Raw genomic sequence first — 72089 nt, 5'->3', positions numbered from 1 at the left:
TAATATCATGTCTGCTTTTTTTGACCTATATTTGCTCAGGAACTGTGGCCACCAGTAATTATTATGACATACGTATTGCTGCGGTAGCGTTGTCGCCTCACAGTAAGACGTCCTGTTCGATTCTCAGCTAGAGCGTCTTCTGTGTGGAGACATGCGTGAATGGGCATACCTTCGTTGAAGGTTGTGCGTCAGGGCTGGCAACTCGGCACGTAAAAATCTACTGCCAATCATTAGTGGACCGGAGTTCCGCTGTGGCGACCCCTAACTGGGAAAAGCAAAAAGACACAACAACAACAACAACAACGTATTGCAACATTTTATTATTACAAAATGTTCTTTGTGACATAAACACCTTCATATTGCCTTACTATAATATGAACATTTACCCTCCCACCTTACATATTTATTTATTTTTATTTTATTTTATTTTACATTTGATTGCCAGGTAATGTCCGACTAGGCAAGAAACCCGTTTTCAGCAGAGACCTGGGGAGAAAAGCTCCAGAAATGCTAACATAGAAAGACCGTGTAAATAACAGGAAATAAAAGTAAAACTACATTGTTACAAAATAAGTGGAATACAGAAACAATGGAAAAAAAATACAATACAGCAAAATATTGTGCAATGAGTTCATGGAGAATAGTTGCACAAAAAGAAATGTATTTACAAGGCCACATATTCATATGGACAAACATTATTTTTATTTATTTATTTATTTAGGTAAGTTAGTAGAAAGGAAATTGCTACTTCACTGGTAATTTGGTGAAGAATAAAGATATAAGAAAGGTTGGACAAGCAGGGGGTGAAAGGACTCTGCAGTGGGGTACTTAGCCTGGCCTAGAAACTGAATCTGGGGTAGTGCAGGAGCATAGCCTGCAGAGGAGTACATAGCCTGGGCTAGAAACTTAGCCTGGGGTAGTGCAGGAGCATAGCCAGTGATTAGTAAAGTGTTCTTTCAGGTGTGGCTTGAATTTGTGACTGTCAGTGTTGTTTAGGATGTGTTGGGGTAATAGATTCCAGGATCTGGATATTATATTAGAGTACAGGGAATCACCATAGCTATTGTGGGATTTAGTAACCTTTAGAAGCAGTTTATCTGATGATTGAAGAGTCCTAGGGTTTGTATTTGTTTGAACTAGACCTTTTATAAAGGGGCAGTTATCTGGTTTATGGATGACGCTGTGCGCAATGGTTAGTTGATTCTGGTGTAATAAGTTGGGTAGCTCAATCCAGTTGAGTTGTTTACATGTTGAACAATGGTGAGATCTGTGTGGTATGTTTGCAGCAAATTTTGCTATTTTATTATTACAAGTTTCTAAATTGTTTAGGTAGGTCTTGCATAGGTTGGTAAACATTTGTGAAGACTAGAGGAGGGTGGATAGTAGGTGGGATCTGACTGTGGCTAGTCTGGAGTTGTTGATTAAGTATGGTTTGGCTCTATAGTGAGCCAAGTTTAATATAGACTTTTTTGATGGTTAGGGCTACATCTTTGTCAAATTTTAAACAGTTGTCTATTGTGATTCCTAAAAGTTTAGTTTGAAAGCAAAAGTCAAAAAAAGTTATCGGAGACACTTAGACAAAGGTAAGTTCCCAGGCTCTGTTAGACCCCTATAACTTTAAGTTTCCATAGATAATCATACTGGTGAAATTTGTAAATGTATAAGTAGCATACCACACAAATATAAAAAGACATAGTAAGCTAGGTATATAATTAGTAATTTCAAGGAGTCTTTAACAGTAACTAAATTAAATGGAATAAGAAAGGTTACTTGGAGGAATGAAATGGCTGGGAGAGAAAGGAAGCAGCTGTCAGCCCTGGCAGTGTATGCTGAAGTTAAGCAGTTTTATTATATGGCAATTTATAGTAGATCTCAAGAAATCTTGTACAAATGGAAGTTTTAGATTGTAAACGACCTACATTAGCTGACTTTCAGCCACAGTATTTTCAGGCACAGTATTTATGTCTTCTTTTCTGTAGGTCCAATGAGAACTAATTAATTGGGAATGAAACAAGCCGCAGGATTTTAGCAGGAGGGGAATCTCGATTCTGTGTCAAGTCTACAGATAGATACTGAGTGACATACTACACCAAGGGGTACAAACAGCTCTTTCATTTCTGTGCAGATTGTCCTCAGTATATTTTCCCTGTCTGGTATCCCATCTATAGTAGTTGCCTTTGACATTTCCCTGCCCTCTTACTTGTTTCTGTATTTATATACTTGATTTATATATGCATTACACTCAGTACACTTGCCCTGCCTAGTACAGCTTGCATTATTTGCCATATGTAGCTTTTCATGCTGTCCGCATGAGCATGCTTAACAGGTTTGCTCATAGGCAAGCTTGTTTGTTTACTGTGTGTGCTCATGCAGGAAAACATGCTTGTATTTATGTAAGTGTGATAATCAATATGCATATGCAATTAGCACTGCTGCTAATCGCATTAACACATAAAGCATTGCAGTTTGTCCCATTAAATAAGTGAGTGTATGCCTTGTGGCCCCATCATACCTCGTAAGTTCTTAGTCAGTGTAAGACTTCTCAGTCAATAGCTGCATGACTGGGCTGCACAGAGGCTGAGTGGTTAAGGTATCTGTCCTACACATTAGTGATATAAGGTTCTATCCTTATTGCTGTTTCTCATTTGTTGTGTGTGTTAGAACTGCTCACAGGGAAATGCAATTAGAAGAAAAAAAATACTCATTATGTGCTGCACTTTTTCATCTTTTTCCAATAGTTTTTTGCCATCCTTGAATCTAACTGACTCCGTATAGTCTTTTGCAGCATTTCTTGAGTGCTTTAAAAATACTCTGTCAAACACTTCAAACATGCATTCCTACAACTTCCTGAATAAGGAAACCTTCTAAACGCTCAAGGCTGTTTCAAGGCTGCAGTTTGTGTTTGTTGTAATGTAGCTAAAACAGCATTCAACTTGTTGAATACAAAGCAGCCAGCTACACAAGGATGTTTGGCATTTTTTGCACTGCCTCTTTACATTCTTTAATGAATAAATTGTTTACTCTGATAATAATATTTACATAGTTTTAGTTGTCAATAGGATTCTCTACCTTCTGTGATTACTCCATGTTTGCGAGTTTGTTCAGTTTATTTATTTTTGAATTTCTTCACCTGGGCTGTGCCTGCAAATGGTCTATTGTAATCAGTGCACTAACCTGGTAAACAAACTGAATAATAAATAAATAAATAATACTGCTAGGATCTTAATTTACATAGCCAGCTAACTAGCTGTCTTTGTCTTGCAGTCTAGGATTATGACAAAATTTCGCCATTCCTATTTTACATGTTATATTGAAAAATTGCATTCTGTACAATTATCCCATAATGCTGACTATCCTTGTGAACTGTCATACCAACTCAGCATGTTAATGATATTCATATGTCATGTAATCCTCTGTTACAATATTAATTTGTAACAACTGCCACATCCTATAATATCATGTCTGCTTTTTGACCTATATTTGCTCAGGAACTGGGGCACCAGTAATTATTATGACATAGTTTATGCGCCTCACAGTAAGGCGTCTGTTCGATTCTCAGCTAGAGCGTCTTCTGTGTGGAGACATGCGTGAATGGGCACCCGTTGAAGGTTGTGCTCAGGGCTGGCAACTCGGCACGTAAAATCTACTGCCAATCATTAGTGGACGAGTTCGCTGTGGCGACTAACTGGGAAAAGCAAAAGACACAACAACAACAACAACGTATTGCAACATTTTATTATTACAAAATGTTCTTTGTGACATAAACACCTTCATATTGCCTTACTATAATATGAACATTTACCCTCCCACCTTACATATTTATTTATTTTTATTTTATTTTATTTTACATTTGATTGCCAGGTAATGTCCGACTAGGCAAGAAGCCCGTTTTCAGCAGAGACCTGGGGAGAAAAGCTCCAGAAATGCTAACATAGAAAGACAGTGTAAATAACAGGAAATAAAAGTAAAACTATATGTTACAAAAATAAGTGGAATACAGAAACAATGGAGTTACAGCAAAAAAATACAGTACAGTAAAATGCAGTGCAATGAGTTTCATGGAGAATAGTTGCCCAAAAAGAAATGTATTTACAAGGCCACATATTCATATGGACAAACATTATTTTTATTTATTTATTTATTTAGGTAAGTTAGTAGAAAGGAAATTGCTACTTCACTGGTAATTTGGTGAAGAATAAAGATATAAGAAAGGTTGGACAAGCAGGGGGTGAAAAAGGACCTTGCAGTGGGGGTACTTAGCCTGGCCTAGAAACTGAATCTGGGGTAGTGCAGAGCATAGCCTGCAGAGGAGTACAGCCTGGGCTAGAAACTTAGCCTGGGTAGTGCAGGAGCATAGCCAGTGATTAGTAAAGTGTTCTTTCAGGTGTGGCTTGAATTTGTGACTGTCAGTGTTGTTTAGGGATGTGTTGGGGTAATAGATTCCAGGATCTGGATATTATATTAGAGCACAGGGAATCACCATAGCTATTGTGGGATTTAGTAACCTTTAGAAGCAGTTTATCTGATGATTGAAGAGTCCTAGGGTTTGTATTTGTTTGAACTAGACCTTTTATAAAGGGGCAGTTATCTGGTCGGCGACGATTTTCGCGCGCAATGGTTATGTTGATTCTGGTGTAATAAGTTGGGTAGCTCAATCCAGTTGGAGTTGTTTATATGTTGAACAATGGTGAGATCTGTGGTATGTTTGCAGCAAATTTTGCTATTTTATTATTAAGCAAGTTTCTAAATTGTTTAGGTAGGTCTGCATAGGTTGCAAACATTTGTGAAGACTAGAGGAGGGTGGATAGTAGGTGGATCTGACTGTGGCTAGTCTGGAGTTGTTGATTAAGTGGCGGTTTGGCTCTATATGAGCCAAGTTTAATATAGACTTTTTGATGGTTAGGCTACATCTCTTTGTCAAATTTCAAACAGTTGGGTTCATTGTGATCCCTAAAAAGTTTAGTTTGGAAAGCAAAGTCAAAAAAAAGCATCGGAGACACTTAGACAGTTGTAAGTCTCAGGCTCTGCTAGACCCCTATAACTTTAAGTTTGTTAGATAATCATACTGGTGAAATTTAAACGTAGCAAGTAGCATACCACACAAATATAAAAAGACATAGAAGCTAGGTATATAATGGTAATTTCTATGAGTCTTAACAGTAACTAAATTAAATGGAATAAGAAAGTACATGGAGGAATGAAATGGCTGGGAGAGAAAGGAAGCAGCTGTCAGCCCTGCAGTGTATGTTGAAGTTACAGTTTTATTATATGGCAATTTATAGTAGATCTCAAGAAATCTTGTACAAATGGAAGTTTTTTAGATTGTAAACGACCTACATTAGCTGGACTTTCAGCCACAGTATTTTCATAGGCAGTATTTATGTCTTCTTTTCTGTAGGTCCAATGAGAACTAATTAATTGGGAATGAAATGTCGCGAGGATTTTAGCAGGAGGGGAATCTCGATTCTGTGTCAAGTCTACAGATAGATACTGAGTGACATGTACTACACCAAGGGTACAAATGCCTCCTTCATTTCCTGTGCAGATTGTCCCTCAGTATATTTTCCTGTCTGGTATCCCATCTATAGTAGTTGCCTTGACATTTCGCCCTCTTACTTTGTTTCTGTATTTATATACTGATTTATATATGCATTACACTCAGTACACTTGCCCCTGCCTAGTACAGCTTGCATTATCATTACATGTAGCGCTTTTCATGCTGTCCGCCGCTAATGAGCATGCTTAACAGGTTTGGCTCATAGGCAAGCTTGTTTGTTTACTGTGTGTGCCTGCGCAGGAAAAACATGCTTTGTATTTATGTAAGTGTGATAATCAATATGCATATGCAATTAGCACTGCTGCTAATCGACAACACATAAAGCATTGCAGTTTGTCCTATTAACAGTGAGTGTATGCCTAGGCCCCATCATACCTCGCAAGTTCTTAGTCAGTGTAAGACTTCTAAAGTCAATAAAGGTACGCTGACTGGGCTGCATAGAGGCTGAGTGGTTAAGTGCATCTGTCCCACACATTAGTGATATAAGGTCTTATCCTATTGCTGTTTCCTCATTTGTTGTGGTGTGTTAGAACTGCTCACAGGGAATGCAATTAGAAGAAAAAATACCATTATGTGCTGTACTTTTCATCTTTCCAATAGTTTTTTGCCATCCTGAATCTAACTGACTCCGGCATAGTCTTTTTGCAGCATTTTGAGTGCTTTAAAATACCTGTCAAACACTTCAAACATGCATTCCTACAACTTCCTGAATAAGGAAACCTTCTAAACGCTCAAGGCTGTTTCCAAGGCTGCAGTTTGTGTTTGTTGTAATGTGCTTAAAACAGCATTCAATCCTTGTTGAATACAAAGCAGCCAGCTACACAAGGATGTTTGCATTTTGCACTGCCTCTTTACACTTTAATGAATAAATTGTTTACTCTGATAATAATATTTACATAGTTTTAGTTGTCAATAGATTCTCTCACTTGTGATTATCTATGTTTATAGTTTGTTCAGTTTTATTTATTTTGAATTCTTCACCTGGCCAGCTTCAAAATGGTCTATATTGTAATCAGTGCACTAACCTGGTAAACAAATTGAATAATAAACAAATAAATAATACTGCTAGGATCTTACCTCTATATAGCCAGCTAACTATTGCCCTGTCTTGCAGTCAACTTTTGATGCATGTCTTATTTTATCTAATAATATTTTTCACACAGGTAATTATTTTCCTTTCTGTGGTGTTTGAGAAGAATTTACTGTTAACTATATTATATCAGGTCTGACTTATTTTTGAATAAATTAAATGGTTTTTAGTTGTTTCTTTGGTTTTGATTACTGTGCCTACACTGCCTCTTGTGACCTCTACAAGCAAAATTTTCACTGTCCCCATCCCCATGTTTCCTCTACAAGACAGTTATGAAAGGTTAGCATTTTTATTGTAATAGTTTGTTTGTTTTATTGACATGTGCCCTTGGATATTGTAAATTTAACTCTAAAACAGTTAATTCTCCTTCTTTGTTTTATGCCAGGAAAAGTTGATCACTTTCCTACATCAGCTTTATTGACTTCAGCAGTAATTTTACAGTGAATGTGTGTGTGTGTGTGTGTGTGTGTGTGTGTATTACTAAAGAAATGTAGACTTGTATGTCTACCTGACAGTATAGGAACATGATGTTCAGATAGTAATCCAAGTTCATCTAATATCCTGGGAAGTGAAGAGTCTGCTTAGACCAAGAAGGGAGGCAGAATGATTAACCATAGGCTAGCTCTACACCTTCATTAGAAGAGTGTGGCAAGCTATGAGTTAATGAGTCCTGAATCAGTTAAAAGGAGTCAGTAGCCATCTCTTATTACACAAGAAATACACACAAGAGTCAAAGCACAAATGTGCAGGAGTGTACATCACTGCTGTATGTGCCTTTACATGTGTAAGTTTGTGCACTGAGAAATTAGCCTGCATAAAGTGAAACCATCTACACCTACAGTATGATGGGTTACCAAATGCACCACACCTAAACTAGCAGCATTCAGAGTTACTGCATCACAAATTTAATCCCCCTCCCCTCAATAAGAGAACATATTCAGGGTAGGAGTGTGCTGTTAAAGTAACAGTTGAGTAAAGTGAAAAGATGATGTAGAGAGAATTCAAATGTTAGTGGGGCAGGTTAAAGAAAATGTCATCCATTCTGCATGAACCACACATTCACATCACTAGGTCTATTACCTACCCTGAACTACTTTCTCTGACACAAGAACTTTCCTGGATTGCAAATGTTTCATTTTTCTGTTTTGCTCTTCAAGATCACTAGCAGTGTATGTCTTACCCAATTCTTCACAGTTATTTTAGCACTTATACTTTTAAGGTTTTATAGAGCGTATACTGCCAGACGCTAGAGACTGAGCTCGCCCCATCCACTTTTCTCTGTCTTACCTCTTCTTTTCCCTATTTTTTTATTCTTTAAATAAGTACTGCATTGAAGCAGTCTTTCAATAAGCTACTTACTTGTACTGTGCAAATTAGTCTGACTAGCAGTCTGATAACCAGGACCTCTGGGCTACAAAGTTTGAAAGCAAAAGTCAAAAAAAGTTATCGGAGACACTTAGACAAAGGTAAGTTCCCAGGCTCTGTTAGACCCCTATAACTTTAAGTTTCCATAGATAATCATACTGATGAAATTTTTAAATGTATAAGTAGCATACCACATGAATATAAAAAGACATAGTAAGCTAGGTATATAATTAGTAATTTCAAGGAGTCTTTAACAGTAACTAAATTAAATGGAATAAGAAAGGTTACTTGGAGGAATGAAATGGCTGGGAGAGAAAGGAAGCAGCTGTCAGCCCTGGCAGTGTATGCTGAAGTTAAGCAGTATTATTATATGGCAATTTATAGTAGATCTCAAGAAATCTTGTACAAATGGAAGTTTTAGATTGTAAACGACCTACATTAGCTGACTTTCAGCCACAGTATTTTCAGGCACAGTATTTATGTCTTCTTTTCTGTAGGTCCAATGAGAACTAATTAATTGGGAATTAAACAAGCCGCAGGATTTTAGCAGGAGGGGAATCTCGATTCTGTGTCAAGTCTACAGATAGATACTGAGTGACATACTACACCAAGGGGTACAAACAGCTCTTTTATTTCTGTGCAGATTGTCCTCAGTATATTTTCCCTGTCTGGTATCCCATCTATAGTAGTTGCCTTTGACATTTCCCTGCCCTCTTACTTGTTTCTGTATTCATATGCTTGATTTATATATGCATTACACTCAGTACACTTGCCCTGCCTAGTACAGCTTGCATTATTTGCCATATGTAGCTTTTCATGCTGTCCGCATGAGCATGCTTAACAGGTTTGCTCATAGGCAAGCTTGTTTGTTTACTGTGTGTGCTCATGCAGGAAAACATGCTTGTATTTATGTAAGTGTGATAATCAACATGCATATGCAATTAGCACTGCTGCTAATCGCATTAACACATAAAGCATTGCAGTTTGTCCCATTAAATAAGTGAGTGTATGCCCTGTGGCCCCATCATACCTCGTAAGTTCTTAGTCAGTGTAAGACTTCTCAGTCAATAGCTGCATGACTGGGCTGCACAGAGGCTGAGTGGTTAAGGTATCTGTCCTACACATTAGTGATATAAGGTTCTATCCTTATTGCTGTTTCTCATTTGTTGTGTGTGTTAGAACTGCTCACAGGGAAATGTAATTAGAAGAAAAAAAATACTCATTATGTGCTGCACTTTTTCATCTTTTTCCAATAGTTTTTTGCCATCCTTGAATCTAACTGACTCCGTATAATCTTTTGCACCATTTCTTGAGTGCTTTAAAAATACTCTGTCAAACACTTCAAACATGCATTCCTACAACTTCCTGAATAAGGAAACCTTCTAAACGCTCAAGGCTGTTTCAAGGCTGCAGTTTGTGTTTGTTGTAATGTAGCTAAAACAGCATTCAACTTGTTGAATACAAAGCAGCCAGCTACACAAGGATGTTTGGCATTTTTTGCACTGCCTCTTTACATTCTTTAATGAATAAATTGTTTACTCTGATAATAATATTTACATAGTTTTAGTTGTCAATAGGATTCTCTACCTTCTGTGATTACTCCATGTTTGCGAGTTTGTTCAGTTTTATTTATTTTTGAATTTCTTCACCTGGGCTGTGCCTGCAAATGGTCTATTGTAATCAGTGCACTAACCTGGTAAACAAACTGAATAATAAATAAATAAATAATACTGCTAGGATCTTAATTTACATAGCCAGCTAACTAGCTGTCTTTGTCTTGCAGTCAACTTTGATGCATCTTATTCATCCAATATTTTTCACACAGGTAATTATTTGCCTTTCTGTGGTGTTTGAGAAGAATTTACTGTTAACCATATTATATCAGGTCTGACTTTATTTTTGAATAAATTAAATGGTTTTAGTTGTTTCTTTGTTTTGATTACTGTGCCCACACTGCCTCTTGTGACCTCATGTGACTTTTCATTGTCCCCATCCCCCTATGTTTCCTCTACAAGACAGTTATGAAAGGTTAGCATTTTTTATTGTAATAGTTTGTTTGTTTTATTGACATGTGCCTCTTTGGAATATTGTAAATTTAACTCTAAAACAGTTAATTTCTCCTTCTTTGTTTTATGCCATAGGAAAAGTTGATCACTTTCCTACATCAGCTTTATTGACTTCTCAGCAGTAATTTTACAGTGAATGTGTGTGTGTGTGTGTGTGTGTGTGTGTGTGTGTGTGTGTGTGTGTGTGTGTGTGTGTGTGTGTGTGTGTGTGTGTGTGTATACCACGGCAAAATGTAGACTTGCATGTCTACCTGACAGTATAGGAACATGATGTTCAGATAGTAATCCAAGTTCATCTAATATCCTGGGAAGTGACGAGTCTGCTTAGACCAAGAAGGGAGGCAGAATGATTAACCATAGGCTAGCTCTACACTCATTAGAAGAGTGTGGGTAAAGCTATGAGTTAATGAGTCCTGAATCAGTTAAAAGGAGTCAGTAGCCATCTCTTATTACACAAGAAATACACACGAGTCAAAGCACAAATGTGCAGGAGTGTACATCACTGCTGTATGTGCCGTTACATGTGTAAGTTTGTGCACTGAGAAATTAGCCTGCATAAAGTGAAACCATCTACACCTACAGTATGATGGGTTACCAAATGCACCACACCTAAACTAGCAGCATTCAGAGTTACTGCATCACAAATTTAATCCCTCCCTCAATAAGAGAACATATTCAGGGTAGGAGTGTGCTGTTAAAGTAACAGTTGAGTAAAGTGAAAAGATGATGTATAGAGAATTCAAATGTTAGTGGGGCAGGTTAAAGAAAATGTCATCCATTCTGGTAGAATTCATCATGAACCACGCATTCACATCACTAGGTCTATTACCTACCCTGAACTACTTTCTCTGACACAAGAACTTTCCTGGATTGTAAATGTTTCATTTTTCTGTTTTGCTCTCCAAGATCACTAGCAGTGTATGTCTTACCCAATTCTTCACAGTTATTTTAGCACTTATACTTTTAAGGTTTTATAGAGCGTATACTGCCAGACTCTAGAGACTGAGCTCGCCCCATCCACTTTTCTCTGTCTTACCTCTTCTTTTCCCTATTTTTTTATTCTTTAAATAAGTACTGCATTGAAGCAGTCTTTCAATAAGCTACTTACTTGTACTGTGCAAATTAGTCTGACTAGCAGTCTGATAACCAGGACCTCTGGGCTACAAAGTTGCTGATTGCTTCTTTTTCAGTCCGGTCTGCCTCATAGTTGCAATATGCTCCTTTCGTTCTTGATCTGCTTGGGCTCACTCCGCTCCTCTACCCTAACCCCATTCCCACCCACCGCCACTGTCATTGCATTTATCTTCTCCCTGCCACTACCACTTACTACTTCCTCTCCTTGATACTCCCACTTCCTACCACACCCACTAAATCACTCATAGGCCACTACTACCTACCTCCATAACCACTTATCTTCCAATTATTATCACTTACTCCCTTCTTACATATTTCCCTTCTCATTCTCTTCCCGGTTTCACCTCCTGCAATGTCTTCCCTGGCCACATCCCTGATATATCTATTCCCTTTCACTATATCTCTGCTACTATTCACTAACCTCACAGCACTAAGCCCATACTCCCCAACATTTAACATCAACGTGACACTCCCACAATCAAATTCCAGAGATCACTCCTACTACCACATCTTTCCTAGCCTTTATCTTCTATCTCCTCAACTATGCAGCCAACCCCTTATACTTACTACTAACTATACTCTACTGTACAAACACAATAGCCTAGTACAGCTTCCTCCCCTCTTTCTCTCCATGCTGAAAGACTTTCTTCAAAAAATTTCTTCTCTTCTTCTCCTTATACGTTCAGGTGACATCCACCCCAACCCAGGTCCCTCCTCTTTTAAAAGCCTCCACATAACCACCATTAACTTCCAAAGAATCTGTAACAAAACCTCTGAGTTTCATGCCTGGCTAACCCAAAATAAAACACATATCCTAACTGCTACTGAAATTTGGCTGAAACCATACATTAAAGACTCAGAGCTCCTTCCTCCTAATTTCAATGTAATCAGGGCCAACAGATAACACAAAAAAGGTGGTGGCGTCTCCTTAATTTACCCTAATACCTTTACCATATCCACCTTTCCTAATTCTATTCCACACTTCCATAATGCTGAGATCCTAATTTCATTCCACGACTTTAACAATTCCAAAAAACTCTGTATTATATTCATTTATATTCCACCAGGAAATAACATCCCAGTTCTAGAAGACATTCTTTTCTGGATTTCCAACACAATAAAAAAAAGAAACTATTATTTTAGGTGACATGAACATTTGATAGATGAAGTTGCAGCCCAGTCAAACTCCTAATAACATAAATCTTTTCCACTTTATGCAATTAATTTCTTCTGCTACTAGATATAATGTCAAAACTAGCAAAGACTCAATTCTAGACTGGATCCTGGTCTCAGACGCTTCTAAATATATTGCCAGCACCCTAGCAAATTCCTTTAGTGATCATCTCCCAGCCTATACCATTCATAACTGCACATCTCTCAAAAGCTAATAATATTAGAGTTACACAAAACCTATCAAAATTCTGCCCCCAAAATTCAACACTATCCTTAGTAGCCTCAGCTAGAACTGTCTTAATACCTTACCACTAGATGACACCCTTCTTTACTTTAATAACTCCTTTCTTAGCATTCTCAATAGCTTGGCACCTACTAAATCCATCAGAATTAAATCCAACCATGCCCCTTGGCTTTCTAAATCTGCTAAAGAAATCATGAGAATTAGGGACAAAGCCTGGAAGCACTGGCTGAATTCCGATAAGCTCACCAAACTTCTCCATTACAAACAACTTTGCAACCTTTCTAAAAAACGTATTCACAAAGACAAACAACAATACTTCTGGAACATACAATTAAATAAGAAAAATAACCCCAAACTTTTCTGGTCTTCCATCAATAATCTCTGAACTTTGGCACTAAAACCAACCCCTATCCTTTCCCTAACATGTCACCGGATCTCATTGCCTCCAAATTTAACTCATACTTCATTGGCACGGTAGCTAATCTTATAGCCTCCTTTTCCTCCCCTCTACCTAGTAACCATCACCTCAATTCTTCCTCCTCTTCTAATCTACCTCACAATAGCACATCCCTAAACACATCTATGTAAAACTGTAATGTACCCCCCTCTCAAACTGAATTTAATCTCTCCCGTATCTCCACTTCCTATATTAAAAAAAAACACTTTTTAATGCTAAAACCCTGCTCCAACTAAGCTGACAATATTCCTGCCAAATTCCTTAAGATTGCTGCTGAAGCAGTAGCCTGTCCTATCAGCATTCTAATCAATAGATAGATGCAGGAATCATATGTTCACTCTCTTTGGAAAAAAGCCATCATCCTACCCCTCCATAAAGAAGGCCCTTCCTCTGACATCTCAAACTTCTGACCCATCGCTCTTCATTCCCCTATATCTAAAATTCTCGATAAATGTATCCAAAAACAACTAGTTTAACTGTTAAACAACAACATTCTGTACCCATTCTGTGCCCAACATGGATTTAATCCGGGGCACAGTACTTCTACCACACGAATATCCTTCTTAGATACCATTAACAAAATCCATGACTCTGGCTATATAGCATCTGCTCTCTTTCTAGAGCTATCTATACCATTTGATACTATATCCCATTATATCCTTCTCTCTCAACTTTCTTCCATAAGGTGTCTTCTCAGTCCCTTAACTGGTTTGAAAGTTATCTCTCTGATAGGCAACATGCTGTCAAATGGCAGCGCACTAGCTATCCCTACCTCCACAACCCTACTGGCATCCCACAAGGTTTAATCCTTGGTCCCCTTCTATTTAACTTATTCATAAACAACCTACACCAAGCTATACCACATACCTCACTAGTCCAATATGCAGACGACTCAACCATACTCTGCTCTGCACCACACCCCAGTATCCTAGAACAAATGACCCAAACAGCTTTCTCTACTGTTGAATCTTGGCTCCACAAAAAATAACTTTCCTTAAATGCAAAAAAAAACTTAAGCTGTTCACCCCTAAAAAAACACCACTATCAATGTACAAGACTTTAACATTCTCTCAATGAATTCAATAAAAATTGAACTTGTAGCTAGTACCAAACTTTAAGGAGCCATCCTAGATGGCAATCTAACATTTGATTTACATATTCAATCCAACATCTCAAAAACCCACAAAAAACTTGAGCTTCTCTACAGGCATAACAAATTCCTCTCCCCTTCAACTAAACAAGCCTTAGCCCTTTCCTATCTACTTCCCTCTCTAACCTACTGTGCTCCTTTATTAACTAATCTGCAGTCCTCCCTGAAACTAAAATTAGAGTCTTGCTACAACAAGATTACCAAATTTGCTGCTGTCTTTATTCAACCCATCACTGTATAGCCTTAAGAAATCTCCAATGGCTCGAATTCCCACATTACCTACTACACCTTCAACTAACTACCTCTCACAGACTTATTTACAAACCACAAGACTGCCCTGCACTCAGCTTCTTATTTTCTCCCTTAATCCCCCTCTAGGTCATTACAATCAGAAAATTAAAACCTACTACAGGTTCACAAACCTAACCTACCTGCAGGTAAACTCTTATACACCTGGACTAGTGCCAGATTTTGTAACAATCTCCCCTCCTTCATCCATTCTGAACAACACCCCATTAAATTCAAAACAGCCCTATACAAGCACCTTCTCTTCAACTGGATCTCCAACTGCTCCACCATGTCTAATGCTATCACTTAACTCTCTTTTCCCCAGACTCAGACCCAGTACTGCCTTTCTTAACTATATAAGCACCTAAAACACACTTTTCCTCCACTCAAACTGTCACTGACACCCTATCAACCATTACTAATTCTTTTATACTTCACTTTAAGCATACCAATTACTAACCATAACATCTCTTAGCTTATGTCTACTTGTATTTTCTCTGCCTTCTTACCTTCCCTTTGTACTTAATAACTGATATAGAATCTACAGCTGCTCCACACTCATGATGATCTTGCTCAATTTAATTTGATTTTCCTGATACTTTATTACTGTTTGAACTTGCTTATTTTTGCATAGTTTGAATTTACTTACTTTTGTCTTATTGTACCATTGTATTGCCAAATTATAGTGTCTCTTGCAAATATTATGACTACCTTGTTGTAACTACTTTGTACTGTACTTACTTTGTTGTTTTGTACATTGGAGCTTTTCTCCCCAGGCCTCAACTGAAAATGGGCTCTGTTCAGCACAGTGGATTTTCCCGGTAAACAAATGTCAATAAAATAAAAATAAAAATAAACCATGTAAAGAGGACAGCATTCATGTAGGACTCATACTATTGAGTACTTCTTCAGCAATCAATTTAGCAGGTGCAGCTGGGTCCTTGCTACTACTATTAGCATTTTGCCTGATGAAAGAAAAATCCAAAATAAGCTGTTTTACTTCACTTTTTTTCAGGTCATAACTCTTCAAACAATCTGGATTTTGATTTTTTGTTTCGTAAGAATGAGATACGGTAAATTTCAAGAATTTAAATCCTTCCATAAGGATTATAAAGGATAAGATGGAGCCTTGATCTTCTTAGCAAAGTATGCTATATCAGTCCAAAACACACACATATACACGTACTCACCTATTTATGTACACTGTTCCAGTCCTCAGTGAACAGCATACAGGGTAGGGGCTGAAAGAAGTTATTAATTGTGCTCTGTTCTCCATGCTTGTCAATGCAGAATAATTCAAACAAAACTCTTGACTTTTTTGCCTGAATGCTACAAATTGACAACATTGCCTGAGAACCTTAAGATAAGTTATAAACAGAGGCATTTAGGCCACTGATTGGCATTCCAGTGGAGCTCAGTTCATTGGAAAAATTACATAGATTGTTATTTTAAAGCAAAATATTAGACTGTTCTGATTCTCTATTCCTTCATAATTTTAATTACACAATGCCTTGTCCCTTATGCATCTATTAAAGTTGTCCATTATTAAAGCACTACCTTTCATTCAGAAATATTATTGTCTTGAGAATAAATCAACCGTGCTTGGGTTTCTGGGTCTATATTATCTTATTGCACACTCACAAAAGTGAACGATAAATAATCGACTCCATGTAAGCAAAAGCTTATAATGTCGAAACCTCAGAACAGTGATTTTTTCCCAAGGGAAAAAAATTGCTGTTCCAAAATAAAAAAACAAAAAAAAACAAAAAAAGCTTTATAACATTACATAATGTGGGGGGCTGTGCCCCCACACCCCAACGTGGGGGTTGTGCCCCCCAAACACCCCTTACTTAAATATACCAACTCTGAGATCACACTACAGTGCCAAAAATGGCAAAGTAACGAAAGCGGCCAAGCAAATTCTTTCCCAGGGAAAGAATTCGCTGAAAAGCCGCTTCGCTATTTTGCCTTTTAGCTCTTTTCGGTTCAATAAAGAAGCATTCAACAAACTGCATCTGCGATCTGGTAATAGGGAACCTGTTTACTCATATGAAGGCAAGTTTTGACAAAAACACTTTACTTACAGTGAACTAACTTTTTCTGACTGTGCTCCTACACAGTACCTTATTTCAGGAATACTGGTCTAATGGCATTTTGGCAAGCTGGTATTATTCAAAGGAAAATCTTTTGATTAATTATTGCTAACTATTTGGCCTGCTTTGGTACATTAGAACTTAGGAAAGTAAATATATGGACACAAAAATAATGATATATGACACAATGCATATTCTCTGGGCAATGTTCATATGCTGAAGCTGATTATTAGGCATAAGGCCCAACCAAATACCTAACAGTCTTACTGCATATGTAGATATTTACCCAAAGAAAGCACACATTGGAAAGTATTATTGTATTTAGTAAAGAAGTATAATATTAAAATCCTATTCAATGGATTTTTCTTTGTAGTTTGTTATTTTATTAAACATATGCTAAAATACTTTCTTTTTGATCAGTCTATTGTATTCATGTATGTATGTACGTATTTATTTATTTACAGCATATGGTAGAACTTAGAACATGCCTAGAAATCTAGAAATCTATCATTTTATACATGGGTATGTATTTAAGTTCTGAGAAAACTGGGTAAAGATGGCCGTAAAACAACTTTTAGCATGAATTAAAAAACTAGGAGGTCCAAATTCTAAAAAGTACTTGTGGTAAGAAAGAGTCCTTATATATAAGAGCTGGAGGTGGCCAAGGAAACAGTTGAATTATTAATTGTGAAGTATAGCTTTACCAGAAGATATTCATTCTTGAAGGTGTTCAGAAACCTAGTTGCTGCAAAACCTTCAAAACAACTGCACTGGCATTTACAAGTAAAAAAGGCTACAAAAAGCATTGCACGCCTACATGGAATTAAGAAGAATATGTGGGTGTAGAGGACAAACGTTCTCATAGCAAGAGATTTAAAATTACTTTAATTCATGCAGAGATGACAAACTTTGGAGTCTGGATAGAAAAATATGGTTTATTTCTTAATTTAAACCATCCTAAATAAATAATTCCTTTATTTATTTTATAGCTGGGTGTGCTTATTCAGACTGGACATTTTTCAGCTTTTCAGACATGACCTCATCCAAAAGTATATAACACAAAAAGTAACCAAACTAAGCATGACTCTAGATGCATCGATAATTAAAAGTCTAGTTAGCCATTTATTTATTGAACAGAAATATCCCAGACCACCTGGTGATAACAATAAGAAGCAATCAGCACGGTTGGCTTTTAGAGGGTAAATACAATTAGTATACAGTAGTATACACATCTGAATATTTTCATGCACTACAGAAAAATGTTAAGAGAGACAGAAGATGGGAAGTTTTACACAAATAAATAAAGTATAAAGTACAAACAGTTTTTACAAGTCTTTCATGATCCATTAGGAATAATCTGACAAAGTTAGTATAGACACCGAACAAACAAATAATGTGAAAATTGTTAAACAAGACAGGCATCAGCCGGATATAGAGCCTTAACAGAAATATTGTTTTCTAATGCTGCAAATAAAAAAATGCAAATTAACTTCATCATCATCTCCAAAATAGTCACATTTATAGTACAATTTATTTTTTATTTTTTATTTTTTTTTAAGCAGGACATGCTGATTTGTATTTTGTATCAGGAGTGAGATGAATCCCGGTGGCTGGGGCATTTTTATCGAAGGTCTTCTTGTCTATTAAAAGGTCTAGGGAATGTCACTTCAGAGTACCTTGGGACTGACACAGTCAACATTTAGTTTGGCAGTACTTCTTGTGAAGGAGATTAAAAATTATTGGGGTAATTAATAGTGTAGCCCCCCCCCCCCCCTGTCATTGACTGGCAACCAGATGGGCTTTTTGTGAGAAATACAGTAATATTCAGTATTTCTCAGACTGAAATAAATCTGCAAAAATGTTAAGGGTGGTTTGTAGCAGGGAGGTGATGCAGAAGTTATTATAGGCAATAACAGATAGACATTATTCAAGTTTGGGTATGGGTAAGTGTATGCCAATAGATCTTACTGAAAGTGAGTAAAATGATCAGTATATAACATGTTTTCAGTATCTGAGTACTTTTTCAACAACTAACTCTGAATGAGCCCTAAAGGCAACTGTAGGATTCAGCCATATATTGAGATATTTATAGGATTATACTTGAAGGACATATTCATTTATGGGCTCTATTAGTTGGAAAGAAGAGGACTTGTTTAAGTGAGAAGGGAGCAAACTATTGCTTCTGACTCTGCATTTATTGAGTCATTCTCTGTTTCTTGACTGTGTGCCCTTCTGAAACAGTGGCCCATTTTCAGTAGAAGATTGAGAAGAAATGTATCCACTTTGTACATTCAGATATCAGCTGTGGCATCTAACATTAGGGGCAACAGAAGTCTGACTTATGGTCTGCCCTTCATCATCATCATCATCATCATTGCAATAGATATAAAAGTGACTGCTCAATATGTAAAGCAGGAGTTATGGCTAGGCTTGTATAGGCCCTAGGGACGATAGCCTAGAACCAACCTATGAACCTATGACAGAAATCTTGATAACTGTTTTGTAAACCTCGACTGTTGCAGAATTTCATAAATTTGTCAGGTAGTTTTGGCAAGTCATGCTTGAGGCAACCTCTATTGTATATAGAGCTGAGTTGGTACCAGGCACAGAAAGAATATGACAGGTTCCATTTGACCTAAGAAATAAATCTGAAGAATTTATAGAGGTAAAATACTGTCTGAAAAAAATGCATATAAAAGTAAAGCATGCATAAAATCTCCACAGAAACCGAATTTAATGAAATCAACAGGGACACTATCAGCAACCAACTAAGAAAAAGCAACGAGGATGGAGGAGCACTGCTGCTTCATATGTCTGCTTTTCAGTTGTTTGGAATTGTCTGAAAAATCACTACCCTTGTGTATATTTTAGGATGAAAACAAGAATGTTATCATCGAAACCAACTTAAAAAATAATAATAGAGGAGCCTTACTGCTTGTTTATGTGTGTCTTTCACCTTTTGGAGTTATCACCAGAATAGTTATTCCTTTGATTATTTTGAGGTTATGTTAACTGGAAAACAGTATACATGCTTGTGAAAAGTACAGTTGTGTACACTTACCATAAATGTAGATGTTCTAGTGTATTCACTGTTGCAGTCCTTACAAAATGGGTTATCCGGCTCCTGGTAGCCCACAGTCAGCCAGAATATCAAAGTCCTTGGTATATAACGTCGGCTGCCTTCAGTTGTAAGCCTGACGTCAGGACGTCAGACACAAAGGAAGGCAGATGATGGCATTTCCTCAGTTTTTCTTGCCTTAACTGTCAGGAGCCCCCAAGAAGGCTAGATCAGGAAAAGAAAAATCCAGTCTGTGCCCTAGGAAAAAAGGGGGATGGAGGGGTGGGAACCAGGATTGCAACAGTGAATACACTCGAACATCTACATATATGGTAAGTGTACACAACTGTACTATGTTCATCGTGTTTCACTGTTGCAATCCTTACAAAATGGGTTGATTCCCAAAGTCCAGGGGAAAAAAAAACAAAAGGGAGGAGGAACACCCACTGTTTAAGGGCTGGTAAGAATGTTTTGCAACACTGCAGTGGCAAAACTAGCCCTGGACTTAGAAAACAAGGGTAAATTGTAATGCTTTGTGAAAGTGTGGACAGAAGTTTAGGTAGATGCTTCCAGGATGTTCCTACTAGGTAAACCTTTTAAAAAAGCTGTTGAGTTAGAGGCTGCTCTAGTAGAATGGGTCCTAATACTCTGTGGAGGAACCTTGCCATGCTATAAGTAACAAAAGTGAATAAAATGAGCAATCCATTTAGAAATGGTCTGTGTAGAAATAGCTTTGCCCTGAACTCCAGGTGCAAAACTGGCCAACAACTGATCTGACATTTGAAAAGGTTTAGTCTTGTCCAGGTAAAATCTAAGCTGTCTATGCACATCCAGGGAGTCCAGTAACCTTTCCCGTTTATTCTGAGGATTAGGAAAGAAGGTAGGCAGGTGGATAGATTGGTTAAGAGTCAGGCTAGAAACCACCTTAGGCATAAAGGAGGGATTCGTTTGAAGAGAATCCCGATCCACATGGAAGATAATAAAAGGCTCTACTGCCATTAAGGCCTGCAGCTCAGAAACTCTTCTAGCTGAAGTAATAGCCAAGAGAAAGGTGGTTTTCCAGGAGAGAACGTTTAAATCTGCTGAGGCAGCTGGTTCAAAAGGAGGCAGAGTAAGTTTGTCAAGTACAAAATTAAGATCCTACGCAGGAGTAGGTGCCCTTCTGGGAGGTTTTAAATTGCTAGCTCCCCTGAGGAACTGTTTCATCAAGGGATGAGAGAAAATTGGTCGCTCAAAGGAACAATGAGCAGAAATAGCTGAAGAATGAATCCTGATTGGAGAAAAGGAAGGTCCACCTTTAAGCAAGCCTGCCAGATAGTCAAGAATAAGAGGAAGAGTAGGCTGAGAAGGGTCTTTCCCTTTAGTCTGCAGCCAAACGGAGAATCTTTTCCACTTATCTGTGTAAGATTTTCTAGTGCTAGGCCTCCTGGCCTTACAAAGAACCTCAACCACCTGTTGGGAAAGGATTATATTATGAGCCAGGCTGCCAAATGCAGAGTCTGAAGATGAGGATGTAGAATTTTTCCTCCCTCCAGAACCAAGAGATCTGATAGGAGGGGAAGATGCTAAGGCTGAGACTCGGAGAGACTGCGAAGTAGTGGATACCAATGTTGCCTGGCCAGTCTGGAGCTATGATAATGGCCCTTGGTTTTTCATCCCTTTTCTTTAGCAGCACTCTGGGAAGAAGAGGCAGAGGAGAGAAGGCATAGATTGAGAGCTGTGTCTAGGGGAAGGACAGAGCATCCACTTTCCAAGCTTTGTCATGGTCTTGTTTAGTTGCCACTTGTGAGGATCCAGGACCTGCCTGCTCAACCAGTCTGCCAAGAAGAAACTGAGCTATCAGATGAATGCCCATGGAAGCTGCTATGGACCATAGTATCATGTTTTGTCTGCACAGGGGGTAAGAGTGAGTCCTTCCCTGCTTATTGATGTACCACATGATTGTGGTGTCTGTCCTGACTAGAAGAGCACCAGAAGAGAGAAGATGCTTGAAAGGCATCAAGGCCTGCTGGACTGCCATCAATTCCTTCAGATTTATGTGCAAATTAATCTTTTGATAACTCCAGGTCCCCTGAATGCATCTGCCCTCTAGATGTGCTCCCCAAGCGTAGTCAGAGGCATCTGTGGTGAGAGTCTGACTGGCAGGAGGTGGACAAAAAGGCAGGCCTTTGTTCTGTGAATCGGCCGTCGCCCATCAAAGAAACTCTGTCTGCGGGCAGGGAATCAGAGGAAATATCAAGTCTAAATCCTGAGTGTATTGACACCAAAGGTTCTTGAGGTACCACTGTATTTTCCTCATATGCAGTCTAGCATATGGAATCATCAGAATACATGAAGCCATGAATCCCAGGGCTTGCAGGAATTGCCTTGCAGAGAGTTGGGTCATGCTTGCCAAATTCTTGAAGTAACTGGAAAGATCCATTTGTTTCTCTTAAGGGAGGAATACCATCTGGGCGGCTGTGTTCAGACTCGGTCCCAGGAATACAATCTCCCTGGTGGGCACCAACTTTGACTTCTTTTCATTGATAGTGTAGCCCAAAGAGGTGAGAAGGTTCTTTACAAAGTCCAAATCCTTTAGAAGTTGCTCTGGAGAGTTTGCTTGAATAAGACAATCGTCCAAGTAAGGGTAAATTTGAATGTTTCTTTGCCTGCAAAAAGCAATGACTGGAATCAGGCATTTCGTAAAAACTCTGGGAGCAGTAGATAAGCCAAAGGGCAGTGCAGAGAATTGGAAGTGTCCCTTTTCCACCCTGAAGCGAAGGAACTGCCTGCAGCTTTCCCTTATTGGGATGTGCAGATAAGCTTCTTTGAGATCCAAAGTCACCAGCCAGGAATCCTTGGCCAGCATTGGCAGCAACTGTTGAAGAATGAGCATTTTGAACTTGGGGATCAACAGAAAAGTGTTTAGAATGGTCAAATCCAGAATAGGGCACCAGGTGTCCCCTTTTTTGGGAACCAGGAAAAGTCTTGAGTAGAAACCCTGGCCTATCTGTAGTGCAGGAACTGGCTCTATTGTTCCCAGGTTTAGCACAGTAGAAACCTGTTTTTCTGCTTCTGCCCTTTGATGTGGGGGATATCTGGGTATCCTTGGTGGACAGGGAAGGTGTGAAAGGAGAACTTGTAGCCTTGGGATACTATTTTGAGTACCCATCTGTCATCTGTGATGGTGGACCAGACATCTGCAAAAATGGCTAACCTTCCCCCCAAAGGAAACCCTGGGCCCGCAGAGGCAGGCAGGGGAAGGCCAGAGTCATTGGGAATGCTAGCTTTGGGAGGTTTGCTTAGAACTCCCTGGTTTTGAAGAGGAAGCATACCAGTGCTTAGCCTTTTGAGGAGTGGTAGTCTGTCCCCTAGAAGACCTGTAACCCCTAGGCCTAGTGCGACCCTGTTTGCAAGGATCAGGAAAAGTCCAATTCTTAGAAGGATAATGTCTACTAAAGCAAGGAGGATGAACTTGCAGAAAATCCTTAACAGTTTGCATAGATATGGCCTTATCTTCCAACTTTTTCAACACCTCTTCTGCTTTGTTACCAAAAAGATTGTCCTTGTGCAAAGGCACATCCAGTAATTTAGATTTGACAGGTTCAGAAAGGGGTTGCTCCCTGAGCCAAGCATGTCTTCTAATAACAGAACCAGTGGCTGCTGCCCTGCAAGAAGCATCCAAAGTGTCAAAATTACAATGTAGAGAATGTTTAGTGACAAGAGTGGCAGAATTCAATAAATCTTGCATGTCCTTACTCTCCATCAGGGAAGGAACACCAGCAATTTTAGCCTTAATGGCCTCCAAAGTATGCTGCTGATACTTAAGCATATGAAAAAGACAATTAACAGACCTAATAGCCAGGGTGGAGGAGGTATAAACCTTTTTACCCCATCTATCCAAGGCCCTAGATTCCCTGTCAGATGGAACAGGATTTTTAGCAACCATGGCTTTAACACCTTTAGGGCCCTGGGAAATAATCTTCAGATCAGCAATAGGTTTCTTGAAAAGGAACTGATGAGAATCAGGAACTCTATAATACTGGTCAGGTTTTCTGGGAGCAGGAGGAACAGAATTAGGAGTCAAAGAATTCTCCATGAAAACATCATCAACAACTTCCAAAACTGGAGGGATGGCCAAAGGCTTATGCTGTGGCAAATCCTAGAATTCCCTAATCCTTTTCTTAGACTGAGGGTGGTCCTGACTTTCCCATTTGAAATGCTCCCTAAGAGTATTCAGAGTATCTCCAAAAGATAAATATTCTGGAGGGGAGGCAGAAGGGATAGAGTCTTCTGCATCAGAATCCTCAAAACCAGAAAAAAGTTGAGAATTTCCCTCTTCATCAGCAGAGTCACTGGACTTCAGAGTCTGAGACAGACAAAACTTCTGGGGACAATTCCCTAGTCCTCTTAGAAGGAGGTGACTGAGAGCCCCTGATAAGGGTCAAGAGATCACTAGCCATTTTAATCATCTGAGACTGAGGCATTTGAGGGGAGGCCAGCACCTGCTTTTGAGTAATTTTGTGGCTGGAAGGCCTGCTAGAAAGCTGGAAGGACTCAGGAGGCCTAGCCACCGCAGTAGTCTGAACCAAGGTCGTCGGTCTGGATCTGGTCTCCAGGCGGAGAAAAGAGGCCTCCAGATGCCGGTGCCTGCTTAGCGGCTCCGGACCCATCAGAGGTGGCGACTGGTGGAGGGTCAGAAGATGAAGTGGAAGCCTGCAGTATGGAGGACTCAGAAAAGGTCTCAGTAGAGGCCTGCTGCTGAACATCCGCAGACTGCAGGGGCAGTGATAGCTCCTCACTGACTACCGCTGGGCTGACAACTAACTTAACAGGAACACTGTTGGCTAATTTGACCCTAAGCCTGCCACGGTCTTTATCCTTGTGCTTCTTAGCAACATCTGAAGTTGTGAGACCAGAAGACGCCATACCAACGAACTTAGGCCAAGCCAAACTCTGAAATGCTTATATAAGATCCTAGCTCTACAGCGTATGGTACGCAGGTTGAAAGAAGCACAGAGATCACAATTAGGGACATCATGCTCAAGGCCCAAACAAGTGATACAGTAAGAATGAAAATCATGGTGCGGAATCTGTTTTCCGCAGGCAAGACAGTTATTAACTTTCTCTGACATTCGTTAAAGCAAGAAAAGAGGGTCCCCAATGGGGTACTTATCTGAGGATGTCTTCAACTTTAGCAGTCGGAATACAAAAAGAAGGTAATCAGCCGACCGCCACTCATGCAAATTGCTTCTGTTTCGGTCTCCGCAGCAAGAAAGACTGAGGAAATGGCGTGGGCTTCCTTCCTTTGTACCTGACGTCCTGACGTCAGGCTTACACCCAAAGGCAGCCAACGTCATATACCAAGGACTTTGGTATTCTGGCCAACTGTGGGCTACCAGGAGCCGGATAACCCATTTTGTAAGGACTGCAACAGTGAAACACGATGAACATCCCTGTGCTGCTGATATGTAAGTCTCCTCACCTGGATTCATTCACCTGCTAGAAAAATCACATATTTGTCTCAAGAAAAATATTGATTTATTCTGTTTGAAGAAGCATTCTATGTGTGAAAGCTTGTGTCTGCTTTTTGTTTAACATATTAGAATAAAACAGTGTTTATTTTGTTTTTCTCAAGACAGTTTTTTTTTGCTTTTCAATTAAACTGACATAGGCATCATCCCCCTTTTCCTATTTTGTACATGGGGCTGGGATGTTACATCAACAGTGACCATCAACAAGGGCCAAGGTTCACACTGCCAGGTGTCCAGCCTGCTGTAGTCATTCTTCTGTACCTCGCATAGTTAAATGACTATCCTAAAACCTTCATACCAACATTTCACATAGTTAGAAAGTTATAGCCTAGTATAACAATCAAATTAGTTAAAATGGGTGGAGAAACTAGTTTACATTAAAAATACTACAAAACATATAATTATAGGTTCATAGGTTCATACTAGGCTATCTGCCCTGGGGCAATTATAAGCCTAGCCCAATTCTGTATGGCTTACGCCACCCCTTGATTTGAGTATACTGTGCCCTTTTTAAGGTTTAGTTTACTGTGCCTCTGTCTAATACTGACACGGGAGTAATCCCTGGGACAAACCTACGATCCCCCATCCACTTATCGAGATTCTTCTTGAAGAGATTCAGTGAGGTGCTCTGCCTCACATGAACTGGAATTCTATTCCAGAGCGAAGGGAGCCTCTGGGTTATGAACCTGTCCCTCCAGCAAGTTCTATTTATTTCTGTGCTGAGGTTCAAGTCCCTCGAGCGTGTGGCTCTCAGGGATTTAGATTTACTGAGGTGGAGCATGTTCATTAATTCTGGATTTGACATAGCTTTGTATGTCAGGCATAGATCGCCTAGAAGTAGGCGGTATGCAACTGAGTAGAGCTGGAGTTTTTTTAACCGAGCAGCATATGGCATCTGTTTGAGACCCTTGATCCTCTTGGTGAGATACTTTTGGGGTCTTTCTAATTGCTGCAGGTGTCGGGTAAGGTACATCCCAAAAGGGGCATTGTATTCTATGATGGGCTTGATGAGGGATGAATAAAGGGGCACGATTACCTCTCTTGATCTAGATGTGAAACCCTTCGTGATGAGGTGGGCTATGTAGAAGGTCTTTCTAACCACTTTGGTAATGTGGTTTTCAAAGGAGAGATTGCTATCAACTTGGGTCCCCAGGTCCCTAATAACTTTATCTGTACTTAATGGGTTCCCGCCTATGTGGTAATTTGTGGGCACATTGTTTTTGCCAAAGGGTATGACTATACATTTTTTGGCATTTAGCTTTAAACCATGGCGCTGGCACCAGTTATCTGTCTCTGTGAGACCTTTTTGAAGGATGTCTGTGTCAGCTGGAGAGTTGATTATGGCGCCCAGTTTGCAGTCGTCTGCGAACTTGGTGAGCCATAGTCCTCCCACATTTGCCTGTACCTCGGAAAAGTATATACCGAACAAGAGTGGTCCCAGGACAGAACCCTGTGGGACACCACTTGTGACCGGTTTCGAGTCTGACATGGCTCCAGCAACTCTCACTCTGTGGGTTCTGTTTTTGAGCCAGTTTGCAACCCATCTTGTGACATAGGGGTTTATATTTAAGCTGGATAGCTTATCTATGATGCCCGAGTGGGGTATTGTGTCAAATGCCTTTGCAAGGTCCAAATAGGCTGTGTGGACTACCTTCCCTTCATCTATGGCTTTGGTGACTGTTTCAAAGAAGTCAACCAGGTTCAAAAGGCGGGATCTGCCCTTGACAAAGCTGAACTGGGTAGGATCTAGTGTCTGTAGGTCCCCAATGTCTTTGTTTATGAGCTCCATGATGATCCTCTCCATAGCCTTGCAGACTAAGCTAGTCAGGCTTATGGGGCAATAGTTTCCAGGGTCTGTAGAGGCTCCACCTTTGTGCAGTGGGACCACTGTTGCTGTACGCCATTCTGTGGGCACATATCCTGTAGTGAGGCTGAGATTGTATAGCTGTTTTATTTGAGGGATTAGTTCCTCTTGTAGTTCATGTAGGATGCAACCTGGGACACCATCTGGTCCAATGGAAGCAGTGTTTTTTGCTTTGGAGAGGGCAGCCTTCACTTGAGCATCTGAGATGTTTGGGAGGCAGCCCTATGCCGGGATAGATACTTGCTCTTTTGGGGGGGGGTGGAGAAGTTTGCACTGAACCTGTCTGCCAGGATACTGGCGATGTCTGTGGGTTCAGTGTATTTTTTGTCATTTAGAATCAACTCAGAACAAGTCTGGGAGTTGCATCCCAGGTTTCTAACATAACTGAAAAAAGTCTTATGATTGTCTTTGGTGTCCTGTGCAATTTTTCTCTCGAAGCTGGCCTTGGAGGATTTTATGAGGGATCGTAATTTTTTGCTAGTACTGATCAGAGATGCCTTCCCTATTAGGGATTTTGCTCTATCATGTAGTAGCTTCCTCCTTCTGTTGTACAGTTTATTTATGGCAGGGGTCCACCAGACTGGACGCCTGCCTTTGGATGATTGGGTATTGGTTTTGTTTGGGATAGCATAATCCATGCATTCCTGGAGATGTCCGTAGAATGCATTTATATAGGATTCTGCAGTTTGGGCTGTAGTTTCCACTGGCCCTGGGGCCTTGAAGGATTCCACTTCGGATTTGAGAAGTGAGAAGCTCGCTTTTGAGAAGTTTTTCACTATGGTTTTCTGGGCTGGAGGTGGGGTCGGGATGTGGACATCCAGTGAAATTAATTTATGGTCTGATCTTACCAATGAGGGATATACTTCTGGTGTGGAGCATAGAGTCCCCATGTTGGTAATGATCAGGTCTAGTATGTTGTCCCCTCTTGTGGGAGTGGTGACTAGTTGTTCCATAGCATTTGAGTTTATAATTTCCAGGAATCTTTGGGCTAAGGTGCTGGGGCTTGAGTAGTGCTCCCAGTCAATGTTTGGGTAGTTGAAGTCACCCAATATAATGGTGTTCGGAGAGATCTTCATGTTCTCCAATGTTTTCAGGAAAGCTGAATGGGATTCCTGACTTTGAGAGGGTGGTCTGTAGGATGCTATAAACTGAAAAGCAGTCTTGCCCACTGTTAGATGCACATGGATGGTCTCCGATACTTCGTGCAATGCCACTAACCTGGAGGTGTGGATATCCTTGATAAATATGGAAACTCCCCCTCCTTTTGTGGTTCGGTCCAGGTTTTGGGGCCGAAAAGCATGATATGAGGTATAGCCTGGTAGTGCTGGGGTACTCCTTGAAGGCTGTGGCTGAGACGTCAGAGAGCTTTTAATAAACTACTTTAGGTGGATCCTTTCCTGTTGGTTGTTTATCTAGTGCTGGGGTGCTCTCTGGAGCCTTGAACCAGGTTTCTGTCACTGCACAGATATCGATGTTCTCCATACTGAGGAGAGCTTCGAGTGCGTGCATCTTGAGGTTAAGACTTCTGGCGTTTAGCAACATTACCCTTAGTTTCTTGTTCCTTGTGCTGTCTATGGGGGTGGGTTTGACTTTTGAGCCTTGCCTAAAAAAGGCACTATGGGGGTGGCAAGAGCCTTTGCCAATATCCGAAAGCCCAGTGGTGACAGGTGCAAGCCATCCCTAGCAAAGCAACGTGGCTTGTCGAGCATGTCATCCCAGGCTGACAGACACTGGACCCCCTTTGAATGACACCAAAATTTTAGCCAATTGTTAAAATCAATCATTTTGTCTTTGTACTGTGGCATCATTCTAGGTGAGGGTAAGATGCTGCTCAAGGTCAGGGTCATACCAGCCTGGGCTACATGATCAGAGATCTCCTCTATGTCTCTTTTCATGTAGTCCAGGGAGGTACATCTCAGGTCATTCACACCAGCATGTACAATGACTGAGTCATATTTGTATTTGCTTTGGAGTGACCTGAGTGCTTGCGTTATGTGTCGGATCCTAGCACCCGACAGGCAGCTCACCGTGACCTTCTCTTTATTCAGCCTGGTGAGCGTGACGTCAGTGTGTCTGACAATAGAGTCACCTATAACAAGAGTATCAGGTGTATTATTCAGCCTTAAGGGCTGTGGCTGCTTGGCACACTGACTTTGTGGGTTATGTGTTGTGTGTGTTTTGTTTTGAGGTAGCATTTGCTTGGATGTCTGCTTTGGAGGTCTCTGTTGCTTAGGTAGATTTTTATCCAAAATATAAAATGTAAATGCAAAACAATACAGATGACCATTTTATAATAGCAATAAGACACTTGGTGTTATGCATGAAACAGATATCACCACACAGTCTAGTGTTGTCAGGTATTTTCCCTTTGTGCTCATGCCTCAGAATATCCCTGGATGCACAGCAATAGCTGTTGTATGCACACACTCCTGTTATGCCTCATTGCATACATATACATAAAATTTGTAAGATACCATCTGGAATACCATCTACAACTCATTCCAGGAGAAAAGACCAAATATGGGCAGTTGAAGAGAGGTCAACAAAAATGGTGAATTCTGTACGCAAGGTGCCATACAAATGAGACTGCAAAAGATTAACATGAATAGTCTTATAAGAGATAGACACAAGAAATGGTACAAAATATGAATTGCATCACAGCCCATAAGGCATAACAACGTACCCAGCACTCTAGTCATAGGTGACTCTATAGTCAGGCACACTGATGTTCCACTCACTAGACTAAACAAGGAGAAAGTTACTGTCAGCTGCCTGTCAGGTGCCAGGATCCACCACATAACGCATGCACTCAGGTCACTCCACAATAAGTACAAATATGACACTGTCATTGTCCATGTTGGTGTGAATGACCTGAGACGTACCTCCCTGGACTACACGAAAAGAGACATGGAGGAGCTCTCCGAATTTGTATCCCAGGCAGGTATGACCCTAACCCTGAGTAGCATCCTGCCATCACCCAGAATAATATCACAGTACAAGGACAAAATGATTGACTTCAACAATTGGCTAAGCTTCTGGTGTCATTCTAAGGGGATCCAGTATTTGTCTGCCTGGGATGACATGATTGACAGTCCACGATGCTTTGCCAGAGATGGCCTGCACCTGTCACCCTTAGGATTCCGGATACTGGCTAAGATTCTTGCAACCCCTATAGTTCCTTTTTTAGGCAAAGTTCAAATGACAAATTCACCACCGTAACAGGTACAAGCAAGGAAAATCTGAAGGTAATGCTACTCAATGCTAGAAGTCTGAACCTCAAAATGCACTCACTCGAAGCACTCCTTAAAATGGAGAACATTGGCATTTGTGCAGTGACAGAGACCTGGTTCAAAGCTCCAGAGAGCACCCCTGCATTACCAGGCTTCAATTCACACCACACCTTTCGGCCAACTAACCCAGAAAGAAGCACTAAAGGCGGAGGCGTGTCCATATTCATTAAGGATATCCACACCTCCAGGCTAGTTGCACAGCATAATGCATCCGAGATTATCCAAGTGCAACTAACTCTGGGCAAGACCGCAATCCAAATTGTAGCTTGTTACACCCCCCCCCCACCATGCCCCAGGATTCACACTCCTCATTTCTTGATACACTGGAAAGTATTAGGGTACAACCCAACACCCCAATAATGGGCGATTTCAACTACCCCACCATTAACTGGGAAAACTACTCATGTACCAACTCTTTTGCTCAACGTTTTCTAGAATTCATAAATTCCAACGCCTTGGATCAACTTATTCACACCCCCACCAGGGACAGCAATATCCTAGACCAGGTCATTACCAACATGGGAAACCGGTGTTCCACACCAGAGGTCAATTCCTCGTTGGTCAGATCCGACCACAAGCTAATCAGCCTAGACATCCACATCCCACCCCCAGCCTCAATTAGGGAAACCATCGTAAAAAACTTCTCAAAAGCCAACTTCACACTTCTTAAGACAGAAGTGGCAAACTTCATGACACCCATGCAGACGGACAATACAGGTATGACTGCCGAATCCTACACAAATGCACTTTATAAGCACTTACATGAGTGTATGGATCATGCTATCCCTAATAGAACCAAGATGTTATCCTCTAAAAAAAGGAAGCCAATCTGGTGGACCTCTGCCATAAACAAACTCTACAACAGAAGAAAGAAACTGTTGCAAAAAAGAGTAAAATCCCATGACTGGAGGAACTCCCTGGTCAACCTCAGTAAGAAGTTGAGATCCCTCATAAAATCCTCCAAAGCTAGTTATGAAAACAAAATGGCCACTGACTCTAAAGACAACCACAAAGCATTCTATAGCTATGTCAAGAATCTAAATGGGAACACTGAGATCTGCTCTGAGTTACAGCATAATGGCACTAAATATACAGAACCAACTGATATTGCCAACATCCTAGCGGATAGGTTCAGTGTTAACTTTACCCCCCTCTCACCCCCTAGAGGGCCCATCTCTATACCTGAAGAATGCAAAGTTCCTATAATCACGGCTGCACAGGTAAAAAACACACTCTCCAAAGCCAAAAACACAGCATCCATGGGACCTGACAATATCCCAGGCTGCATTCTACACGAACTACAGAATGAACTGGCACCCTACCTAAGTACCATGTTCAATCATAGCCTCACCTCAGGCTTTGTATCCACTGAATGGCGCACCGTGACAGTTATCCCACTCCACAAAGGGGGAGCCACGACGGACCCCCGGGAACTACCGCCCCATTAGCCTGACGATCCTGGTCTGCAAGGCCATGGAACGTATCATCATGGAACTCATAAACAAAGACATTGGTAATCTCCAAACTCTGGACCCTACACAGTTTGGATTTGTAAAAGGCAGGTCATGTCTACTAAACCTGATTGACGTCTTTGAAGCAGTCAGCAAAGCCATAGATCGGGGTAAAATGGTTCACACAGCTTATCTAGATCTTGCCAAGGCTTTCGACACCATCCCCCACTCTGGAATTATAGATAAGCTCACTAAACTAGGTATAAATCCCTATGTCACAAGATGGGTTGCCAACTGGCTCATGGACAGAACCCACACTGTGAAAGTAGCGGATTCCAAATCCGACATCAGACCAGTGACAAGTGGAGTACCACAGGGTTCAGTCCTGGGTCCTCTCCTGTTTGGTATCTACTTCTCTGAAGTGCAGGCCAACACAGAAGGTCTTTGGCTAACAAAGTTTGCAGATGACTGCAAACTAGGAGCCATAATTGAAACTCCTAATGATGTGGACAAACTACAAAAGGGCCTCAATGAGACAGATACCTGGTGTCAAAGCCATGGCCTGAAGCTCAATGCCAAAAAGTGTATTGTCATCCCCTTTGGTAAAAACTCTGTACCCATGAACTACCACATAGCTGGTAGTCTACTTAATGCCGAAAATGTGATAAGAGACCATGGGACACAGGTGGACAGTAGTCTCTCCTTTGATAATCACATCGCCACAGTGGTCAGGAAATCCTTCTACGTGGCTCATCTCATCCAGAAAAAAAGAGGTCATTGTTCCCCTCTACTCATCACTCATTAGACCCATTATAGAGTACAACGCCCCTTTTGGTATGTACCTCACAAGACATCTACAACAACTGGAAAGACCAAAGAAATACCTCACAAAGAGGATTACTGGCCTCAAACATATGCCCTATGCAGACCGTCTCAAAAAACTACAGCTTTACTCCATCGCATATCGCCTACTCAGGGGCTATCTCTGCCTAACATACAAAGCTATGTCAAACCCAGAGCTGTTGGACATGCTCCACTTAAAGAAATCCCAATCCCTCCGAGCTACACGCTCTGGGGACCTTAACCTTGTCACCACAATAAACAGAGCATGCTGGAGGGATAGATTCCTGTCCCAGAGACTTCCCATACTCTGGAACACACTACCTATCTATGTCAAACAGAGATCCTCATTAGCACTCTTCAAGAAAAATCTTGATGATTGGATGGGAAATGGGAAATTCACCCCGGGGATCACTTCTGTGGCTCTGCTCAACAGTGGCACAGGAAAATAATTTTCTTGGGTGGTGAAAGCCAGGGTACATTTTTTGGCTAGGCTTGTATGGGCCCTAGGGCCGATAACCTAGTACCTACCTATGAACCTATGAAAACAGAAATGAAGGAATCTAACAGATAAAGTGGATGGTTTGGGGATAAATGAGGAGGCATTATTTCACAGGGGGGATAGTGGATATTATAACTGCCTTGTTGGAAATGTACTGCTTTCAAAAACAGTAAATAATTCAGGAATGTGTGAGTAAAAACGGAAGAAATAAGCCACTGATTATGTTGACTCTACAATTTATCCAGTAGTTATGGGAAATACACAGACTAAGGTGAGCCAAACAGTCCTTATCTGCCATCAGAATAAATAGGTTCATAGGTTCATACTAGGCTATCTGCCCTAGGGCATTTATAAGCCTAGCCAGAGTGTGTGTGGCTTTCACCACCCCTTAGGATGAGAATACTATACCCATTAGTTTGCTGTGCCTCTGTCCAGTAGTGATACAGAGATGATTCCCGGGGTAAACCTACGATCTCCCATCCACTCGTCAAGATTTCTCTTGAACAGAGTCAGTGAGGGGCTCTGCCTCACATGGTCTGGGATTCTGTTCCATAGTGTAGGGAGTCTCTGGGTGATGAATCTGTCCCTCCAGCACGTCCTATTTATATCCGTGTTGAGGTTTAAGTCTCTTGCTCTCGTGGCTCTGGTGGATTTGGATTTTTTGAGGTGGAGCATGTCCATTAATTCCGGGTTGGACATGGCCTTGTATGTCAGGCACAGATCACCTATGAGCAGACGGTATGCGACTGAATAGAGCTGGAGTTTCTTCAGTCGGGCATCGTATGACATATGTTTGAGCCCCTTTATCCTTTTGGTGAGGAACTTTTGGGGTCTTTCCAACTGCTGCAGGTGTCGGGTAAGGTACATTCGAATGGGGCGTTGTACTCAATCATTGGTCTGATAAGTGAAGAGTACAGGGGACAATGACCTCTCCTGATCTGGATGTGAATCCCTTCATGATCAGGTGGGCAATGTAGAAGGTCTTCCTAACCACTTTGGCAATGTGAGTGTCAAAAGAGAGGTTACTGTCAACTTGGGTCCCCAGGTCCCTGATAACTTCTTCCGTGTTTAATGGATTACCACTTATGTGGTAATTAGGGGTTACCTTGTTTTTCCCAAAGGGTATGACTATACATTTTTGGCATTTAGCTTAAGGCCATGGCTCTGGCACCAGTTATCCATTTCTATGAGACCTTTCTGGAGGATGTCTGTGTCTGATGGAGTGTCAATTATGGTGCCCAGTTTGCAGTCATCTGCAAATTTTGTCAGCCACAATCCCCTATGTTTGCCTGCACTTCAGAAAAATAAATGCCGAACAAGAGGGGCCCAGGACTGAGCCCTGTGGGACACCGCTCGTGACAGGCTTAGAGTCTGACATGGCACCAGCAACTCTAACCCTGTGTGTTCTGTCCTTGAGCCAGTTTGCAACCCATCTTGTGACATATGGGTTTACATCTAAGCTGGTGAGCTTTTCTATGATGCCCGAGTGGGGTATTGTGTCAACGCTTTGCTAGGTCAAGGTAGGCTGTGTGAACTGCCTTACCCTCATCAATGGCCTTAGTGACTGTTTCAAAAAAGTCGACCAAGTTCAAGAGGCAGGATCTGCCTTTGACAAAGCCAAATTGGGTAGGATCCAGTGTCTGTAGGTCCCCAATGTCTTTATTTATGAGTTCCATTATGATCCTCTCCATCGCTTTGCAGACAAGGCTCGTCAAGCTTATGGGGCGGTAATTTCCAGGGTCCGTAGAAGCACCGCCTTTGTGGAGTGGGACCACAGTTGCCGTACGCCATTCTTTGGAGTGCGATCCTGTAGTAAGGCTAAGATTAAACAGCAGCCTTATGTGTGGGATTAGTTCCTCATTGAGTTTGTGTAGCACACAGCCGGGGACACCGTCCGGTCCCATTGATGCTGTGTTTTTTGCTTAAGAGAGAGCAGCTCTCACCTGGGCATCTGAGATGTTTGGGAGGCTAGACTCTGGTGGGATAGATATTTCTCCTTTTAGGCGGGAGGGTGGGGTGAAATTTGCACTGAACCTGTCTGCCAGTATGTTGGCAATGTCTGTGGGTTCAGTGATTTTTTTATCATTTTGGACTAATTCTGAGCATATCTGGGAGTTTCCACCCTGGTTTCTAACATAGCTAAAGAAGGCTTTATGATTGTCTTTTGTGTCATTAGCGATTTTTCTCTCAAAGTTGGCCTTGGATGATTTTATGAGTGATCGTAGTTTTTTGCTAGTATTGATCAGAGATGCCTTCCCATTTAGGGATTTTGCTCTGTCATGTAGTAGCTTTCTCCTCTTGTTGTAGAGTTTGTTTATGGCTGGAGTCCACCAGACCGGGCGCCTGCCTTTGGTGGAAAGGGTCTTGATTTTATTAGGGATTGCTTGATCCATACATTCCTGGAGGTGCTCGTAAAAGGCATTTGTAAGGGTTTCAGCAGCGTGGGTTGTGGTTTCCACTGGCTCGGGGGCCTTGAAGGATACCACTCCAGTCTTAAGAAGTGTGAAGTTTGCTTTTGAGAAGTTCTTCACTGTGGTCTTTTTTGCTGGGGGTGGGGATGGGATGTGGATCTCCAGTGAGATTAATTTATGGTCTGATCTCACCAATGAGGGATATACTTCCGGTGTGGAGCATTTTGTCCCCATGTTTGTGATGATCAGGTCTAGTATATTTTCTCCTCTTGTGGGAATGGTGACTAGTTGTTCCATAGCATTTGAGTTTATGAACTCAAGGAACCTTTGGGCTAGGGTGTTGGGGCTTGAGTAATGTTCCCAGTCTATGTTTGGGTAGTTGAAGTCACCCAATATGATGGTGTTTGGAGAGACATTCATACTCTCCAGTGTCTTCAGGAAGGCTGTGTGGGTTTCCTGAGTTTGAGAAGGTGGTCTGTAGCATGTTACAAACTGTAGGGCAGTTTTACCTATGGTTAATTGCACCTGGATGGTCTCTGATGCTTTGTGCGTTGCCACTAACCTGGAGGTGTGGGTATCCTTTATGAATATGGATACTCCCCCTCCTTTTGTGGTTCGGTCCGGATTTTGGGGCCGAACGCATGATATGAGGTATAACCTGATAGTGCTGGGGTGCTCTCAGGAGCCTTGAACCAGGTTTCAGTCACAGCACAGACATCGATGTTCTCCATACTGAGGAGGGCTTCGAGGGCGTGCATCTTGAGGTTTAGACTTCTGGCATTGAGCAGTATTACCCTTAGTTTTTCTCCATTTTTGTTTTCTAGGGCGGTAGGTTTATCATTTGAGCCTTGCCTAAAAAAGGCACTATGGGGGGGCAAGAGCCTTTACCAATATCCGAAGCCCAGGGTGACAGGTGCAAGCCGCCCTTGCAGCGTGGCTTGTCAAGCATGTCATCCCAGGCAGACAGACATTGGATCCCCTTAGAATGACACCAGTAATTAAGCCAATTATTAAAGCTGATCATTTTGTCTCTGTATTGTGGCATCATTCTTGGTGAGGGTAGGATACTGCTCAGGGTCAGGGTCATACCGGCCTGGGCTACATAATCTGAGAGCTCCTCTATGTCTTGTACAAGTTGTGGACAGATACATCTGGAAAAAATAATGTCATGAGGCTATATTGAACTAAGTCAATGGCTATCAATCTTTTTGTGGTGGCAAAACCTACAGAAAACATTAGTACTGCTCAAGGAATTATGCACATTCCAGCTGTCATGACCATATACTCCTATAATAACAGCAAGAGTGCATTTATGGTATCAATATCCAGAATTATATTTTTCATTAAATTAGTTTAAAACACAGTGTTTAAGGCACTTTGAAATTTCCAGAAGGAGGAATTAGAATTAGATCACTATATACAACAAGAGAAAGAAACTAATGTCCAAGAACAAGAAGGAACTGGCTCAGCAGAGGAAGACATCCTTCTCTAGCTTAAACAAACAAATTAGAGATCCTGTCAAGTCCTCCAAAGCTAATTATGAAGCAAAAATAGCCTCTCTGGCTAAGGATAATCACAAGGCATCATTTAACTATGTCCAGAATCTAAAAGGAATACCTAGTTATACGCTGAACTGGTTGTGGATAGCACCACCCATACTCAACGAGAGGTAATAGCCAACCTGCTAGCTGACAGATTTGAAGCAAAAGTCACCCCCCCGTCCCCTCCAGTCACCCCCCCAATGTATACCTGACACCATTCCTTAGCCCATTATCTCAAGACAACAGGTCATCTTAGCACTCTTCATGGCCACAAACACAGCATCAGTGGGACCAGACAAAATCCCAGGGTGCCTTTTAAACAACTGAAAACATGAATTAGTAGACCGACTGGGATCCCTGTTTAACCACATCCTGTGAACTGGCTATGTTCCAGGGGAATGGAGGACAGCAACAGTAATCCCTCTGCACAAAAAGGGACCATAAACCAACCCTGGGAATTATAGGCCCATAAACTTGAGTAGTCTCATCTACAAGGCCATGGAAAGAATCATTATAGATCTTATTAACAAGGAAAGAAATTATGTATTCTTACCATTATGCAAAACATGCAGAATTACCAGACAGAGGATATACAAAGAGATTAAGAGATAAATTAGAGGAAAGAAAAATACTTTCACAGGAAAAACTGTTCAGAAGCTTCAAATAAAAATTTGCACTGATTAATACAACAGATTTTTGAAAAGCAGTATTTAGATCAAGAAACTTCAATCTGCTTGGAAAAAAATGCATCTGAGGAAGTGTGAAAATGTAAACAACAAATCCTACACATTTTTGAAAAGTATAAAAAAGAAATATGGACATGGGAAAGAAAGAGAGATTTGATATGGTGCAATATTTATGCAAAGGAGAAAGCCAAGTTAATTAATATAGAGAGGCAGTCGCAAAGATACTCGAAGAGAAATAAAGGTAAAGGCATCCAGATATGGAAAATTTCACAATAAAAAAATTAATATCACAAAGATGGAATGCAGAAAAGAAGATTAGTAAAGCAGAAGTTAAAGAAATAGAAGTTGAAGTTATCGAGTGTCTGCGGAGTGAAGGATTTAATGTAAAGTCTAACACAGGCTACATCACAGCATGATGGAGTGAGTCCCCAAAGAAAGGAGATGCAGGAAGCTCAGGAGAAATCTGAAGAAGAAATATGGACATGGGAAAGAAAAAGAGATTTAATATGGTGTAATATTTATGCAAAGGAGAAAGCAAAACTAACCAATACAAAAAGAGCAGCACCAAAGATATTTGAAGAGAAATACAGGCAAAGGAATCCGAATATGGAAAACCTTACAATACAAAAAATAAGAAGACAAAGAGGAAAAGTAGAAAAGGAGATTAGTAATGGAGGACTTAGAGAAATAGAAATTGAGTTATGGAGCACCTGCAAAGTGAAGGATTCAGTGTAAAAATCTAATGCAGAAAGCACCACAACAGCATAGAGTAATGGATATCCAAATTAAGGGGAAGCCAGTGGAACAGGAAGCAATTGGTCAGGTGCCATATCAAGATATTTTGCAGCCTTTCACAGGAAACCAGTATAAATGTTCACTTAAAGCTAGACAGCAAGGGAAGGAACAGGAGACTGTGGAAACTCTGATGCAGTCAATGTTGAGGAGTGATAGGCCACTGAGTTCCCATATGACAAAACAACGGATGGCACAGGATGAAATTGAAGATAAGGTGCCACAGGAAGATGCTCGGCCATGGTGGTGCAGCGGTTAGCATTGCCGCCTCACAGCAAGAGGTTCTCTGGTTTGATCCTCAGCTGGGGTGCCTTCTGTGTGGAGTCTGCATGTTCTCCCTGTGGTCGCGTGGTTTTCCTCCGGGTGCTCTGGTTTCCTCCCACATCCCAAAGACATGCTGTAGGTGGACTGGACACTCTAAATTGGCCCTAGGTGTGAGTGTGTGCATATGTGTGCCTTCTGTGGAAGGTTGGGCGCTGGGCTGGCAACTGGACTCTGTAAAACTCCACTGCCAATCATGAGCGGACTGGTGATCTGCTGTGGCGACCCCTAACCAGGAAAAGCCGAAAGAAGAAGAAGAAGGAAGATGTTATAGAACTTTCTGTAGAATGCCCACAGGAAGGGGAAAACAAAGGATGTGCCCTCAGTCTGGAAGAAAATGAATTAAGGGAATAGTTGCTTGATTTAATGGAAATAGATATATTAAAATCAATGAAAGAAATAGACTGCAGAAGGTCAATAGAACCCCAAAAGTCAGAAGTCTGATAAAACAAACGAACACAGTAATTAGGACTGTCCACAGAGCTCCATGCGATATAACAGAAATAAACATGATATGTTACTGTGTAGCTAAATTAATAAATGATAAAGTTCTACCACAAAAGCACAGAGTAGTGAGGCAAAGGACGGGGAGAATTCGAATACCATCATGGAAGTATCGAATAGAGAAAACTATAAAGCAACTAAAACAAGAAATGCCACTGTTAGAAGACTATAGAAGAGGGAACAGATCAACAAAATACTAAGAAAGATAGATGTGATAAAAGCAGTACACTGTATTGCAACAGACCAGGACCTATCAAGCACTATAGCAAATAATAAATTAAAAATTTCAGCACAGGCTGAAAAACTTAGAACATATACAGATAAATATAAAGGAAAAGTACAAAACTGGCAATTTAGTGATGACCCAATAAAGTTTTATAGAGAATTGGAAAACAAGGTAAAAGGAATTGAAAGACCACCAAAAAAGAAGCAATAGATGCATTTTGGAGAAGTATCTATGAAGATCCTGTGGAACATAACAAAGATGCTAAATGGATAAAAGAAGTAAAAGAAAGAATAAGAAGTTTAAAGGTACAGGATATGCAATGGGATGAAGTAACAGCCAGAGAGATTGAAACAAAGTTAAGAAAAGCCTCTAATTGGAAAACCCCAGGCCCAGATGCAGTGCCTAAGTTTTGGTTAAAAGTATTAACATCTTTGCATGAAGATCTAGCCATGAGTAAGAACTATTTATATGAGCACCCTGGACAGACACCAATCTGGCTGACAACAGGTAAAACAATGCTGCTACTTCCGAGTGAACCTGCAAGCTACCCCAAAATTTATAGACCAATAACTTGCCTTCCGACGACGTATAAACTATACACGAGAATTGATGCTGACAGAGTTTATAGTTATTTATGAGAAAACTCAGTTATGGCAGTAGAACAAAAGGGCAATAAAAGAAAGTCATATGGAGCAACGAATCATTTGTTGTTAAATAAAGTCATAGTGGAGAACTGTAAAAAGGGGAAGAATCTAAGTATGGCATGGATTGACTACAAAAAAACATTTGATAGTATCCCACATTCATGGATAAAAGAGTGCTTAAAAATGTATAAGATACATCCTACACTGATCGATTATGTTACAGTGACCATGAAACAATGGCAGACCACTTTGCAATTAAACCATCAGAAAGGACAAATTATTGTTCCAGGGATAAAAATTCAAAGGGGAATATTCCAGGGTGACTCTGTCACCGTTGCTGTTCTGCCTTGCCCTTAACCCATTAACCTGTTTACTTAACAACTTAGGCCATGGCTACAATTTGGCTCATAGAAAACAACAAAGTCTAAAGACTTCTCATCTTCTATTTGTCAATGATTTAAAACTGTATAGCTCATCAGATGAGGAACTGAAAGCACAGCTGCAGGGTGTCAAAACTTTTTCAGATGATATTAGAATGTCATTTGGTCTTGATAAATGTGCAAAAGCAACCTTTAAAGCAGGAAAACTGCAGCACCAGGAAAACATCAGTTCGGGACAAGAATGGGACATAAAAGAACTTGAGCAAGAGGGAGTGTATAAATACTTGGGAATTGATGAAGGATCAGCAATAAAACACGAACAAATGCGAGTAAAACTTAGTAAGGAATATTTTAGAAGACTTAAATTAATCCTGAAAACAGCATTGACATCTAGGAACAAAATCCAAGCTATAAACCAATTTGCTCTTCCTGTCCTAACTTACAGTTTTGTAGTAATTGATTGGCCCAAAACGTGTTGGATAGATTACATATTAAAACAAGAAGGATGCTTCATGCTCACCAAATGATCTATAAAAATCAGTGCATACCAAGATTATATATTCCCTGTTCCGAAGGAGGGATGGGCCTTCTTGAAATTGATTACATGTACAGATCTGCAATCATGGGACTCCATACATATCTGCTGACCTCACAAGACCTAAGCATAGTGAAAGTTTTGAAACATGAGGAGAATAAATCTATGATGATATCCCTGCTTAATTTAGCAGAAGCATATCAGCATCAAGCAGGAATGGAAATCAAACCAGAAGTAGATAAAAATCAGGCAGCAACTGAATGTGTCAAAAAGCAAAAGAAAGAATATAAGGTGAAGGATCAGATGAAAAGGCAAGAAATGTGGAAAATGCATAAATATAGTTGCAAGTGTAGAAAACTCTTGGAACAACCTCATGCTGGATCAGGATACAACGCATGAATGGTTAAGGAGAAGTGAATTTAAACCAAAAGACAAAAGGTTAATATTGGTGGCCCAAGATAGTGGACTACATGCACACTGGTTTACAAAGTCCATTGAACATGTGGGAGAAGTAGACAAATGTAGGATCTGTAAAACAGAATTGGAAACACACATTTTGTTGCTGGTTGTGATATACTAATGGCAGAAGGACTGTATACTGAAAGGCACAATAATGTGGCAAGACTGTTGCACTGGGGATTGTGCAAACATTATGGTTTTGAACTGCCTGAAAAGCACTGGAAACATGAGCCACATAGCATCATAGAAAATGATGAAGTCTACATCGCAAGGGATCATCCATTACCAACAATTCAAAAGATATATGCTAGAAAAACAGATATAGTGGTCCAGGAAAAGAAGACAAAAGTAGCATTGATCACTGAAATCATCACACCCAGTGACTACAGTGTCCTGCGTACAGAGCGACATAAAGTTATAAAATATCAGGATCTGCAAGCAGAAATGAAAGCAATGTGGAAGAAGGATACCCAAATAGTTCCAATAGTAGTAGGAGCAATGGGTCTTATAAAAAAAGCCTAAAATCTTATTTAGATATGCTATCAATACATGTAACTCCATACGAGCTGCAGGAGTCATTACTGGGCACATTACAGGTGCTGCGAAGAGCACTTTTGACTGACATCAAAGAGTGAAACAATACTAATTTCATGAACTTTAATCGTACTTTGACTAAGGAATGGGGTCCATTTCCATGATGTTATTAAAACCCAAAGACATAGAGAAATTAAAAAAGGGAGAGACTTTATTAACAAGGACATAGGTAATCTCCAAACTCTGGATACAATCCAGTTCAGATTTGTTAAAGGTAGATCATGCTTGTTAAACATGGTTGTCTTCTTTGATAAAGTCACCAAAGCCTTGGACAAGGGAAAGACAGTACATACCACCAATCTTGACCTAGCCAAGACATTTGACACAATCCCTCACTAGGTATTATTGAAAAACTCTCCCAGTTGAGAATTAACCCCTATATTACCAGATGGATAGCCAACTGTTTCACTAACAGGACACATACTGTTAAAGTGGGTGACTTCACCTCTAGCAAAAGGCCAGTCACCAGTGGCATACCATAGGTTTCTGTGCTGGGCCCCTTACTGTTTGGAATTTATTTCTCATAAATCCTTACTAATTACATTATAGACAGCAACCCCCTAAGTGTAGACCCAGTGGCACATGATCTGTGTATTGAGGCTGATAGCAATCTGAACTTTGACCATCATGTATCCACAGCAGTAAGGAAATCCTTCTCTTATAAGTAAAGGCATCGTATCTATATCTAAGGATGTTATAATTCCATTATACTCGGCCCTCATCAGACCAGTAATTGAGTACAATGCTCCCTTTTGCATATACCTCACCAGACACCTACAACAATTGGAGAGACTACAAACATTTTTCACCAAGAAATTAAAGGTTACACAAAACAAGTCTTATGCGGAAGACTGAAAGCCCTGTCACTGTATTCTATCTCCTACAGGTTGCTAAGGGGTGACCTGTGCCTGGCTTACAGAGTAGTCTCTGACCCGGCCCTGATGGAAATGCTACACATTCGTAAATCAAACTGCAGGAGGGTCAGTCGCTCCAAAGATTTTAAACTAGCCTCTGACATGAACAGGTCATGCTGGAGAGATAGATACATCTCCCAAAGACTGCCACTTCTCTGGAACAAGCTTCCAATTCACGTGAAGCAGAGCTCCTCCCTAACCCTCTTCAAACGCAACCTAGTTCAATGGATAGGTGACCACAAATTCACTTTTGGGGTGGTGTCCATGTCTCTACTGGACAGAGGAAGTCAGTATTAACTACCATAGACCATTACCTCTGCAAACTTCACTCACCTAACCACTGACAATTGGGGCAACTTGGGATAAATATGGCTAGGCTTGTAAGGGCTCTAGGGCCATTAGCCTAGTAACTTCCTATGAACCTATGAAAATATGCCCACTCTAGTATTAAAGTGAACCTTATAAATCATTGCTTTTACATTGGCTGCTGAATCCTAGGATGAACCATGGACAGACATACTTTAAAGTCTTCTGGCACTGAAAGAAATGATTCTCATTTTAACATAGGTTCATAGGTTCATAGGTAGGTACTAGGTTATTGGCCCTAGGGCATATACAAGCCTAGCCAAAAAGGTACCCTGGCTTTCGCCACCCAAGAAAATTATTTTCCTGTGCTCCTGGCAAGCAGAGCCACAGAAGTGATCCCTGGGGTGAATTTCCTATTTCACATCCAATCATCAAGATTTTTCTTGAAGAGTGCTAATGAGGAGCTCTGTTTGACATAGATAGGTAGTCTGTTCCAGAGTATGGGAAGTCTCTGGGACAGGAATCTATCCCTCCAGCATGTTCTGTTTATTGTGGTGACAAGGTTTAGGTCCCTAGAGCGTGTAGCTCGGAGGGATTGGGATTTCTTTAAGTGGAGCATGTCCAACAGCTCTGGGTTTGACATAGCTTTGTATGTTAGGCAGAGATCGCCTCTGAGTAGGCGATATGTGACGGAGTAAAGCTGGAGTTTTTTGAGACGGTCTGCATAAGGCATCTGTTTGAGGCCAGTAATCCTCTTTGTGAGGTATTTTTGCTGCCTTTCCAGTTGTTGTAGATGTCTTGTGAGGTACATACCAAAAGGGGCGTTGTACTCTATAATGGATCTAATGAGTGATGAGTAGAGGGGAACAATGACCTCTTTTTTTCTTTTGTGATGAGGTGTGCCACGTTGAAGGATTTCCTGACCACTGTGGTGATGTGATTATCAAAGGAGTGGCTACTGTCCACCTGTGTCCCAAGGTCTCTTATCACACTTTCAGTGTTAAGTAGACTACCGCCTATGTGGTAGTTCATGGGTACAGAGTTTTTACCAAAGGGGGTGACAATGCACTTTTTGGCATTGAGCTTGAGACCAAGTCTTTGACACCAGGCATCTGTCTCAGTGAGGCCCTTTTGTAGGATGTCCACATCGTTAGGAGTTTCAATTATGGCTCCTAGTTTGTAGTCATCTGCAAATTTAGTTAGCCAAAGACCTTCTGTGTTAGCCTGTACTTCAGAGAAGTAGATACCAAACAGGAGAGGACCCAGGACTGAGCCCTGTGGTACTTCACTTGTCACTGGTCTGAAGTCTGATTTGGAGTCTGCTACTTTCACAGTGTGGGTTCTGTCAGTAAGCCAATTGGCAACCCATCTTGTGACACAGGGATTTAGACTTAGTTTAGTGAGTTTATCTATAATTTCAGAGTGGGGGATGGTGTTGAACACCTTGGCGAGATCTAGATAGGCTGTGTGAACCACCTTACCATCATCTATGGCTTTGGTGACTACTTCAAAGAAGTTTATCAGGTTTATGAGACATGATCTGCCTTTTACAAACCCGGACTGTGTGGGGTCCAGAGTTTGGAGATTTCCAATGTCTTTGTTTATGAGTTCCATGATGATATTTCCATGGCCTTGCAGATGAGGCTCATCAAGCTAATGGGGCGGTAGTTCCCGGGGTCTGTTGTGGCCCCCCCCCCCTTTGTGGAGTAGGATAACTGTGGCGGTGCACCATTCAATGGGCACAAAGCCTGAGGTGAGGCTATGATTGAACATGGTACTTAAGTGGGGTGCCAGTTCATTCTGTAGTTCATGTAGAAGGCAGCCTGGGACGTTGTCAGGTCCCATGGATGCTGTGTTCTTGGCTTTGGAGAGTGAGGTTTTTACCTGTGCAGTCGTGATTACAGGAACTTTGCATTCTTTCGGTATAAAGATGGGCCCTTTAGGGGATGAGAGGGGGGTAAAGTTAGCACTGAACCTATCTGCAAGGATGTTGGCAATATCAGTTGGTTTTGTATATTTAGTGTCATTGTGCTGTAACCCAGAGCAGATCTGAGTGTTGCCATTGAGATTTTTGATATAGCTATAGAATGCTTTGTGGTTGTCTTTAGAATCAGTGGCAATTTTGTTTTCATAACTAGCTTTGTTGGATTTTATGAGGGGATCTCAGCTTCTTACTGAAGCTGACCAGGGAGTTCCTCCAATCGTGGGATTTTGCTCTTTTTTGCAACAGTTTCTTTCTTCTGTTGTAGAGTTTGTTTATGGCAGAAGACCACCAGGTTGGCTTCCTTTTTTTGGAGGATAGCACCTTGGTTCTGTTAGGGATAGCATGATCCATGCACTCATGTAAGTGCTTATAAAGTGCATTTGTGTAGGACTCAGCAGTCGTACCTCTATTGTCCATCTGCATGGGTGTCATGAAGTTTGCCACTTCTGTCTTAAGAAGCGTGAAGTTGGCTTTGGACAAATTTTTTATGGTTGTTTTTCTAATTGGGCGGGGGGTGGGAGTGGGATGTGGATGTCTAGGGTGATTAGCTTGTGGTCGGATCTGATCAACGAGGAGCTGAACTCTGGTGTGGAACACCGGTCACCCATGTTGGTGATGACCAGGTCTAGGATATTGCTGCTCCTGGTGGGGGTGTGGATAAGTTCACGCAAGGCATTGGAATTGATGATTTCCAGAAAACGTTGAGCAAAAGAGTTGGTACATGAGTAGTTTTCCCAGTTAATGGTAGGGTAGTTGAAATCACCCATTATTAGAGTGTTGGGTTGTACTTTAATATTTTCCAGTGTATCAAGAAAAGAGGAGTGGGAATCCTGGGTCATGGTGGGGGGTCTGTAGCAAGCTACAATCTGGATTGCAGTTTTGCCCAGATTTAGTTGAACTTGGATAATCTCGGATGCATTATGCTGAGCAACTAGCTTGGAGGTGTGGATATCCTTAATGAATATGGACACGCCTCCACCTTTAATGTTTCAGTCCGGGTTTGGTGGCCGAAAGGTGTGGTATGAATTATAGCCTGGTAATGCAGGGGTGCTCTCTGGAGCTTTGAACCAGGTCTCTGTCACTGCACAGATGTCAATGTTCTCCATTTTAAGGAGTGCCTTGAGTGAGTGCATTTTGAGGTTTAGACTTCTAGCATTGAGTAGCATTACCCTCAGATTTTGCTTGCTTGTACCTGTTACAGTGGTGAATTTGTCATTTGGACCTTGCCTAAAAAAGGCACTATAGGGGTGGCAAGAGCCTTTGCCAGTATCTGGAATCCCAAGGGCGACAGGTGCAGGCCATCTCTGGAAAAGCAGCATGGTCTGTCGATCATGTCATCCCAGGCAGACAGATACTGGATTCCCTTAGAATGACACCAGAAGCTTAGCCAATTGTTAAAGTCAATCATTTTTTCCTTGTACTGTGGTGTCATTCTGGGTGATGGCAGGATGCTACTCAGGGCTAGGGTCATACTGGCCTGGGCTACAAGATCAGAGAGCTCCTCTATGTCTCTTTTCATGTAGTCCAGGGAGGTACATCTCAAGTCATTCACACCAACATGGACAATGACAGAGTCATATTTGTACATGTTGGGAAGTGACCTGAGTGCATGCATTATGTGGTGGATCCTGGCACCTGACAGGCAGCTGACAGTAACTTTTTCCTTGTTTAGCCTGGTGAGTGGAACATCAGTGTGCCTGACTATAGAGTCACCTATGACTAGAGTTTTGGGTACTTTATGCCTTATGGGCTGTAGTTGAGTGGCACACTGAGTATGTGGGCTATGTGTCATTTGGGTTGTGTTGGGGGGTGGAGGTTGCTTGCATTTCTGCTTTGGAGGTCTCTGTTGTTTGGGCAGATTTGTACTGAGAACCTCCGTGAATGTAGGTGTGTGTTTTGTGCTTCTGTGTGTGTGTTTTGGTGGTGTAGATTTTGAGGGACTATGTGATGAGTGTGGTGTGATGCAAGTCTTTACCTTCTCCTCTTGACTGTCTAGGCCTGTCTTTAGTGAAGAGAGCTTTGCTTCCAGTTTGGCTATATAGGTGCATCTCTCACAGGTTGTAGTGTTGGGTAGTAGGAGGAGAGGGTTGTCTGTGTACATGAGGCAATCCCAAGATGCCCAGATTCATCAGGTAGACAGGAGAAAACACCGGGAGCTGACCTTTAGACATGCCTGAATAGGTGCTTATTTATTAAGTACTAAAAACTGTTTTTCTCAAGACAAGTGAGGAAAGTTGAGTGCTGTAGTAATTTGTAACTTATTTAGTGCTTACAATGAGTTCTGAACAAGTGCTGAGATCAATGAAACAGATGAGTGCTAAAACTAAAAAGCTGGCTAGTTGCAAGGGAAAATTTGAAGAACAGACTTTGTGGCGCCAGGAATACTTTAACCCCAGTTAAGTGTGTGTGTGGGGGGGCTTAGGAGCTCACAAACAGTCCTGGACACAGCAAATCCATATCTGACCTGCCACAGGAAAGGGGGGAAGCAAGCTTAGAATTTTTTTTTTCCAGTAAAGTGGAAATGGAGAAAGCTGGAACAGAAGTTAATTCAACATTAAGAATCTGAGTGGGTTGGCCTTCACAAATGTTCTCTATTAGATTGAGTGAACTAATGACACTAGACTGGGAGGAGTGTCACAGATCAAATATACAGTATGAGTGGGCAACTGCAAAGCCACCAAGTATAAGAACACACAACACTAGGGAGAGTGGGTCGGAAAAATTACAGTTCCTAGCTGTAGACACTAAATGAAAGTTTTAAACAGATCAAGGAGCAGACTTGAGAATGCTTTTAACTGTAAACAGACAAAAATGCACAGAAAAGCTTGGATAGAGAACTCACAAACAGAAAATACAACTCTCAGTATGAAAAAGCAGTTTACATTTAAGTAATGTTAAAACAGTATAAAACAGTACATAAATGCAGTGAAACAATAAAAAAAGCTTTATAACAGTGCAAAATATAGTAGATCAACTGTATAGCACAATTCTAAGCGTTTCAGAAGTGCAGTTCAGTGAAATATGTGTAAGAAATAATTTATCCTGCTCTTGGAATCTTAAGGAATTTCCACTTATGTAATGCAATCCAGAGCCTGGCAATACAAGCAGAACCTTTATAAGACACAGGGTTTATATAGCAGTAAGAATGGAAGAGCTGGAAGATCGGATTACAACTCAGCCCCTGCTATTATCCAATCACTCGTACTACAGAAGGTCAGGAGGCCTTGTTACTCTCAATAATAATGAAGACAATCAGCAGAAAATGGTTGCCAGAAACACAGGAAACTCAAATTAAACTACCAGCCTAGACAACAGGCCTCTATCAAGATTATGTCACCTGAGCAGAACACAAAAACCTCACTTTAAAAGCATAGAAAGAACGCCTACAAAGAGAAAATACAAGCCTCAGTATGAAAAAGAAGTTTACAATTGAGTAATTTAAATAAAAAATGCAATTATAGTAATGCACACTATTACAGTTCCTAGCTGTAACCACTAAATGAAAGTTTTAAACAGATCAAGGAGCAGACTCGAGAATGCTTTTAACTGTAAACAGACAAAAATGCACAGAAAAGCTCGGATAGAGCACTCACAAACAGAAAATACAACTCTCAGTATGAAAAAGCAGTTTACAGTTAAGTAATGTTAAAACAGTATAAAACAGTACATAAATGCACTGAAACAATAAAAAAAAGCTTTATAACAGTGCAAAATATAGTAGATCAACTGTATAGAACAATTACAAGCGTTTCAGAAGTGCAGTTCAGTGAAATAAGTGTAAAAAATAACTTATCCTGCTCTTGGAATCTTAAGGAATTTCCACTTATGCAATGCAATCCAGAGCCTGACAATACAAGCATTAAGAGAAATTTGTGGAGGAAACCTTTCTAAACGCTAAAGGAACTGCATGAATCCAGGGAACACTAACTGAAAATCAATGAACTAAGTAATGCAGTCTTAACACTGGCAATTTTTAACACTGTCACTCAGACGTAACAATGTAACAATTTTCTTGCAATATACCATGAACCTCGCAGCCCTCGCTTATCACATCATTGAAGACATAAGCTGACCTTTATCGCTAAGCAATGCAAATTCATTAAACCTTCTGTCTCACAAACAGAATCCAGGAATTTAGAGTGGGCAGCTGTATCTATCTCGCCAGCACGACCTGTTCATGTCAGAAGCTAGGTCAGGTTTACAATCATCTGCAATATACCCTTAACATTAGCTTTGCCATCCAAGAAATAAATGCCAAACAGGAGTGTCCGAAGAACTGGACCCTGGGGCACACTGCTAGCGACAAGTCTTTTGGAGGAAGTAGAGCTGCCTACCCTAATTTCCTGGGTTCTGTTTATGAGACAATTTGCTACTGAACGAGTTACACAGGGATAAACATTTAGCTGGGATAGTTTTTCTATATTACCTGAGTCTGGGATGGTGACAAACACCTTTACATTTCAGTTCAGAACAGCAGTTTTGTATTTAAATTATCCAAGAGCATAGAAGCAGGCATCAGCAAAGAAGTAAGGGGGATTAGTAATAATGTTCCCAGAACTGGAAACTGCCAAATAAGTAGAAACACAATAACACAATAACCACACTTTTCATAAAAAATAAACAACAAAATATTTTACAGGCTTACTTAATACTAACAATACAAAGTGTGTACATTCAGGCCTCCTTTTACATTTTTTTAACAGAAGTAACCTTTATACTTTTAACAGCTATGATAAACCAGGTGTTTTTTCATCCAAATAAGAATAAAATATGTTTTGCTGGAATCAGTGAGAAAAATGCAGTTCTCAAGTTATTTATATCATGAAAACTTGAAGTAAGGCTGTACTCCTAGATAATCTTTTGCTGCTAAAGATGGATACATGAAGTAATAAAGAGAAGGAAGAAAAAGGGGAATGATGAAGTCACGATATCTGTTATGCAGACCTTGTAATCTGCAGCACATTATATAGTAAAAATCATTCTACGTCATTGTATTTGTTAGTTGTCCAGCTTTTATATATATTCCTTCAAAATGCAGTATTGGAAGCAACAGTTACATTCTTTAAGCAAATAGTAAATTCCATTTCTTTCTAAACAGAATGTTAAACTTAAACTTTGTTGTTAAAGTGGCATGGCTTCATGATGTTTTGTGAAAATGTCAACATAACTGGCACCGTGGTTTCCAGTATTTCCCAGACTCATAATAACATCAATAGAATAACAAATTTAAAACACGCTATTTTAGATCTCCTAGGTGTATAACAAGATAAAGCTCTATTGCCTGAATCTTCATTTATATGGAATACATCTGTTATCAGAAAGTATTCCCTTAAAACAAATCATATTTACAGAGGTTTACTGCATGTCATTCTCAAATGGAAAGTGCAATGACTTTAAACATACTTTGAAATGTAAAGCAAAACAAGTGTTAATTCTTTGGCAGACGAGAGTAATATTGATTATAATAGTGAAACACTCCTAAAAAGCAAACATTTTAAAACTTTTGAGACCACAGCAGTGTTAACATTTTGCTGCAATGTGATTGTATGAAACTATCTCAGAAGAGTTCTGTGCTGTTGCTGATTTAATATTGCCAAAATATTTACTTTGTCTTCCAGTTTTTAATATTTGATAAGGCATATGATGAGCAATTATTATTGTTGAACACTGCTTATCATTAAGTACTTTATAGTACATGGAGTCCCTACATTAAAGGTAGTAAGATACACCTCTGTTCTCTAAAATAGAGAGATGATGTGGATTATCGCAGATTTTACAGTTCTGTTACTCTGAGCTTTCAGTCTGCGTAATCCCAGATTCATAACGCAAAGTCAAGCCACACTACATCTGGACTCAAAATATCATAAAATAGGTATCTAATCATTCAAAAGTCATAGGCTGTAGAATCAAACACTGGCAAATACCTCACTCCCAGTCTCAAAAATATAACCTCCAAGGTCACACAAATTCAGAGAAAAGGCAAAAAGTGTCAAATCATATCAAGTCAAATTTTTCATTTACTCCAAGTAGGCTGTTCTCAGATAAACCATTGAGTTCAATGAGTGACATTTCTATACTCAGTGTAAGGAAGCACTGACAGCTATTATCTTTGCTAAAACATACTCATCACTTTAGGTTTTGACAAAATGGGACACAACTGAGTGTAGTGTAGTGCAGAGGCAGATTTAGACTTTTTATGCACTGCCCCTCCCCCTTCTGCTACCATGACCCACGGTACAAACCTGGTGCCAAAAAAGCTTCTATAACCAGTAAATCATGAAACTTGTAAATCTTACTACCAAAGCAGCACACTTTTGCTTTACCTTGTTTGATGGATTTATTTCCCAATTTCAATGCCTGACACAGAGGCTTTTTTAACACATGCAGCATAGCGGCAAGTCTCAACAGGAGCAGCATCTGGAGGAGTTATTCAGGACTGAAGTTTGATCAGGTCACCTGATCACATTAGAATCTAATCTCAACATGACTTAGAATGCATTCATGGGGGAGATTGAGAGTGTCAGTACAGAAAAAAACTTTAAAAATAGCACAGACTTCAGTGCAGGCAGTTCTGACCTAGCTTGCTTGCCTCCCCACTCAATCGCCAACCAAGCCAGCCAGTGCACAGGAGCATCAACAGCCAACCACATTAGAGCATGAAGTAACTTCTTTTTTTTTTGGTCCTAGCTAGCAAAAGAGAAGGGTGAAGGCATTATCAGTGTCCCTGATATCATATCTGAGTTTTGGAGTGCTCCTCATAAAATGTGTGATTTTCTGATAAATTATTAAGAAGGGCATATAGTATAATTGTTTAAAAGCTGACTGCTGCACCTGATTGAAAAAGTACATTTCTTTTTCATATTTGCCAAATGCAGAACACTTAGGAAAGCTGCTGACTCTTCAGGCTAGTTGTTTTCAGTCATGCTTATAACAGCACCATTTCAATATTTCTTCCACTTGTGCCTACAGCATTACACTTATTTATTTATTGACATTTGATTACCATAAAAGCCCAACTGGGTAGAAGCTTATTTCAGTGGAGGCATCATGGGGAGAAAAGCTCCAAATTATTACAAAACATTTTAAGAAAAATAATTTTACAACCTTCAAAAATAAAACAAAAACATCTGCACTTTAAATAATTATAACAAATTAGACATAATATAAAAACATTGGTTAAGAATTGATACAAGGTGTCATTCGTCTCATTTGTCTTGTCAGGATGGAACAGATGAACATGCATGGGTTATATTCAAGCAGCTCTATTATGTACAAACACATCAGAAATGAGGCAAATAACTCTAACTTAGATAAACTTATATATAGACTGACTATGTCTCTCATACATGTTCACTCTCTGGCTATACTCTCAAAATGGCACTGAAGCTTGCACGTGCTTGCTATTTATATGCAGATTCCGTCCTTGAAAATGCTTCTTAAAGGTAAAACACACGCACGTATTCTCTTCCTCTTTGAGAAATGAATCATACTTCATTGACGACATTGATTGGCATACAATAAAGGCAAAATAATTCTTTGACATGCAATTATACAGAACTAAATACATACAGACAATCATGTCTAGGTTGCTGTGTATTTCACACTAGTTCTAGAGATGCGGCCAAATCATGTGACATAAAATTTAGAATCAGGTTTAGCAAATGGAACTGTCTCTGATGAATGTTCAACCTTAGGGGCATGATGCATCAGGAACATCATCAGGAATGGAAACTGGAGTTAAGGCACGTTTTGCATCAAGAACATTGTCTGGATTACTCTGAGATTTAGAGTCTGTATCACAGGAACTATGCTGCACTATCAGTTCTGATACAGGAAGAAGATGTCTGCGATTTCTCCTGCACTCCACACCCTCAGATTTCACAAAAAGGTCTATGTCATATAATTGAACTTCCAAAAATTCGAACACCATATGTTTGAACTTGGAAGTCCGAAATATGACAACATTGAAACCTCAGAACAGCGAATTTTTTCCCAGGGAAAAAATTCGCTGTTCCGAAAAACACACACAAAACACAAGCACACCAAAAACCTAATAAACCTATACTAAACCTTACATACACAACTATCTATGCACTAACCTTAACCCAAACCCTAACCCTAAGGTCCGTCACTATTGCGCACTTACCTTACCCGCACCCTAACCCTAAAGTCTGTCACACTTGCACAATTACCTTACCCTCACCCTAATCCCAACATCCATCACACTCGCACTTACCTTAGCCCAGTCCGTAACTTTTGCACCACAGTGGAGAAAATGTCGAAGCCACAGAAACAGCCAATCGAATTCTTTCTCTGGGAAAGAATTCGTATTTACGCAGCTTCGACATTTTCATTTTTTGGACTTCCCCGTTCGACCTACTAATATTCGGAAATTTGAACAGTCGATTAAATAACAGAGACCCTCACAAAATAGGATCTCAGCTCGGCACATATGCCTGTTACTTGACCAATCTGGTCAAAACCTTTCACCGTTCGTATCCTCACTGCCTCTCCTTTTTCAATGAACGAAGAAATCTGCACATTTTATCATAACTGCACTTAAAAGAACATTTTCTGAGTAGTTGGGCTTTGATTGCTCTGTTGTTCTTAGCTTTAGGCCTCAACAAACTGGAACTGATAGACAGGGTTGTTCTGGTTTGCCTGGATAGAAGTCTTTGAGCAGGTATATTGTCACGGGGTATGTTTCTGAGATTGAGTAAATTCAAAAAGATGTCAGTATTGTCAGGCTTTGACTTCTCTAGTAATTGCTTTGCCCTCTGTACTGCATGTTCAGCTAGACCATTTGACTGTGGATATTCTGGACTACTAGTAACATGTACAAAGTCCCATTCTCTTGCAAATTTCTGAAACAACTGACTAGTAAATTGAGTACCATTGTCAGAAATTACTTTGTGTGGACTACCATGGACTGAGAAATGATGTTTCAACTTAGTAATAACAGTAGTAGATGTTAGGTTACTCAACAAATCAATCTCAAACCAGTTTGAATAAGAGTTGACCAACACTAAGTAATGCTGGTTGTAAAACTTGAATATGTCAGTGGCTACTGTTGACCAAGGTAGTTCAGGAACTTGACTTAGATGAACTGGCTCAAATGTGGTTTAGTACTATTGCACACTGAACAAGGTGAAAGTACTTTGTCAATGTCTTTCACTAGAGAAGGCCAAAATACTAGTCCTCTTGCCTTTCTTTTAGTAGATTCGGATCCTGCATGACCATGATGCAAAATCTGAATATATTCACATTGTAAGGAAACAGGAACAACAACTTTAAGACTTTTGAAAATAATGTCATCTTCCATCAACATCTCATCTCTATAAGGAAAATAAGGTTGTACTTCAGGTGGTACACTAGATTGCTTTGACAGCCATCCTATCTGGATGTAGTGGTTGAGCTTTTGCAAAACAGGATCAGTCTTTGTATGATCTCTCAGCTCATCAAGTCTTGTGGTCAAAACATTATGCGCTTCCATTACATCAAAGTCAAAAATTTCTGCATCAAGCTGTTCAATTGTTTTTCTGGGTAATCTGTATAAGGTATCAGCCAGATAAAGAAATTTGCCTCTTGTATAGACCATTTTGAAGATATACTTTTGCAATTTGAACATCATTCTTTGTAAACTTGCTGGAGTGGAATGCATAGGCTTCTTTAAGATAGTAAAGGGAATCTGGATGTTCTGGAAATTTTGGGGCAAAGACGCCCTTTTTGTATATAAACCTGGAAGGAATTTCAAAAATCTTTTTGAACAAACTTACATTGCACCCTCTCTAGTTCTGAAGGGTACTAGAAGGTGTGGCTCATGTAAGCAATGTCCCTATGTTTTGGAAGCTGATTCTGTGGAAGTTAAAGGCACTTCTAGGCACATCAGATTAGGTAAAGGGAATTGTGCCACCTGAGGCTTGATTTATTTATTTATTTCAGTTTGATTACCGGGGAGGTCCACTGGGCTTGTGGGCCCGTTTTCAGTGGAGGCCCGGGGAGAAAAGCTCCAGAAGTTTAATTACAATAAAAAAATTACAAAAAGAAATTACATAAAAAAAAAAAAAACGTATTCAGAGGTAATTGTATTTCAAATAACAGTTATCAATAAAAGAATAACAAGTAACAATTTTAATAGTTCAAAAGGAAATATTGGCTTATGGTTTGAAATCAGGATGTACTAATTAGGAATCCAAGTAGAGAAATTTAAGGAGGTTAGGTAGGAAAATGAGGTTAGCCAGGAGAGAAATGGGAGCATAACTTGAGAGGAATGGGCTTGAGAGTGCAATTGCATTTCCAGTTTTGAAGGAGGTAAGAATGAAGATGGTTTTTGAAGATGTTAAGGTTGGAGTAGGACCTAAGTATGTAGGGCAGAGCATTCCATTTTTTGGCTAAGGTACAGAATAGGAGCAGTTGACCTGCTGGGCGCTTAGGTTTTTGTATAGTGATTAGGTTTTGGTGAGAAGATCTAAGTGATCTAATGGGGGTATAAGGCTGTAGAATGTTTGAAAGAGCAGGGCCGTTTGTGGGGTGGAAGAATCATTTGTGGGCTGTTGTGATTTGGAGAAAGTCAAGGTGATTGGGTAGTTCAAGCCAGTTTAGGGAGAGGAGGGAGGTGCAGTGATGAGAGGAGGATTTGGCATTTGTGGCAAATCTAGAGATTTTGTTGTAGCATTGTTCCAGTTTGGAGGTAAGTGTGGAAGATAAATTAGTGAGGAGAGGAGCACCATACAGAAGGGAGGGAAGAAGGAAGGTAGAGGCAAGGGTAAGTCTAGTGTGAGGAGAGAGGAAGTGGTTGTTTCTATATAGTAAGCCAAGTTTTATGTGTGTTTTTTTGATGTTTAGCTGGATATGGTCATTAAATTTTAGTTGGCCATCAATTATAACGCCGAAAAGCTTGGTGGAGGAGACAATCTCAATGGTGGAGGTGTTGTGGCTGGTGATTAAAAATGAGTCCTTATTTAGAGAGGATGATTTAGTTGGGGTGAAAAGGAGGATCTTTGTTTTGTTTGCATTTAGGGCGAGATGATTTTTCAGCATCCAGTTTTCAGTGGTTGAGAGGCAGTCTGTGTTATGGCTTTTAGTTCTGCTAGATTAGGGGCACAACACATTAAAGTGGAATCATCTGCATACTGCACAATTTTGGTGTTGGGAATGGCTTTGTGGAAGTCATTAATAAAGATGTTGAATAGTAATGGGCCGAGAATGGAGCCTTGGGGTACTCCAATAGGTGTAGGAAGGAAGGAAGAGGTAGCTTGGCCCCATTTCACAGCTTGGGACCTGTTTGAAAGGTAACTGGAGAACCAAGAAAGAGTTGTTTGGCAGAGGTTGAGATTAGATAGGTGGTTTAGAAGTACAGAATTTATATTGCAATCTGTGAGAAATGTGGTAATGTATTATGTGGGGAAAACAGAAAGATTGTTTAGAAAGAGAATATATGAACATTTACATGCCATTTCTAAGGTAAATATGAACAATTCCTTGTATAAACACTCTTTAGCATGTCAGTTTCAGTTTGGGATCCTGGATGTAGTGCCTATTAATGTTAGGGGTGGTTGGTGGGAATTAGGCATTGAGACGTACCTCCCTGGACTACATGAAAAGAGACATAGAGGAGCTCTCTGATCATGTAGCCCAGGCTGGTATGACCCTGACCTTGAGCAGCATCTTACCCTCACCTAGAATGATGCCACAGTACAAAGACAAAATGATCGATTTTAACAACTGGCTAAAATTTTGGTGTCATTCAAAGGGGATCCAATGTCTGTCAGCCTGGGATGACATGCACGACAAGCCACGTTGCTTCGCTAGGGACGGCTTGCACCTGTCACCACTGGGCTTGCGGATATTGGCAAAGGCTCTTGCCACCCCCATAGTGCCTTGTTTTAGGCAAGGCTCAAAAGTCAAACCCACCCCCATAGACAGCACAAGGAACAAGAAACTAAGGGTAATGCTGCTAAACGCCAGAAGTCTTATCCTCAAGATGCACGCACTCGAAGCTCTCCTCAGTATGGAGAACATCGATATCTGTGCAGTGACAGAAACCTGGTTCAAGGCTCCAGAGAGCACCCCAGCCCTACCAGGCTATACCTCGTATCATGCTTTTCGGCCCCAAAACACGGACCGAACCACAAAAGGAGGGGGAGTTTCCATATTTATCAAGGATATTCACACCTCCAGGTTAGTGGCATTGCATGAAGTATCGAAGACCATCCATGTACAACTAACAGTGGGCAAGACTGCTTTTCAGTTTATAGCATCCTACAGACCACCCTCTCAAAGTCAGGAATCCCATTCGGCCTTCCTGAAAACATTGGAGAACATGAAGATCTCTCCGAACACCATTATATTGGGTGACTTCAACTACCCAAACATTGACTGGGAGAACTACTCAAGCCCCAGCACCTTAGCCCAAAGATTCCTGGAAATTATAAACTCAAATGCTATGGAACAACTAGTCACCACTCCCACAAGAGGGGACAACATACTAGACCTGATCATTACCAACATGGGGACTCTATGCTCCACACCAGAAGTATATCCCTCATTGGTAAGATCAGATCATAAATTAATTTCACTGGATGTCCACATCCCGACCCCACCCCCAGCCTAGAAAACCACAGTGAAAAACTTCTCAAAAGCGAACTTCTCACTTCTCAAAACCGAAGTGGAATCCTTCAAGGCCCCAGGGCCAGTGGAAACTATGGCCCAAACTGCAGAATCCTATATAAATGCATTCTATGGACATCTCCAGGAATGCATCGATCATGCTATCCCAAACAAAACCAAGACCCAATCATCCAAAGGCAGGCATTCAGTCTGGTGGACCCCTGCCTTAAATAAACTGTACAACAGAAGGAGGAAGCTATTACATGATAGAGCAAAATCCCTAATAGGGAAGGCATCTCTGATCAGTACTAGCAAAAAATTATGATCCCTCATAAAATCCTCCAAGGCCAGCTTCGAGAGAAAAATTGCACAGGACACCAAAGACAATCATAAGACTTTTTTCAGTTATGTTAGAAACCTGGGATGCAACTCCCAGACTTGTTCTGAGTTGATTCTAAATGACAAAAATACACTGAACCCACAGACATCGCCAATATCCTGGCAGACAGGTTCAGTGCAAACTCCCCCAAAACAGCAAGTATCTATCGCGGCAGAGGGCTGCCTCACAAACATCACAGATTGTCAGGTGAAGCCTGCCCGCTCCAAAGCAAAAACGCTGCTTCCATGGGACCAGATGGCATCCCAGGTTGCGTCCTACATGAACTACAAGAGGAACTAATCCTCAAATAAAACAGCTATACAATCTCAGCCTCACTACAGGATATGTGCCCACAGAATGGCGTACAGCAACAGTGGTCCCACTCCACAAAGGTGGAGCCTCTACGGACCCTGGAAACTATCGCCCCATAAGCCTGACTAGCTTAGTCTGCAAGGCTATGGAGAGGATCATCATGGAACTCATAAACAAAGACATTGGGGACCTACAGACACTAGATCCTACCCAGTTCGGCTTTGTCAAGGGCAGATCCTGCCTTTTGAACCTGGTTGACTTCTTTGAAATAGTCACCAAAGCCATAGATGAAGGGAAGGTAGTCCACACAGCCTATCTGGACCTTGCAAAGGCATTTGATACAATACCCCACTCGGGCATCATAGATAAGCTATCCAGCTTAAATATAAACCCCTATGTCACAAGATGGGTCACAAACTGGCTCAAAGACAGAACCCACAGAGTGAGAGTTGCTGGAGCTATGTCAGACTCGAAACCGGTCACAAGTGGCGTACCACAGGGTTCTGTCCTGGGACCACTCTTGTTCGGTATATACTTTTCTGAGGTACAGGCAAACGTGGGAGGACTATGGCTCACCAAGTTCACAGATGACTGCAAACTGGGCGCCATAATCAACTCTCCAGCTGACACAAACATCCTTCAAAAAGGTCTCACAGAGACAGATAACTGGTGCCAGCACCATGGTTTAAAGCTAAATGCCAAAAAATGTATAGTCATACCCTTTGGCAAAAACAATGTGCCCACAAATTACCACATAGGCAGAAACCCATTAAGTACAGAGAAAGTTATTAGGGACCTGGGGACCCAAGTTGATAGCAATCTCTCCTTTGAAAACCACATTGCCAAAGTGGTTAGAAAGACCTTCTACATAGCCCACCTCATCACGAAGGGTTTCACATCTAGATCAAGAGAGGTAATCGTGCCCCTTTATTCATCCCTCATCAGGCCCATCATAGAATACAATGCCCCTTTTGGGATGTACCTTACCCGACACCTGCAGCAATTAGAAAGACCCCAAAAGTATCTCACCAAGAGGATCAAGGGTCTCAAACAGATGCCATATGCTGCTCGGTTAAAAGAACTCCAGCTTTACTCAATTGCATACCGCCTACTTCGAGGCGATCTATGCCTGACATACAAAACTATGTCAAATCCAGAATTAATGGACATGCTCCACCTCAGTAAATCTAAATCCCTTAGAGCCACACGCTCGAGGGACTTGAACCTCAGCACAGAAATAAATAGAACTTGCTGGAGGGACAGGTTCATAACCCAGAGGCTCCCTTCACTCTGGAATAGAATTCCAGTTCATGTGAGGCAGAGAACCTCACTGAATCTCTTCAAGAAGAATCTCGATAAGTGGATGGGGGATCGTAGGTTTGTCCCAGGGATTACTCCCGTGTCACTATTAGACAGAGGCACAGTAAACTAAACCTTAAAAAGGGCACAGTATACTCAAATCAAGGGGTGGCGTAAGCCATACAGAATCGGGCTAGGCTTATAATTGTCCCAGGGCAGATAGCCTAGTATGAACCTATGAAGTAAGATTATTGCAATGGATTGTTAAGTTAAACTCCCTTTTTCCTCCTGGGTTAAATGATATCTTTATTTGTTACCTATTTTGAAGAAAAGAGCTTTGAATTTATAAGCATTATATTTATTGAGTAATAAAAATGTGTTTGAAATGTTTTTAACTGTTTTGTAGGGAAGAGTTGCAACAAGTTTATTTTAATATTATTAAGCATCAATTAACAAAGGAAATTGGTTTGTGCTTCCTGTATATAAGGGTAGTATTTTAGTAGTTAACTGTTCTAATGAAGTTTCATAAATATCTAAAAGGGACAAAAGCGCTTAATGTTTATTGTTTTAATAAAGGTTCCTTTTATTTTCTGGCTCTGGAGCTTATTGTGTATTATAGACCCAGGGTATCGATATTATTTTGAAGTCGTTTTGTTCTTGGTACTCCTCAAAACATAATTTTGTTTCTTTAAGATAGTAACTAGAGGTTGATGATCAGTTTCAATCTGGATATGTCGACCATAAATATAATCATGAAACCTGGAACATGTAAACTCAATTGACAAAAGTTCCTTCTCGATCTGAGCACATTGCATTTCAGTTTGGGTAAGAGTTCTAGATGCATAGGCTACTTGGTCTGCCCTCTTGAGGAAGAACTGCACCAAAACCAAATTTTGACGTATCACAGGAAAGAGTAACTGGTCTATTGACATTATAGTACCTAAGTGTGGGTGGGTCAGCAATTTTCTGCTTAAGATCATCAAATGCTCTCTGGGGCTGTTCTAGCCATGACCATACAACATTTTTTGCATGTCATATCTCTTAAAAGCACTGTCAGTTCACTGAAATCTGGTATGAACTTGCCCAAATAGTTAACCATACCAAGAAAACCCTGTAGAGCTTGAACATTATCTGGAGCGGGCATCTCAAGAATAGCTGCTTGCTTAGATGGGTCTGGTTGTAACCCAGTACTAGTAAATAAATGACCTATATATGTGACTTCCTTTTTTATAAAACTTTTTTTTTTGTATTAATTTTCATAAATCCTGAAATTCTTACATCATGAAAACAATTATACATAAACATAACACTAAATAACAAACTATATACAAAATGCTCATAACATTAGTCTACTTTGTTCAGAATTATTACATTTTATCTAATAACTTTTTAAGTTTCATCCAGGATAACTTTCTATGCATTATTCTTGTTGTTCTAGAATCAAGAGTTAGAAGTTCAGTATTACATACAGTTTTGGCCAATAATGTAAATTCAGTAAAAGATACAATTTTTTTTGCTTTTCCAGTTTGAAGTGATGTTTTTCCTTGCTATTGCCAGAAGAGACCAGAGAAGATGCACTTCTGTTTTTGGTATATAATCTGGTATTGGAGCATTAAACAATAAAAGTGCATCTGTTATTATGCACTTATCTGTCCACAATGCCTTTATAAAGTCTCTAAATTTCTGCCAAAATGAGGTAACCATTCTGCATTCAAGGAACATATGTATCCAATCAGCACAGAGACTCTCATCACATCTCCAACAATTATGACTAGTTTTATTTGATATTATAGCAATTTTCTGTGGAGTAAAGAAACTCCTGTGTATAAATTTCCATGTAAATATTTTCCAATATGGAGATGATGTGTGTTTAATTGACCTGAGTGTTAATAATTTAGCATTTTCAGAAAAAATTAATTTGTTCGAGCTTTCTATTTAACTCCATAAGGAATCTTCAGGTTGTTTTAAATCTGCTCTTAATGTCTTGTATATCTTAGATAACGAAAACCCGATGTTATATTGTGTTGAATTTAATTCACATAAAAGAAAGATTATTTTACGCTGTAATATAATGTTAGTCACTTGGCTCCTTTTAAATTCCTTTATTAGATGTTTCCTGAAGATTTGAATATTTAACCAATTATCTTGATTTATGTTATACCTGGCTATAAGACTTGTTGTGTCATGGATTTTATTTGTACCTAGGAACTGGTGCCAATAATTTAATCCATTGCCTTTCATTTCCATTATATTATTCATATTAAAAGAATCTAAACAATTCTTCGAGAGTGCTATTGGAAACATTAATATTAAGAAATGTCTTGTTATACAATTTCTGTTTATAATTTTCCTAAAACTGTTTAGTATATAACTAATACAATGTGGTAGCTTCTCATGTTTATTTTCTTTATACACTGAGCCTTTCACTACTAAAAATATTTTATTATTTTCAGTAAATATGTCATTGTTTATTACTTCATCAGCATTAGATAATAGAATATTCATGTGTAAGTTTTTCCAGTTTGAAGTATATTTGTTACTTAACCACTTGCTTATGATATGAATTATAACTGATTCAGTATAGAGTTCTAAATTTGGGAATGCAATTCCACCTTTTTACCATTCTCTGTTGTGCCAATCATATCTTATTCTTGGCTTTGGTGGGAACCATTAAAATTTAATTAGAAGTGAATTGAGCTGTTTTATTATTTTTCTGGAGGGCTAATAATTATGGTTTGAACAAGAAACAGAAATTTTTGCAGAATGCACATTTTTATTAATGTTAATTTTTCTTCAAAAGTAAAGAATATTTTGTTCTATTTATTTATATATTATTTGATCATATCTAACAAATTTCTATAATTAACTTGTATAATTTCTTTCCAACTTGGTTTTATATATATTCCTGGATATTTAAGAGAGTTATTTTCCCAACTAAAATTACTATGTTTTCTCCATTCAGTATTTACTTTTTTATTCACTAACAATGTTTTAGTTTTATTGTTGTTAAATTTTAGACCTGAAATTTTCTCAAAATGCCCTATAGCTTCTGCAATATATCTTATTGAAGAGTCCAGATTTCCTATATTTAATATTATATTGTCCACAAATAATTGTATTTTAGAAGTATAATTTGAATTAACAATAAAACTATTTATGTCATTATTATTTCTTATATAATTTGCAAATATATGTGACTTCTGGTAGTCTGAATTTGCACTTCAGAGGATTGAGCTTTAAGTTCACTTCACGTGCTCTATCTAGAACCTTCTTGAGGTTTCTGTCATGCTCTGCTTCACCATTGCCTCCAACCAACAAATCATCTACTATTATGGCACAGGGATAACCTAAAAAGATCTGCTCCATTGCATGCTGGATGACTTCACTTGCAGAATTTATTCCAAACAGAATCCTGAGAAATCTATATATTCCAAATGGAGTACTAAATGTAGTCAGTAGTGAAGATTTGGAATCAAGCATTACTTGCCAAAATGAACTCGTTGCATCCAAGATGGAAAACACAGTGGCATTTGGTATCAGGGCTGCGACTTCCTCGACTGTTCACATGAGATGATGAGGTCTTTTTAATTCCTTATTTGGGTCAATGCATATTCTGATCTCATCTGAGCCTTTTTTGTGAGTTGCTACCATAGACGATACCCATTCAATTGGTTCTGTTACTAGACAAATTACACCTTGCTTCACCATTTTATCCAGCTGAGCTTTAACTTTGTTTTGCATTGCTACTGGAACTTTTCTTGCCAGTCTGATCACTGGACTGACCTCTGGGTCTAACTTCATAGAATACACAACTGGGAGTTTGCCTAGCTTGTCATCGAAAACATCAGCATATTCTGAAAAAATAGCATCACTGAAACTGGAACTGGGACATGTGCTTATATGATGAACGTCTTTAGTCAAACTGTCTCTGAGATCTAATAATGACTGCAAAGGTCTACAAACTATGTAAAACAACAACTTGTAACTGTTCCCAGCCAAATAACATGAAAGCACCACTGAGCCTTTGTTTTGAATTTCTTCACCTCCATATGCACAAGTCTTGCACAACTAACCACATTAAGCTGCTCACCAGCTCTTAATTTAGCAAATGTTTCTGCTGACATAACATTACACTTTGAACCAATGTCTACTTTGATCTTGATGGGTTTACCATGGATCAGGACAGTACAAAACACTTCACCCTTTGCTAATGAATCTACTGCATTAACCTTTTCACCAATCACTGAAAATGAATTTCTAGTAGAAAGAAGACTGCAGCCCTAGTTGATCAGTTTGTTTTTTTGAGTGATCTTTCTTTGTAACTGAGTGAGGTTTACTTGACTTGCAAAACCTTTGAAAATGATTCAATTTTTACACTTGTGATATTGCTGAGCAAATGCTAAACACTTTTCTCTTTTAGATTCATGGTTGGCACTACAATTGCATTAACAATAAAGCTTAACTTGGGTTTTGCTGATTCACCCTTGTACTGTACTGAGTAGCATTTGTTCTGCACTGAGTATGCTCCTTCAACTGAACTAGTCTTAGAACTTGCTAGAGAACTTTGGGTTTTCCTTGGGGAACCAGCAGGGGTGGCAGGTGTCACGTGCTTAGGCCTGTTTCTGCTTGTCACATGTTGCATGCTGTTTGAGCAAGAACAAAGCCAGATTTTAGCTAGGAAGTCTTTCAGAGTGGTTTTGAAAGATGGGAGGGAGGGTATAGACCTGATGAATACAGGTAAGGAGTTCCAGACCTTAGCAACATTGTACAAGTACAGACAATGCCCAGCAGATTTGCTAGGTTTGTAGACAAAAAGGAGTTTATGGTCACTGGATTGCAATGACTGACTGGGAAAATAGTTGCGCAGAATGTTTTATAGTGTTGGACAAGCAGATAGATGTTGAATAATTTTATAGGCAGTGAGAATTTGTGTATATTTAACATTTTTAACATTTAACATTTGTTTACTGGGAAAGTCTGACTTGGAATGAGCCAATTTTTAGTGAAGGCCCAGGGAGAAATGCTTCAGATGCATGTCTTTCTAATGTGGGAGGAAACCGGAGCACCAGGAGGAAACCCACATGAATGCAGGGAGGACATGCAGACTTCGCACAGAAGGCACCTCAACCACAAATCAAACTGGAGAACCTCTTGCTGTGAGGTGACAATGCAAACTGTTGCACCACTGCGCTGTTAGCTGATATGTTAGCTGATGTGGCAGTTCTAACCAATTTAGGCTTTTCAGTGCTATACAGTGATGTGTTCTGAAAGGAGTATGTGCTGTGAATTTGGTTACTTTGTTATAGCATTGTTCAAGTATTAATGTTTGTGAAGCCGGGAGGTTAGTAAGGATGGGAATGCCGTAAAGAAGTGTGGGGAGGAGAAAAGTAGTGGCAAGTGTAATTGTAGTTGCATCGGTAAGAAAGTTTTTGGCTCTGTAAAGCATCCCTAGTTTTCGATGAGTTTTTCTTATGCAATTTTGTACATGCAGGTGGAATGTAAGAATACAATCCTCTATCACTTGTAATAGTTTGCTATGAGAAGTGACTTTAATGGTTGTATTATCAAGAGAGAGGACTATAAATTTTGATTTTTCATAAGCGAGGGATTTAGGGGAAAAAAGTAGTAGTTTGTTTTTTTTTGGGGTTGAGCATGAGTTGCGAGTTACAAAGCCATATTTTAGGGTCTGTTAAAGCTTCCTGAGTCATTTTGTGTAGGTGTACCATGTTGTCAGATGAACAAATGAGAGTGGAATCATCTTTGTATTGTATTAGGATGGCCTGTTTTGTGGATGTATATAGGGTGTTAGTGAAAATGTTAAAGATGAGGGGACCAAGGATAGAGCCTTGTGGTACACCGGTGGAGACTGGGAGGTAAGGAGAAAGTATGGAGTGCCATTTTATGACTGATACCTATTGGACAGGTAGCTTTTGAACCACAGAAGGGTGGGCTGAGAGACACCTAGTGAGGACATTTGAAGTAGAAGTTTGCTATGACAAACTGTTGAAAGCTTTAGACAAGCCTAGAAATAAGGAAGAAACTAGTTTGCCGTTATCTCTAGCTTTATTGACAGTATCTGTATAGGTTAGAAGGACAGTGCTAGTACTCTGGGAAGGATGGAAGCCATGTTGTGTAGGAGATAGCAGTTCTTACTATGGTTCTAAAGTTATTAATGTCTGTTGATTTTCCTCCTTTTGCAGAGGGATAATGTGTGACTTTTTTTTCCAGAAAGAGGGAATGTGGGATTCCCGGACTGACCTATTTATAAGGAGTGAGACAGATAGGCAATGCTATTGGCTGCTATTTTTAGGTACTCGCTTGGAAGGTCATCAACTGAAGAAGAGCATGGTTTAAGTTTGTTTAAGAGCATTTTTATATAACATATGGGCACAGGTTTGAAGGTGAAAGTGGATCTAATGAAGTGTGGCTGTTGGGGATTAGATACTGAGGAATCCTTGGTTAGAGATGTTATACCATCTACAAAATAAGAGTGCAGAAAAAAAAGCACAAGTGTAGAAACAGCAGTCACAGTTCAAAATATCCAAAGGTAAAGTATGCAGCAAACAACAGGCAGTAGGTAAAATAAATCCAAGTGTGGAAACACAGCAGTTACAGTTGAAAATATCCAAAAGTAAAATAGGCAGCAGGTAAAATAACTCCAAGTTTAATGCATATTCAAACTGGTAAGCACTTTCTCTATGGAATCATAGCTTCTTCAAGCCACACGATGGCAGATAAAACAAAATAAGCCAAACTACTTTTTAAGAGCAACCTGACAGTAATGTGGGATTGACTTACTCAATAGTAATGACACAGACACTACGAGCAAGTGACCTTAAGCGAAAACACACACACACACACACACACACACACACACACACACACACACACACACACACACATGCACACATGGTGGCGGATAAAACAAAACAAGCCAAACTACATTTTTAAGAGCAACTTGACAGTAATGTGGGATTGACTTACCCAGAATTACATTGTTCATAATTTGGAAAACAGATACTGAAACCCAGTCCTATACACTGGTGTTTTACTATCTTAAAACATTTATATTTTAAGTTTTAAAAGGCAATGATAGACATACCTCTCAATAGTCCCTGATTCTGACTCAAAATTTTATTCTGGTCCTCTTAATCCAGACTCAGACACACACACACACACACACACACACACACACACACACACACACACATACACACACACACACACACTCTCGCATTTCTGTACACGATTTCCTCCACACACACATACACACGTTCACACATGGTACACATACACACGCACACACACACACACACACACACACACACACACACACACACACACACACACACACACACACACACACACACACACTCTTAGAAAAAATAAAAAGGAAAAATAAAAATATAAATAAAAAAGATTTTTTTAAAAAGAATGTCTTTTATTGATTTGCTCTAAAAAAGTAAACAAAATGAAAATTTTGCAAAACAAAAACAAGCTGACTTCAGAATAGCATTCAAGGTTGATTTTGATGATTGTGGTTATAAGGCACCAGAAGAAGTAGCAGGAATATATATATATATATATATATATATATATATATATATATATATATATATATATATATATATATATAAAATACATATCTCATATATATACTGATTTTATACAATATTGCTAGAAACATACACAATTCTTTTGGGTAGCAGTAACAAGCAGCTGTCTTTCAAAATAAGGTACAAAATAAATTACAGAACAGCCAGACCCTCAGAGTTTCAGGGAACCCTGTTGCCCTCACACCGCAGGTTGTATAAGTGGATTTTGACACAGGCTGTTTAGTGGCCTGTGCCCTGCATCTCACTGTTTCGAAAACTGGCACTGCTCAGAAATATGCACAAAAGGTTGATGTAGCTTGTGTGTTAAGGGGTGGTATAGCCATTAATTCCTTAATTTTCCTCACAATTATACCTCAGAAGTGTGAACATAAGTTTGCTATAGCTTATGTGGTAGGTATAGATAATGTGGATAATGTGGCCATGTTTTAAACTTTCCTGACAAACCACAAATGTGTATCCAGGAGGAGCATTTGTGCCTTGACTTTCAGGTCAGTCTAATACCAATGGAATACTCAGAAGGTGGCCATCCATTTTGGGGAGGTAGGCACTATTCCCAGATATGATTTATGTATCCTCACAATTATTTATCTTTTAATTTAGTGTGAACTGAATGATGCATCTCTTTCCTTATTCATAGGTTTGGTCAGGACATTGATAGATCAAAATATTGGACAAAAGCTTTAAAATGCATCTCTGAGTATCTATAACTCCATGCCTTCTGGAGGTAACTAGGCTCCCAGATCCCTGGTTTAATTCAGTTATTTTATTTTACAGTTATCAAAGTATGCTGAAAGAATGCAGGAAAAAGAAACTTGTAGAGTAAGACTGAATTTCTTTTCTTAGTTATGATGTTCATTCAGGCCATCACTGGATGAGAACATTTTTAAAATTCTATAAAATGCACCTAGCATCCTATGGCTTCTGGGGACCTTGTAGACCCTGTACCCTGAACTTAACTCATTTATGTCTCCCACAGTTAATACACTGCAGTCTTGTCGAGTGAGGGTATGTTGAAAAGAATGTAGTAAAAAGGTAAAAAAAAAACTTTGTGGATGGTATGGAGAGACAAAGATAAGCTAAATGGGGAATATGTGCAGAGGAGAGCAGTGAGTAGGGTGCGCCATGGAGCCCTTTGCATGGGGCACCACTTCACCTCAGGCCAGTCCTGCATATCACCTTCTTCCCCTTGTTGGCCTACTTTTCAGACTGCCCCCATTCCTTCTGCAAATTCCTGGATCCACCACTGTAGTGTAACATTCATGTAAGCACTTGTGGTGTTGCCAAGTTACCACTTCATTAGCTTCACAAGAAGGTCTCTTGTAGTCTGAAAGATGAAGCCAGCTCTATAGTAAAAAAAAAATGTATGATGACTCAGTGAAAGGTATCACATCACCTTTCTGCTGTAATATTTTTCCAGTAGACTAGCATGGCATTCCTTCTAGTTTGTTTTTGTCACTATTTCCTCTAATTTGGAGAAGGTAGGCCCAGGTCTTCTAATTTGTATAGTAAGATATCCATTTCACACTCTAGCTGGAGATTTTAGTAAAATAATTACAGATTTTTCAATGTTAATATGTATTTCCTAGTAAATGAGGACAATAAAGTAACTAATGCATTTCAAGTTTTCTAGCACTTTGCAAGGTAAGTAAAACACTTCCTATATGTAGTACAAAGATTGCGTTAAATTACTGTGGTTTACTTAGTATAAATTTCTAAACTATAATTAATGAAGCCAAGCCAGATATCAATATAGGTTACCAGATCTTTTTCTTAAATTCATGACTCCCTTTATACTGTATATATGTATATATATATATATGTATATATATATATATATATATATATATATATATATATATATATATATATATATATATGTGTGTGTGTGTGTGTGTTTGCGTGCGTTCATGTATACACATACATACACATATATAGCCCAGTATGCTTTTCCTATTATAAAGTTTTACATATTACTTGTTAAAGAACACATTATTAGCATATGTTTGGTACATTTTTTCACTGTGAGGAGGCTTGTCTGCTGTTTATAGTCAATGCTATTTTTAAATTGTCTTATGTTTAACAATGCATACATTAATTCACAGGAAATCAGCTAGCAAGAATATGGTGAATAAAACTAACTACATTCTCGTGTGAGGAACATTACATTTATAAATAAAGTCAGACTTTTCCCTATGAAATTTTTAATTACTTATTGTGCATTTCCTTGCTTGGAAATTACAAAACTAATCCTAGACAACATCACTGGAATCCCACACTACACCTCTGGCATATAGTGTTTTTATGAGGTCCTTTCTGCTTTGTATAAAGAAAAATGGATTACTTTTCATTTCAAAGGTTTGGTGTTTCTAACAAGTCTACCTTCAGTACTTTGAAAGTAAAATTAATACGTAATTTACAGTAGAAAAATGTTGTTTGGCAAGGTGACATTCATTTTGTTTCAAAGAATGAATCTGGAGTAGTTATTTCCTGTTTCTGAGTATCTGTTCTGTTCTGTTCCCCACTGCAGGGATCATCTGCTCTATTTTCTTATAGTTTTCTGTTGTGACATTTGACATCAAATATTACATGATAATTGTTTTGTACAGGTTGATGGTCATCTCGTCATTGTCCTGTGTGGTATCTGATTCACATGTGAGACTTCTAGCTCATTCTGTTAGAAAAGCCATTTTGTAATCATGCTGCTCAGGGGAAAAAAATCATTTTGAACTGGTTTTAGCAACTAAGAAATACAATACATTTTTTTCTGAGCCACAGTTTTGTCTGTCAGTCTGTCTGGACTGAATGACTGTATTTAGGTCTGAAGAATTCAAGTACGGAAGCTTGAAAAAAACTGATCCACACTTCCTTGATTTGGATGCAGTAGGAGACAAAGTGCATAATTAAATCAGGGTAGGCTGCTGAGATGAACTATCTCATAGAAGGCCTCAGTGTAAGAATAAGTTTGCACACCTTTCTCTTAAATATTTACTCTTTACCAGGACATCATCACAACACACACACATACAAACACACACACACACACACACACACACACACACACACACACACACACACACACACACACACACACATGCACACCCTTTTACGTTGTTTTTGAATAGCTTTTGCATGTCTGTCTAATTAAATCCCTTTTATAACATTCAAATAGCCTGTATAACTTCTTGTTTTTAGTTCTGTATTATTTTTGAGGATGGGAAGATATATACCTAATGTTGCAGTGTTCATACATACTGAACTAATATATTTACATGAAAAATGTACAATTAATTTGTCGTTAGCCAATTTATATTGCCCATTATTTCATGCAAATTATTTGCAAATATTATGAACAGCAGTATAAATGTCAAAAAGGTAACAGTCCAGAGACAGTTCTATGGATAAATTTATACTGAGACAAGCTGCAGTGTTCACATGGCCGTGCATAGCCAGACATAACTGAGGAGGTGCATTTATAAGGCAATGGACATTAATAACATGGCACAGATATCATCACTATGCACAGCCCAGGAATATGCATTTATAAGGCAATGGACATTAATAACATGGCACAGATATCATCACTGTGCACAGCCCAGGAATCTACATTTATAAGGCAATGGACATTAACAACATGGCACAGATATCATCACTACAGCCCAGGAATCTGCATTTATAAGGCAATGGACATTAATAACATGGCACAGATATCATCACTATGCACAGCCCGGGTATCTGCATTTATAAGGCAATGGACATTAATAACATGGTACAGATATCATCACTGTGCACAGCCCAGGAATCTGCATTTATAAGGCAATGGACATTAATAACATGGCACAGATATCATCACTGTGCACAGCCCAGGAATCTGCATTTATAAGGCAATGGACATTAATAACATGGCACAGATATCATCACTATGCAGAGCCCAGGTATCTGCATTTATAAGGCAATGGACATTAATAACATGGCACAGATACCATCACTGTGCACAGTCCAGGTATCTGCATTTATAAGGCAATGGACATTAATAACATGGCACATATATCATCACTGTGCAGAGCCCAGGTATCTGCATTTATAAGGCAATGGACATTAATAACATGGCACAGATATCATCACTACAGCCCAGGAATCTGCATTTATAAGGCAATGGACATTAATAACATGGCACAGATATCATCACTGTGCACAGCCCAGGAATCTGCATTTATAAGGCAATGGACATTAATAACATGGCACAGATATCATCACTGTGCACAGCCCAGGAATCTGCATTTATAAGGCAATGGACATTAATAACATGGCACAGATATCATCACTGTGCACAGCCCAGGAATCTGCATTTATAAGGCAATGGACATTAATAACATGGCACAGATATCATCACTGTGCACAGCCCAGGAATCTGCATTTATAAGGCAATGGACATTAATAACATG

The sequence above is a fragment of the Protopterus annectens genome, chromosome 1.part1, assembly GCF_019279795.1.
Source record: "Protopterus annectens isolate FY-2018-M chromosome 1.part1, PAN1.0, whole genome shotgun sequence".
Taxonomy (NCBI): domain Eukaryota; kingdom Metazoa; phylum Chordata; order Ceratodontiformes; family Protopteridae; genus Protopterus; species Protopterus annectens.
The sequence above is the reverse complement of the archived record's forward strand: the minus strand, read 5'-3'. Positions refer to the sequence as shown.